The sequence below is a fragment of the Psammomys obesus genome, unplaced genomic scaffold (assembly GCF_907164565.1).
Source record: "Psammomys obesus unplaced genomic scaffold, mPsaObe1.curated_primary_1811, whole genome shotgun sequence".
NCBI classification, from domain to species: domain Eukaryota; kingdom Metazoa; phylum Chordata; class Mammalia; order Rodentia; family Muridae; genus Psammomys; species Psammomys obesus.
In genome coordinates this window covers 25,287,927-25,358,639 of record NW_026592890.1, presented here as the reverse complement: position 1 = coordinate 25,358,639, position 70,713 = coordinate 25,287,927, and the positions used below count along the sequence as shown (strand labels likewise).

The 70,713-nt window shown below is 44.5% G+C and overlaps 2 protein-coding genes, 1 non-coding gene and 1 pseudogene across 9 annotated transcripts; 2 read left to right on the top strand and 2 right to left on the bottom strand.

Annotated features, from left to right (window-relative positions):
- The first annotated feature begins 3,892 nt into the window (after positions 1 to 3,892).
- Positions 3,893 to 4,372, top strand: LOC129683282 (ubiquitin-60S ribosomal protein L40-like; annotated as a pseudogene).
- Positions 4,373 to 10,071: 5,699 nt separating this feature from the next.
- Rpf2 (ribosome production factor 2 homolog) lies at positions 10,072 to 38,681 on the bottom strand. 4 transcript variants are annotated; one of them, XM_055615909.1, is made up of 10 exons: positions 38,586 to 38,681; positions 37,304 to 37,436; positions 34,261 to 34,298; positions 30,456 to 30,495; positions 26,360 to 26,441; positions 25,204 to 25,280; positions 23,479 to 23,578; positions 16,070 to 16,172; positions 11,891 to 12,035; positions 10,072 to 10,631 (listed from the first exon to the last, which is right to left on the bottom strand). In XM_055615909.1, exons 1-10 carry the CDS (start codon positions 38,606 to 38,608, stop codon positions 10,452 to 10,454), a joined length of 921 nt encoding a protein of 306 aa, XP_055471884.1. In that variant the 5' UTR covers positions 38,609 to 38,681; the 3' UTR covers positions 10,072 to 10,451. The 4 variants fall into 4 exon arrangements, with proteins under 4 accessions (XP_055471884.1, XP_055471886.1, XP_055471885.1 ...); XM_055615911.1 differs by having other exon boundaries at positions 38,591 to 38,610; XM_055615910.1 differs by lacking the exon at positions 38,586 to 38,681 and adding an exon at positions 38,161 to 38,555.
- A 3,685-nt stretch (positions 38,682 to 42,366) lies between these two features.
- On the bottom strand, positions 42,367 to 52,247 carry Gtf3c6 (general transcription factor IIIC subunit 6). 4 transcript variants are annotated; one of them, XM_055615913.1, is made up of 7 exons: positions 51,865 to 52,247; positions 51,461 to 51,541; positions 49,445 to 49,508; positions 49,306 to 49,350; positions 46,618 to 46,707; positions 45,117 to 45,230; positions 42,367 to 43,789 (listed from the first exon to the last, which is right to left on the bottom strand). In XM_055615913.1, the coding sequence occupies exons 1-7, from the start codon at positions 52,030 to 52,032 to the stop codon at positions 43,491 to 43,493; spliced, it is 861 nt and encodes a 286-aa protein (XP_055471888.1). In that variant the 5' UTR covers positions 52,033 to 52,247; the 3' UTR covers positions 42,367 to 43,490. The 4 variants fall into 4 exon arrangements, with proteins under 4 accessions (XP_055471888.1, XP_055471889.1, XP_055471890.1 ...); XM_055615914.1 differs by having other exon boundaries at positions 51,868 to 52,245; XM_055615915.1 differs by lacking the exon at positions 46,618 to 46,707 and having other exon boundaries at positions 51,865 to 52,138.
- Positions 52,248 to 52,603: 356 nt separating this feature from the next.
- On the top strand, positions 52,604 to 52,818 carry LOC129683497 (small nucleolar RNA U3). The gene has a single exon (XR_008721170.1). It is a non-coding gene; the product is annotated as a small nucleolar RNA U3 (small nucleolar RNA).
- The last annotated feature ends 17,895 nt before the right edge of the window (positions 52,819 to 70,713 follow it).

Genomic DNA, 70,713 nt, shown 5'->3' with positions numbered 1-70,713 from the left:
AGCAGGAGACCGGCGCCACCTTGTAGTGGCGGGAGCGGCTCCCGACACCAGAGCTCAGTAAGAACAAGAAAGGGTGAGCTTATTAAGCATTAAGCCTCAGAGGCTGAAAACATTCTCGGCCTAGGTTAGACTGTAGGGAGGCTAGAAGCTTCCAGGACTAGGCCTAGGTTATCAGGAGGAAGTAAGCCTCCAAGAAGACAATTGAGCCACGTGAAAAAAAGTTGATTTTATAGTTCATGGTCCTGGAAGGGACTCCGCACAGGACCAAAGGAGAAAGGTAAACATCAACCGGGCTACACACCCTTAGATCTACCATGGTGACCTGCGTGCCATACGCACTGGTGCTGTGGTAGCACAAAGTTCTTGGGAGTCACCACTCACCATCTGATTAGATTTAACCTCGCTCCAGGAGATGGAACCCATGCTTGGATGGCCAAGAACCTAAACTAGATAGGCCAGAAACCTAGGGGAAAACCAAATACTACTGTTCTGCTAAAGGAATGTAGCAACAAAATGACTCCTAATGACATTCTGCTGTACCCATTGGTCAGTGTCTTGCTCTTCCATCACCAGAGAAGCTTCCTCCTGGCATGGATGGGAATAAACACAGAAACCCACAATAAACAGAGAATGACAGACCTCCTTGGAACACTTGGCCCTAAGTAGGATGACTCCATCAAATCCCTCCCCATACCCTGTGCAAGAGGAAGCAGAAAGACCGTAAGAGCCAGAGGGGACGGAGGACACCAAGGAAACACCGCCTTCTAAACACAGAATGACTGAAGTATGTATGAACTCACAGAGACTGTGGCAGCGTGCTCAGGGCCTGCATAGGTCCAAGCCATTGAGAGCAGAAGTGAACACAAGCCCAATCTTCAATCCAGAAGCTATCTCTGATCGATACCCACTCACAAATGAACGGGTAGTTTTCTCCAACAGTCTCACTGGGTATACAAACTGCTCTTAAGGGCAGGTCCCATGACCAGCAGTAGCTGAGCAACACAAAATGAACTCAATGGCATTTTCTGAAGGTACTTTGTCTCAAACAGTTTTGGCTTTTCTTTCTCTCTCTCTCTCTCTCTTTTTTTTTTTTTTTTTTTTTTTGCTTTTTGAGACAGGGTTTCTCTGTGTAGCCCTGGTTGCCCTGGAACACACTTTGTAGACTAGGCTGGCTTGGAACTCAAGAGATCTGCCCGCCTCTGCCTCCTCGGTGCTAGGATTGAAAGCATTCATAATCACACACAGCTAAGCTGGAGGCTTTTTTCATCTTACATGTCTTTTGTATATGTATATTACAGTTTCCAGTTTTGTGTTTTCATTGAATTTGTATGTGCAAAAATGTGTCTCTGCATCTATGTTTTTCTTGTGATTTTTTTTCCTTTGGCTCTTTTTCTTCTGTTTGTATTGCCTTATTCTGACTTATTTTTATTTTCTTTTTATTATTATTAGATATCTGTTTGTATTCTAATGAGATAAGGAGAGAGGAAGAAAGGTATGTATTTGAGTGGGAGGGGAAACAGGAAGGATCCAGGAGGAGCTGGAGGAAGAGCAAACTATAATCGGATTATATTATGTGAAAAAATTCATTTCCAGTTTTAAAGAATTCATTTCCTTGTTGAAACTTTCTTCCATATTAATCACATTTTTACACATCTCACTGAGTTTTCTCATCCGTTTTACTGACTTTCCTTTGTGTTCTGTCTTTCCTCTCCAGGTTCTTGCTTGTATTCATTTGCTTATTTGAATCTTCTCTGAAGCCACTGGTCATTACCCCTAATGAACGTTTGGGATCTTCATCCATCACTTTACCTTGGAGTCGAGCAATTGGGATGTTAATCTTTCAGGATCACATCTTGCTTCTTCATATTCCTCGTGCTTCTGTGACGCAATCTATATATCTGTTAGTTTGGAAATCCCTTCTGCCTTATTTTGGAATCTTCCTCTTGAGCAACCTCTGCTCTTGAGGACATAATCCCCAGTGCCACACAGTGAGGAAACAACTGTTCTACCAGCAACGCCGAGAAACCACTGATGATGCAGAAACACCACTAAATTAGACCAAACTCTTTATACCAGCTACTCTTCGATTGCTGTGATAAAACACCATAACCAAAGAAACTCATGAAAGGTCATGCCTCCTAGCTGTTCCACCGACTCTGCACCAACGTTTGAGCATATGAGTCTATGTGGACCATTCTCATTTAAACTACCACACTCCCATTTACTCGCCGCCAAGGTCATGAGGTAGAAAATGAGAGAGCGAATGTAGAATGCACTATGAAGCTAAAATTAGTTAGGGTAAATGTGGAAATGAATGAATGAGTCGGGGGAAAGGGAAAACAGAGAAAAATAAAGCTTACAAAAGAGCGGGGGCTGGAAAAATGGCTCAGTGACCAAGGGCACGGAGCTCACGAAGAACCTGAGTTCAGTTCCCACTACCCAGAGTGGTCTACAGGCATTTGAAACTCCAGTCCCAGAAGTCTGACACCCTCTTAAACTCCCTGGGCATCAGGTATTCGTGTCATGCACATACGTACATACAGGCAAATCGCTCACACATATAATAAATACACCTGGTTTTTAAAGAGTGGAAGGAATGTTATGGAGGAAAAATAGTAGAACTTCAGGACCTTTTTTTATTTTAGAGCAACTCCTTTTTATTTATTTTTGTTTTATGTGTATGGGTGCTTTGCCTGCTTGTATGTCTGCGTACCCTATGCGTGTAGGACCCAAAGGTGCCAGAACAAGGCATTGGATCTTCAAGGCGTTGGGGTTACAGATGATTGTGAGTCCCCAGGATGAGGGTACTGGGAATTGAATCCACGTCTTCCAAAAGAGCAAAAAATTTTCTCAACCACTGAAAATTTTCATTTTCTTCAGCCCCAAGAAAATATTTTTTTAAAAAGCAAAACTATTTCCCAATAATACAAAAGCTTAAAAACAAAATTAAATAAATGTAAGAAGGAAAATGAAACATAAACACATGCACACACAAAGAAACAAACGTTGGTCCAGCAGGTGAGAGTACGTGCTGCTTCTTTAGAGTTCGGTTCCCAACAGCCACATCTTCTGACCTTTTTAAGCACCATGTGCACATTCGGTGCCCAAACATACTTGCAGGCCAAATGTTGACACACCGAATAAAATGAACAAACCTAATAGTAACAAACAAACAAACAAAAAAACCCAACCAGATAAAATAGAAGACATAGCAGAGAGACAGGAAGAGGATGGTTAAAATAGGGACAAAAAAGGGGAAAATCTTTAAAATGTTGTCCAATAAAGTAGATGAATGGAGGGCCTGAAGAGATGCCTCAGCAGTTAAGAGCACTGGCTGCTCTTCCAGAGGTCAAACACTCAAGTGACAATACATGCTGGAGAGGATTTGGAGAAAGGGGAACCCTCCTCCACTACTGGTGGGAATGTAAACTTGTACAACCACTTTGGAAGTCAATCTGGCACTTTCTTAGACAACTAGGAATAGCGCTTCCTCAAGATCTCGCTATACCACTCCTAGGCATATACCCAAAATTTGCTCAAGTACACAACAAGGACATTTGCTCAACCATGTTTGTAGCGGTTTTATTTGTAATAGCCAGAACCTGGAAACAACCCAGATGTCCCTCAACTGAAGAATGGATACAGAAATTGTGGCACATCTACACAATGGAATATTACTCAGCAATCAAAAACGAGAAAATCATGAAATTTGCAGGCAAATGGTGGGATCTAGAAAAGATCATTCTGAGTGAGGTATCCCAGAAAGAGAAAGACAAACACAGTATATACTCACTCATAGAGTCCTATAAGATATGTTAAACATTATGAAATCTATACACATAAAGAAGATAAACAAGGGTGCTCTAAGAGGAGACTCGGGGGTCTTCGGTTCCGCTGTCCCCTTTCTCTTCAATGAGGCGGCCGAGCGGACCCCAACATGCAGATCTTCGTGAAGACCCTGACGGGCAAGACCATCACTCTTGAGGTTGAGCCCAGTGACACCATCGAGAATGTCAAGGCCAAGATCCAAGACGAGGAAGGCATCCCACCTGACCAGCAGAGGCTGATATTCGCTGGCAAGCAGCTGGAGGATGGCCGGACCCTGTCTGACTAGGGTCCACCCTGCACCTGGTGCTGCGCCTGCACGGCGGCATCATCGAGCCATCGCTCCGTCAGCTCGCCCAGAAGTACAACTGTGAGAAGATGATCTGCCCCAAGTGCGACGCACGCCTGCACCCCCTGTGCCGTCAACTGCCGCAAGAAGAAGTGCGGCCACACCAACAACCTGCGCCCCAAGAAGAAGGTCAAATAAGGCTGGGCCACATGTGCCCATGACCCCGGGGCCAAATAAAGTCCCCTTCCATCGACTGGAGCAGTAAAAAAAAAAAAAAAAAAAAAAAAAAAAAAAAAAAAAAAAAAAAAAAACAAAAAAAAAAAAAAAAAAAAAAAAAAAAAAAAAAAAAAAAAAAAAAAAGATAAGAGGACACGGGGTAAGATGATCAATCCTCACTTAGAAAGACAAATGGGATGGACATTGGACATAGGAGAAAACAAGTAACAGGACTGAAAGACTCTACCTAGCAGTGTATCAAAGCAGATACTAAGACTCATAACCAAACCTGCGGCAGAGTGCAGGGAATCATATGAAAGAAGGGGAGTTAGTATGACGTGGAAAGGATAGGAGCTCCACAAGGACCAAATATATCTGGGCACAGGGTCTTTTCTGAGACTGACATTCAACCAAGGACCATGTATGGATATAACCTAGAACCTCTGCTCGGATGTAGCCCATGGTAGCTCAGTAACCAATTGGTTTCCCATAGTGAGGGGAACAAGGACTATTTCTGACAGTAACTCAAGGGCAGGCTCTTTGACCTCCCCATCCCCCAAGGGAGGAGCAGTCCTGTTAGGCCACAGAAGAGGACTTTGCAGCCAGTCCTGAAGATACCTGATAAAACAGGGTCAGGTGAAAGGAGAGGAGGTCCTCCCCTATCAGTGGACTTGGAAAGGGGCAGGGTGGAGATGAGGAAGGGAGGGATGGCGGGAGGAAGGGCTTGGGAGGGAATGAGGGAATGGGATACAGCTGGGATACAGAGTTAATAAAATGTAACTAACAATAAATAAAATAAAATAATAAAAAGAAGTAGCGTTGTTTTGTTTTTTTTTTTTCCTCCTGAGATCTCAAAACTTAGAGTCTACTATTATACGCTCGAGTGGGGAGGTCAGCTGGACTTAGGCGGTCTTGCCGGTCCTGTGACCTGTCACTTCTTGGGTACAGGGGGCCTCTGCTGGCCGCACTTAGCTTTGCAGCCTGCGGGCTGGGCCGGCTCTTCTCACCCTATTGAAATCCTCCAGCCCACACCGCCCAGGTGGCTACTGCCGTAGCTGGAGGTGTCCTGAGCTCTGCACAGGCGGAGGACCTGGCTTCCTTCTTTCAAACCTCCTGTGTATCCACCACCCTGCGGGCGGGGTGCGGCTGGGGAGCCGGGCAGACCTCCGGGGCCTTCAGTTTGCAGGCTCCCTCACCTTTCCCCGGGGCTCCCCGGCGCGAGAGCAGCCTCCCTCCACGCCCACTCATCCGCGGGTCTTTATAACTGCCCCTCCTGCTCTCGACGCTGCTCCCCGGTTCCTAGTCCTGTTGCTATGGCCGAATGAAGTCAGTCTCTGGCTTTACTTGTTTCTTGTTCTCAAGCCCACAAGGTGGCTCGCTTTCAAACAGCGGTTCTCTCTCGGGACCGCACATTTACCAAGCCATACAGAGCGAGTCACTGTTTAGCAAAATCTACAGCTGGATTTGGGACTCGTGAGGGCGGTGCACCGCTAGTTTCTTTTGACCGGTCACCTGCCTTACATTTCGGAATATCTTCTACCCCCGCCCACTTCGCACTGCAGGACTTGAGCAAGACCTTCTCCGTACAGCACCTGTCCTTTTTTTTTTTTTTTTTTTTTTTTTTCCCCTCAATTCTTCCAGATATCTATCAATACCCTCGTGGATTTCTGAAGCCTGCCCTTCCTTTGTTTTAGAATTATTTATTTTTACTTTGAGTGTTTTCCTGAACGTATACATGTGAGTGTTGCTAGAACCCGTTTCCTGTAGAGGACAGGAGGGTGAGTGTCAGATCCTGAACTGGAGTTAAAGAGCCTTCATGTGGATGCTGCAACCAAACCAAAGTCCTCTGCGGGGACAGGTCACCTTAGCCCCTCAGCACCTTTCAGCTCCCTTTCTTTTAATTTTCATTTCGTTTGATTTTATGTGTATGGGCGTTTTGCCTGCATGTATGGCTGTGTGCCACATGTGACCAGTGCCCTTGGAATCCAGAGGAGGGCATTTGATCTCCTGGGACTGAAGTTACAGTTGTAGGCTGGAAATTGAACCCCAGGTCCTCTGTACAAGCAGCCAGTGATCTTAACAGCTGAGCCATCTCTCCACCCCACCCCCCTCAGTTTTGTTCGGTTTTGCTTTTTATTTTGTGATTTCGTTTTTCCAGACAGTTTCTGTGTAGCCCTGTCCTGTCTTGTCCTGGAAATAGCTCTGTAGACCAGGCTGGCTTTGAACTAACTCACAGAGATCCACCTGCCTCTGCCTCCCAATGGCTGTAATTAAAGCCATGAGCTGCCATCACCCGGCTCATTTTTGCTTATGGTGCTCATCTTCAGTGGTTCAGGTGGAGACAGCTTCGTCTGCCCGTCTATCTGGAACTGTCTGTAAAGTCAAAACTTCCCTGTGGTTTTAGCCTCTAGATGGGACAATAAAATCAGTGTTAACTTCACTGCATTGGCTAGGCACCATGGACCCTGGCTATAAGCACATTTAAGAAAATGTATTTGTGGAACTATCTATAGCTTCACGGCAGCTTGGAAAAGATGGAATTAGCAACGGTGATTATGTTACCCAGACCTGGTAGGGAGGTCTCATTTCCAGATCCGATCAGACTACTTGAAGGAACTAAGGACTGACTTTATGAAGATAAAAATAACCCTTAGAGAGGATCAGGCATTAAAGTGGTATTGAGTTATGCAGAGCCAAAACCTGAGCAGCCAAATCCAGAAAACAGCTCAGAACTCCATGTACCTGGAGGCCAAAGGCCTTGTTGGAAACTCTTGGAAGGCAGTCACCGCGGAGACAAAGGAGGCCATAACATTATGTAAGGACTGCCCAGTTGGGCTCTTCTCTCAGTTGCTGACTCTGCCCTTCTCTGGTTGAGCACACAGTAGAACCGTCTCTAACAGGTGACACACATCTACCCAGGGCAAGAGAAAACAAGCCCAGAGCAGGGACAGGCACCGTCCTCTCTCATTTTTTGGAAAGGGTATCAGCTTGGTTAACAAAATTAACACCTGCCAGTTTGAGCTGCCCTTTGATCCTAGCACCTGGGAGGCAGAGGCAGGTGGATCTCCATGGGTTTGAGGCCAGCCTGGTCTACAGAGTGAGTTTCAGGACAGCCAGGGCTACACAGCGAGACCTGTAATAGAAGAATCTGTATGAAAATATCAGCTAGCAGTTGGAATTTTTAAATAACTTATCATTTTATGAGCATTGGTGTTTTTTCCTGCATGTCTTTGTGAGGCTCTGGAACTGGAGTCACAGACAGTTGTGAGCTATGGGTGCTGAGAAGTGAAGCTGGGTCCTCTGGAAGAACAGCCAGTGCTCTTAACCACTGAGCCATTTCTCCAGCCCAATATTTTTTTAATCTAAAGAAAAACTAGGTAGCACTAGTAGAAGACTCTACTCTTACTTTCCAACCATGCCCACTTCTTAATATTTCAAAGCTTCTTCTTCGACCTAAGGCTAACCACTCACCATCTCATTCTTGCACTGAAACCTTAGAGAAACTATTGCTCCACCCCTCACACATAGGGCACATAGCCTCAGGCCATCTATAATGGTATACAGATGGCAGCTCCCTTGTATATGAGGGAGCACGAAAAGCACATTATGCCATAGTGTCGGATACTGAGGTGGCTGAGGCACGAGCCCTCTCTGCCTACATCACTAAAACACAGGCCAAACTAATAGCTCTTTACCACACCTTCCAATTGCCACAGGAACAATCCCTAAACATCTACACATGTATCTTTCATATTCTTCTCTCCCATGCTGCTATCTGGAGAGAGCACAGGTTACTGACAAGAAAGGATCAATATCTGACGCAGACCCAATTATAGCCATGCTAACAGCCTCCCACTTCCCCCCAGCTATCAGAATAGTCAACTGAGGTCCCATCAGAAGAAAAATTCCGTCATCTCCAAGGGAGATAACTAGCTGTCGAGTCCACTCAATCTACGGCCCTCGGAGGCCTAGACTCGTCTCACCTACCAAAGAACATCCTTACACCAGAACCCACATATCCCCTGTCACCTCCTGACACTCATCACATTCTGTCCTACCTGCACCATCTCTTCCACCCTGACAGCCAAGCCTTATCTAACCTGGAACCCACCCCTGAGGACTTACATTTCTTAAAGACTATCACTGCCTCCTGTAAAACCTGTCAGATGTCAGAGCCCAACTCCAGGTATTGTTGCAGGTGGCTAAGACAACACTAACTCCTCAGGGGCAGATTCACTCAGCTGTAGTGGTGTCTTCTGATGGCTGAAAAAGGGGGCCTTTGCCTCTTCCTTCAAGAGGAAGGCTGCTTTTATGTTAATCAGTCGGGCAGAGTTAAAACACACACACACACACACAAAAAAAAAAAAAAAAACAAACAAACAAACAAAAAAAACCCCAGCAGACTGACCTCCAAAAATGAAAAAACAACTTGAGGCCCCCAACTCTTGGGCATTTGAAAACCCCATATGGAAGTGGTCTCTGCCCTTCCTCACCCCTCTCTTTCTCATCTTTTTGCTCTTACTATCTGCACTCTGCTTTATCAACTTCTCTACATTCCTCCAATAACAAATCAAAAATATCTCTAACCAAACCACAATCAGTTATTCTCACAGGATTATCAACCTCTGCCCAAAGAATCGGACCCTGATGGTAAGGACCAGCTCTACCCCAAGAATGACAATGTCCCTAGTCAGTAGGAAGCAGCCTAAAGAGCACAAATTGCCCCTATTCCTTTCTCGCCATCACTCCTCTTCCTACTTTTTGTTTTAATAAAAACCAAATATTAGGAGTCAGGCAACTTCACAGCCAGCCCCAGAAACCCAGCAACAGCAAGACAGGTCACTACCAGCTGCCAAGAATGACACTCCTGTGCCCATCCGAGCATGCACCGGCCACCTTACCCAGAGGCAGTCTCTGTCTAATAAACTTCCCACACGGGACTTGCTGCGTGTTTTGTGCTGTGATTTACAACCCATCCCATGGCTCCCCAATCTCAACACACCCCAGCTTCCTTCTTTGTACAAGGGCAGCCTGATCACTTATCACTATGGTAAGCCCTCAGGAAAAGCCCCTCCCCCACTAATGCTCTGCCCATGTGTTCACACTCCAACTCCATATCACTTCTTTTATCACCCAAGTTACCATGTCCAGCACCACCTGATCCACTGGCGTGATGGACCCTCATTCTCACACGGTTAAGAGAAGAGAATACGGGAAGAGGGCTAGCAAACCAGCATAAAACAGTACATTGGCACCCAATGGCAAAGGTAAAAAAGCCTGTTTTAAGCTTATAGCACGTTATTGTTCATAAAGAGAGTAATAAACAGGGCCAGCAAGATGGTTCAGTGGATAAGACGCTTACCTGTGGTATGAGTCTGACAAACTGAGATAGAGTTCAATCCCCACAGGATAAAACCACAGCTGTATTCTGACCACACCACACTATGAATCACACACACACACACACACACACACACACACACACACACGCTTGAGAATATATCTTGTTTATTGTATGGATGCAACACCTGTCGATAATCTGATGGTCTACAGCTTAGGCAGAAAATAGGAGGAGGGACATCCAGCAGGCAGGAAGGATTCTGGGATAGAAATCTGGCTGGCAAAATGTGAGGACAGACACATGGTACCTGAGCAGAGATAACGAGCCACTTGGCTAAATGGAGATTAGAAAAAGTTGTGGTTTTTTAAAGTTATGAGCTAGTCAGAGAAGAGCCGAGGTATTTGTAAATATATGTATTTTGAGTATTCTGGGAGCTTGGGCCTGGAGGGAAAACCACCCACAACACACATTAATTTAAAAAAATGTAAAAACAGGAAGAGTGGGGTAAATATGATCCAAACACAAACTTCAATTTTTAAAGAAAATTTAAGTAATAAATTATGTTACAGAAATATACAATTATGCTGGGTTTGTTGGCACTTGCCTGTAATTGCAGCACTTGGGAGGCTGAGGCCAGCCTGGGCTACTTGTGAAATCTTGCCCCCTCCCACCTCCAAAAACCTCCAAAAATAGAAATTCCTATGAGAAAACGGAACAGACTCCAGTAGAAAATTCTCTTTAGTAAACAACCACAAGAAAGCGCTCGTCAGTTAGGTTCCACTAATTTTTCTTCATTCTCTTTGATTTTTTCCCCTGGCCTTCTGTTCCATTCTCTGCAGGTCTTTTCTTCAATCCCTTCATTTTCCTGGTTTGTAGTTTGCTTAGGTCTTGCTTCTGCATATGAATCCTTCCAAAAGTTGTACCGAAAGTATCCTGGGAAATGTTCTTTCTCTTCTTTGGCTGTAAAAAAAAAAGAAAAAAATAAAGTGTGTATGTAATTTTTAAAATAGCCTTATAATATATAAACTGGCAAAACTCTAGCATGTAACTATCTTAGTACTAATTCTCATTGTGAAACTCTCTCTCTCTCTCTCTCACACACACACACACACACACACACAAAAAAAAAAACACAACACAGCTTTACACACCTTTCTTCTCTAAGGATCTCACTCAGAGCTAGCTACTAGCCTCTCCTCCATGCCCAAGAATGCTGCCATCTGGGTGAAAGGTCAGGTCATCTGGCAAGAATCACGACCCTGACCACTGCAGTGCATCGTGATAGTTTGCTGTGCTTCCATCAGAAGTGTAGGTGTTAGTTCAATCTGTTATTACTCCAGAGTTAAGATTTCTACTTATTGCTTTAAAAGAAATTTTATTGCTATTCATGTGCATGTGTGGATGCAGGGGCCACAGAGGCCACCAGAGAGGTTACAGGGGTTCTAAGCTCAAACTCTGGTTCTCTGCAATAGTACCAAGTGCCCTTAACCACTGAGCCATCTCTTTAGTCCTTTTATTTGCTTTTGAAATAATTTAAAAGTCAAAATAAGGGCTAGAGAGATGGCTCAGAGGTTAAGAGCACTCGCTGCTCTTCCAGAGGTCCGTAGTTCAATTCCCAGCAACCACACGGTGGTTCACAACCATCTATAGTGAGGTCTTGTGACCTCTCCTGGCATACATGCAAACAGAATGTTGTACAGACAATAAATGAATCTTTAAAAAAAAAAAAAAAAAGTCAAAATAAGCTGGGCAATGGTGGTACTATCTTTAATCCCAGCACTAGGGAGTCAGAGGCAGGCGATCTCTGTGAGTTTGAGGCCAGCCTGGTCTACAGAGTAAGTTCCAGGACAGCCAAGGCTACACGGAGAAACCTAGTCTCAAAAAAGTCAAAACAAAACAAAAAAGCCAAAACAAAGCTGGGCCTGGTACTGAATGCCTATAATCCAGCACTTGAGGATCTGAGACAGAAGTTTAAGGCCAGCCTAGGTTACAACTCAATAAACATTTAATGCCTATATCATTCTAAAAAAGCCCTTCACCCAGCTCATGATGCCCAAACTGTTCTGGTTTGGCTCAAAATGGCAGTCTTGGCTACAAAAGAACTGACAGCCAAACTAGAGTCCTGGCTTTTGCATCCTCTGTTACCTTTATCTGGATAGGTTCTTTCTCCTTTTTCTGAATATAGAAATAAACACAGTACCACATCACAGATAATGTACCTTGAGAGCTTTGGGCATTTTCATGGACAATTTGTAAAGGTCATCTGATGCTAAGTGTGTCCTCCTCATGACCAGGTCCAATGATGGGCCCATCTCTTCCAGTTCGATCCGTGGAGTTCTGCACCCAGATTTCTTCAACAGCAGCCTTTATAAATAGGAGGAAAATACTGTTTTGATTTTTTTTTAAGTCTCCTCTGAAATCTTTGTTGAGAGGGTTTTATAGCTTCAAATGGTAAGCTACAAAGGTCAAACCTCTTAAACATTTGGCTAGCAGAAATGAAATCATGTAATATTGCTGAGAAACAAGTATACAAATAATTCAGTGGTAGAGAGCTCATGAATGTTTGCACAAATTTGATACCTAGTATCAAAATAATAACTATAACTGGACTTCTGGAACAGTATGTTTAAAAAGATTAACAAGTTCCCATTTCCAACATTGTACGAGTTAAGTAAACCCATTCAAACTCAACTTTTCCCTACAACACATTAATGACCTCAGTAGATTGAGGTAAACCTAAAAAGAAAATCACAACTTCTTCAAAACACTATGTCCAAATAACTCCAAATCTAAAATATCTGAGGGAGCAGGAGAAAGGCAGAGTGAGGAGCTGTACAGACAAGAGGGAAGTCTTAGCATTTTCTCTGTATTAACATAGTAACAGCACACTCATGGAATGACTATGACGCTTTTTACATATGGACACACCTTGTGTATTCATGATGCTCACCCGCTTTTCTTCTGCACCCCACTTCCCAGTCACTAACACTCTTTTCCTCTCAGGTCCACATCTCCCCCCAATTGTTTTGTGAGTGGTAGCCTAAGAAAAGCTGAAAGACCTGCAGATTAGCCAGATGTGGTAACCCCAGCACTTGGAAAATGGAGGCCTGAGAACTAGCTAAAGGTCATTCTCTGCTAAACAGTGACTTCAAGGACAGTTTGGGCTATGTGAAACACTGTCTCAATATAATAAAAAAAAAAAACAACCAGCCCCAAATCTGAACATTATATTCAACAACCATATTTGATAGAGCAGCTAAGCCCCCACAGGTAAAAAGGTATCGGGTGGGGATTGGTGGGGAGATATTAACTGATAGAATAACAATGTTCATGAAAGATTAGCGTTGCACAAAAAGCCGGCACAGAGGCAAGAGACTGGGTGAAAAAAGAACAGAACAATTAAGGAAGGCTCAAAAGAGCAAACAGCAGGAATCTGGGTGTGTGAGTGTCTGTGTAGTGAGAATTCTAGAATTTTGGTGTCTTTAAGCAGAAGTATGGTTTTGCCAGCTGCAGATAGATTCTGCAAATTTTTTTGGAATTCTGGGAACTCTTCCAAGGGTATATAAATGCTAGGGCCCCGAGAGGTTAATTGGTGGTGGTTGCTGGTTGGTTGCTGTTGGTTATGGTTTGTTAAATAATCATGCTTAAAGAAGAAATAAGAAAAAAGAAATCAGATTTAGGGATCCCTATCTCTCTCCCCTCTATCTTTTCTTTCCTATCTAGTGACAGGGGGTAAAAGGGGGGGGGGGTGTAAAGGGTGGGATAAAGAAGAACCCCAAAATAGCAAAGACCAGCTACATGTGTGGGCCAGTGCCTACTAGCAGAAATTCAAGGCCCTAAGTGCACTCCCAGATAGCCAACCAAGACAGTGTACTCCTGGGAGGCACAATTGCTAGTTACAGCAAAATCACAACACCAGACATGCATCAAGCCATCACCACTCGATTAAACAAGGTTAGACAGCCTGTGATACACTAAAGCAGAAGGGTCCAATAACAAAGAGCTACAGTAACACACAAAATAAAATAAAAAGAACCGGACATGGTGGCACACGCCTTTAATCCTAGCACTCAAAAAACACAGGCTGGCAGATCTCTGAGTTCAAGGACAGCCTGGTCTACAGACTTCCAAAACAGCCAGGGCTACACAGAGAAACCCTGCTTTACCCCATGTCTCCAAAGAAAGATAAAATGAAAGCCAGGCATACTGACATGTGTCTGTCAACCCAGCCCTAAGAAGGTAAAATAAGGCTTAAGGTTGAGGCCAGCCTGAGCTACAAAGCAAAGATGTCTCAAAATTAAGTTACAGTGCCAACCCATGCTCTCTCCCTTATACCTCTCCTCAGCTGACACTGTGCTGCTGCCATTACATAATCGATCATACTGGAAGTTTGCTTTTTAAGGTAAACTGAACATTTCCTGATTGGCATATTTCTCTGCATACAACCTAACCAATACCCTAGCACAGCTGTATGTGGCACTGAGACTCTTTATCAGGCTGGTCGTGAGAACCCATGTCTATGATTCTAGTACTTGGAAAACCAAAGCAGGAGGGTCACTATAAGGTCAAGTACAGCATAGTCAGAGGGGCACTATATCTTAAACAAACAAACAAGCCAGCACTCAGGAGGCAGAAGCAGGTGGATCTCTGTGAGTTTGAGGACAGCCTGGTGTACAAATTGAGTCCAGGACAACCAGGGCTACTTGTCCCAAAAAAACAAAAACAAAAAAGAACTCAGTAATGTTACCTAAACATGCTTTTGTCTTAATTCCAGACGTGTGTGGCTGCTTTAGTTTGTCCACAGCTGTTAGCTATGATTGTCTCGTGCTCTGGCAGGAGCATGATCTTTGCCAGCTGCAGGTGGTTTAATTCTGAGGACTTTGAGTCGATATAACACCAGAGCTGGCAGACAGCCGGGAGCTCCCCTCTGCTGTTCCTGGCTGCTTTTGATGCAGTTTGATGAGAAGTAGCAAAGAGAACACACTCTGCCTCTTTCCCTTCTAACCTTCTTTCTCTATCTAGTGTTGGGGAGTTGGAGGTTATTAGGATGGAGAAGAGTTGGAAGGGAGGTAGAGGCATAAGGAACTAAAATAAAATAGACTAAAAAGTATGCCTACACTAGAGTGTGTCAAAAAGAACCAAACAAACCAATTCACGTGCAGAGTGGCCTTCACTCAGAAAGCAAACTCACTGAACACGTGAGTGCGAGCACTGACGTTGGCTACAGCAGTTTGCATTGAGAAAGCCAAGTACACAGCAGCATAGCCACAAGAAACCCCAAGACCGCAGCACTTGAGATGGAAGCAAGAGGTCAAAAGTTTAAGGCCAGCCTGGGCTACATGAAACCTTGTCCCCAAAATGAAAACCAAAGTTTATACTAAGGGTTCTGATTTTAAAATTCAAACACTGTACTATGAATGGCTGCCAGGGTAACGCTAAAAGTGACTTCAGCAATCCTACTCTATGGCAGATCTACTCACATCTGCCTTCCAAGTGCTGGGCTAAAGGTGTGCTACAATGATGTACACCTCACCCTTGCTCTTAAATCTGACTTGGAGAAGGCCAGACGTCAACCCAACCTTCCTCTGTCATCCACAGTGGAAGTGGGAAGAGCTGAGTGACTGAAGACACAGGAAAAGAAGGTGCTCAGGAGGACTGCGCCCACCTGGCTTGTCCCTCAATAAACCTTTACACTGCTGGGCACAAAACAACAGATTGACAAAAGAGGCAAAAACTTAGTTTCATCTGGACATTTGATTTTTTACAGGGGTAAGAGGGATGCTAACTTAAAAAGTGTAATTTTAGCACATCAGTATGTCACCGATCAACAGAACCTGGCTGAAGCAGCGGCTTAAGCCTACAATCCCAGCACTTAAAATGCTGGGGCCGGAGGACTGAAGTCTGGGGCCTACCTGGGTTACGAGTTCAAGGCCAGCTTAAAGCTACACAAAGAAATATTGTTTCAGAAACTCAGACTGAACAATCAATCTGCTTGTCAGGACTTACACTCATATTAACATTGTGCTGGGTTATGGTAGAAACCTACGCTGCAGGAGAAATTAATGCAGGCAGCCACTGGTCCTTTCTATTTGATTTGGGTTGTAGCTTTCAAATCTAGAATTCTGAAAATTGCTTTGGCTGGCTTGACTGTGGCTTGATGCTCTAAATCAAGAGCAATAATGAGATGGCACAGAAATCTAGGGAGCGAGACCACTAAACACACCAGACTCACCATAGATGATCAGAGACTCGGGAAAAGTGAGTTCCCCAGTCCAAAGCTAACAGGGAGGACAGATAGGGGGTCGGGGCACAGCTCCTGGTCCCAGCAAGAACCAGCTTTGAATTAGAATAAAATGTGGACCCTGAGGACTTTGAAAAACACCTGGGGATACACTTACTTATAGCTCCGAAAGTAAACCTTCCCACTCAGTGCAGTGAAGTGCAGAACATACTCTAATCCAGCCAGCCGGACATTTGGTACTGTGGGACCTCTGAAGAAATCTGAAAGACATAGTCAGTGTTAAAGAAAACTAGTTCAAAATCCAGCTACAAAGTGCTATCTTTTTAAACAATTGTGTGTGTGAGGACGGGAGAGGAGAGAGAGAGTGAGCACAGGCACATCTACACAGGGGTGCCTGGGGACAGTGTAAATGCTCACTGAGGCCAGAGAGGAAGAACAGCAATCTCCAATGGTGTTCCTCAGGAGCAGGGTTTCCCTGCAGTAGACCTTGGCACCCAGGCTAGGCTGGCCAGCCAGCAGGGCCCAGAGTGTCTCTATCTCCCCAGCACTGGGACTATAACCAAGCAGAAGCATGTAACCGGCCCTTGCACTATTTCCCCAGCCCTGCTTTAGTTTGCTTTGAGATGTGTTAACAACTGGTAATGTCAGCCTGGCCTCCAACTCCTCACCATGAGGAAGACTCTGAAGTCTCTCAACTCCTGACTCTACCTCCCAAGCCCTGGGATTAAATGCCTGCACCAACATAAACCTACTCTTTGTTTACTATCACCTATACAAAGAACAGTAACATAAAAAACCGCCATAACAATCTGAACATTGCTATTGTGTTCTGGGTTTCCCCAAAAGAAAGGCAGTATCTATCAGGTAGGTTAGACGGCTCAGTGAGCAGACAGCCTGTCATGCAAACCTGGAGACCCACATGAACATGGAAGGAGAGTCAACTCCACAAAGCTGTCCTTAGACTGCCACATGCAGATGTGCATGCACATCACACAAACAATAATACACTTTGCTTTTCAAGAAGAGCAACTGTATAGATTGGGATACAATCCGACGGCAGAAGGCTTGTATTCACCCCCGGAACCGCAGTGAGAAGAGCAAACAAGTATTTCCCAGTACATTCACTGTGCTACGCCTACGAGACCGGAAAAGGACTCTGCAGGAGGAGGCAGTTCTCTGGCAATCTTCTCCCTGCTGACTCACCTTCCTGTCACACACTGCACAAGCACACACTTAGGGCCACACCACCTAGTGACGTCATAGCCATTTTGCTGGGTAAACATGGTGTTCAAACCTTGAGGGAATTGTAATGACACTATCCAAAGTATAGGGCTGCTGTTACTGTAGTTCATTTGAAAAAAAAAAAAAAAAAAAAAAAAAAAGAAAGAAAGAAAACATAAACTAACCAGTGGCCTCACTTATTACTTCCCCTGATGACCAACAACATTCTCACTGCATTCCTCTTTCACCCTTCTGCTTCTGGCCCAAAATTTCTTTTCATGTTTCACTTCCTTCCCTTGGTTACGCCTTCTAGTGGGAATACAAAATAATGGGAAATTAAATTTATAAATCTACTTAATCCTAGTGTGGTAGTACTTATTTATAATTCTGTGCAATCCCAGCACTTAGGAGGCAGAGGTAAGAGGACTGTTGCACACCGGTACCAGGCTGGGCTACAAAGCTCATTTCAAAACACACACACACACACACAAACATACATGATCACACCCATACAAAGAAAAAAAGAGCCAGGTGGTGGTGCATGCCTTTAATCCCATCACTTAGCAGGCAGAGGCAGAGTTCCAGGTCAGCCAGGATTAACTACACAGAAAAACCCTGTCTATAAAACTAAAACCCAAGAAAGAAAAGAAAAGAAAAAGGAAACAGAAAGGAAGGCGACACAAAGCCATGAATGACAGAACAAGGCTATACCCCTCAAACTCAAGACTGGGAAGAAGATGGCACTGCCAGTTTGAAGCCAGCCCGAGATACACTGCAAGACCCTCCTCAAAATACTCTTCAGCTGGGTATGGTGCCTCTGCCTATAATCCCAGCACTTAGAAAGCTGAGACAGAAGTACTGCTACAAGTTCAAGGCCCGCATGGGTTTTGTATTGAGTTTTAGGCTACTTTGAGGTACAGAGTGAGATCACGTCTCAAATAACCAAAAAGGGCAGGTGAGATGGCTCAGTGGGTAAAGGTGCTGGCTTCGGAAGCCTGAGGAAGTGACTTCTGTTTCTAGAACCTATGTAAGAATGCAAGGAGAGAACCAACTCCACAAAGTTGTCTTCTGACCTTCTGATATGTGCTGTGGTGTACACACAGACACAGACATACAAAGAAACATAAGGTCTGAGGATAGTGCGGGGTGGAGCATTTGCCTAGCTGGCATCAGGCTCTGGGGTTCAATTCTCAGCCCAACAAAAATAATAAAAAGTCACTATTAAGACTGAGATGCTCTGAAAGTTATAATCCCAGTAATAAGAGTAAAATAATCACAAAGAAATCTGAAAGGCGCAACATGTCTATCTCAAATATCCTTTGATGACCTCAGATTTTTAAAGTCAAGTAAGTACACGATTTATATGCCACCAACTTTTCAAATATGCCTAGGGTAAAGAACACAGAGTTAAAAATATTTCCTCACCCCAGGTAATACAGGCTACTGCCACTGCTATTAGCTGCCCACCAGAGCTACATAAAGCCTCACTGCTGAAGACACAAGCTTTAGTTGCAGGACATCGAGAAATCAAGGTGAAAATTTGTTCCCTGCTGGCTAGCTATACTGGCAGCTGGGGAACACTGACATCAAGAGTTTTAACTCAGGGCTGGAGAGATGGCTCAGGGGTTAAGAGCACTGTCTGCTCTTCCAGACATCAAGAGTTTTAACTCAGGGCTGGAGAGATGGCTCAGGGGTTAAGAGCACTGTCTGCTCTTCCAGAGGTCCTGAGTTCAATTCCTGGCAACAACATGGTGGCTCACAACCATCTATACTGGGATCTGATGCCCTCCTCTTCTGGCTTGCGGGTGTACATGCAGACAGAGCACTCATACGTAAAATAAGTAACTAAGTTTTACCTCACTGGTGGTACCTCGTACCTTAAATCCCAGCACTTGGGGAGGCAGAGGCAGACAGATCTCTGTGAGTTTGGGGCTAGCCTGGTCTACAAAGCAGGTCCAGGACAGCCAAGGCTACAAAGAGAAACTCTGTCTTAAAAAATCAAAACCAATACCAAACCAAACTAAACCTCAGCTACAGTCATGCTATACACTACTGACCGGCAGAGCAAGATGTACTTGCTGGTGCAACTGTGGCATGACTGCTGAGTGCAACCAACTTGTTTTCTGTCCGATTTGAGGCCCCTCTGCAGGAAAAAATTCACACCTCAAACTATGAATCTTGTCAAAAGCCTATGGCTGGGGAGGTCATATGCCCTGGAGAGAGTGCAACTGCTGATGTTTAGCTAACTGGACATGCTATTCCTGTCCAACTGCCTTTTAAGGATTTATATTTATACCCACAAATTAGTGGTGCTGTCAGTTTGTTTGCACTGGGCAGTTCTGCAGACTCATAACTGGTCCAAGCAATGAAACCAATTGTTGAATGCTCGGCTTTAAATGGGCCGTCCAAGGGAAGTAAAGAGGTGGCAGAAAGACTGAAAGAGCAGGAAGGAGAGGAATGTTCTGTAACTCTGCCTTCTAGGCAGGACGTGGCTGCTGCACATTCGAGCTGAACCTGCACCTGATTCCTGCACCAGGTGCCACACCAGGGCAGGTAGTCCTGGGTTGTGTATCAAAGCAGGCTGAGCGAGCAGTGAGGAGCAAGCCAGCAAGAGGCATTCCTCCATGGATGTTTCTATTTCCGTTCCTGCCTATCTTCACTCCAAGGACTGAGACCAGGGTATGTAAGCCAAATGAACCCTTTCCTTCCCAAGCTGCTGTGGGTTGGTGTTTTATCCCAGCAACAGCAATGAAACTAAGACACGGGGGCAGCTAATGAGGTCACAAACCACCAGGAGTTATTTTCGTCAATGGTGTAGCTGTCGCCACTGGTAACCTGCCTCCCACCACCACTACCTATGCTTATGAATGCAACCGTTATCAAGCTAAGTGAGACACACAGGCACACACACACTTACAGGTAGTTTAACCTTGAATGAAACACAGTATTAAAATTTAAGAAAGTGCTGAGCACCAGAAATAGATCACAAGACTATCTATCAAAAGGGAAGTGAAGTGCTATGCCGTGAATGAAAGCACCAGAGTGATCATCTTAACAAGGAAGGAAAAAGAAACACCATTTTCTTCTCTTTGAAAACTTTGTGGTATGGCATTGAACCCAAGGCCTTGTGAATGCATGGCAGACACCAACAGCTGTGTTTGTTTATTTGAGAGATAAGGTGTCTGTCTGTTTGTAGCCTTGGCTACATGTATCGATGAGGCTGGTCTAAAACCTAGATCACCTGCCTCTGCTTCCCAAGTGCCAGGATTAAAGGCACATCATCATACCTTTACTTTCTATGCATGAGTGTTTGCCTACATATATTTTTGTGTTCCGCAAGCATATGGAGGCCAGAGAGAGTATGAGATCCCCTGGAACAGGTTACAGGTGGTTCTGAGTCACCATGTGGGGTACTGAGAAACCACCTGTACTGAGAAACCTTGGTCTTCTACAAAAGCAGACAGTGGTCCAAACCACAGAGCCATCTCTCCAGCCCATTTTGTTCTGTTTTGTTTTTGAGACAGTTTCATGTAGACCAGCCTAACTCCAACTCAGTATATACTTAAGAATGGCCCTCAGCTGATCCTCCTGCAGACCTGAGTTAGTTCAAACCACTTGAACAACTTAAATTGTTTCTAGTCACAAATCAAACAACAATACTAAGATTTGTATAACCTTTTGACAGAATAATACTGGCAGCTTTTCAAAAAGAAGAATTAATGAAGTCAGTAACTATTTCAAATTTAAAAGGTGACTTATAGTCAGGCATGGTAGCATATACCTTTACTCCCTGCACTCAGGAGGCAGAGGCAAAAAGAGCTCTGTGAGTTCAAGGCCAGACTGGTCTACAAAGCAAGTTCCAGGCCAGCCAGGGCTACACAGAGAGACCAATTTAACAAAACCAACCAAAAACAAAAGAACTAGCATTGCTCACTAAGAGTAAAGTCCTCTATAAGGAATGTAGTACAGAGGCAGAGCACAAGGACCTGAGCCCCCAAAAGGGGGTAAAAAAACCAGCCTTGGATGACCTTAGGGCTGCTGTGGCCAAAGTCCCCAATATAAAGTGACAGTAAATACTTAGCACCTAACAATATGAAGGAGCTGGGAAGAATTCACAAAGGGTTTCCTAGAAAAGAACTTTGCAAGAGTGGTAGAAACTGCGTAGTAAGAATGAAGCTGGTGGGCTGGAGAGGTGGCTCAGGGGTTAATGAGAACTGGCTGTTCTTCCAAAGGTCCTAAGTTCAATTCCCGGCAATCACATGGTGGCTCATAACCACCTATAGTGAGATCTGGTGCCCTTTTCTGGACTGCTGGCTCACAAGCAGGTAGAATATTGTACAAATAATAAATAAATCTTAAAAAAAAAAAAAAAAATGAAGCTGGCTGGGGTCGACAGCCTTCCTCGGGGAGCTCTAAAGCACAAGCAGGGAGCGCAAGGCCAGCTTGAGCTATACAAGAGGCTGCCCAAACCAACAGACCAACCAACACACACAGAATGGCTCTAAGAAAACACAAGAGGAATGTTTGTAACTAACTTTCTTTCCTATCTGTCTTGCTTGCTTTTTTCTTTTTTTATAAAGATTTATTTATTATGTATACAGTGTTCTGCCTGTAGGCCAGAAAAGGGCACCAGATCTCATTATAGATGGCTGTGAGCCACCCTGTGGTTCCTAGGAATTAAACTTAGGACCTCTGCTCTTAACTTCTGAGCCATCTCTCCAGCTCCTACTTTTTGTTTTTCAAGACAGGGTTTCTGTGTAACCTTGGCTGTCCTGGAACTCACTCTGTAGACCAGACTGGCCTCAAACTCAGATCCAACTGCCTCTGCCTCCTAAGACAAGTGGCACCACCAGGCTGCAACATATTTTCAAAAAATTAACTCTCTTTAAAGAAGAAATTGAGGGCGTGGAGAAATGGCCCTATAGTAAGACCATTAACTCTTCCAGAGGATCTGGGTTTGATGCCCACCACCTGCATGGTGGCTCAGATCTTCCTGTAATTCCAGTCCTAAGGGATCTGATGCCCTCTCTGGCCTCCACCAGCACGAGACATGGTAATAATGCACAGACATACAGGCAGACAAAATACCCAAATTATATAAAATAATAATTTCTAAAATGATACTAAATATTATAAAAATGTCATGAAGAGCTAACTCACTACCCACTGTGCTAATGAGGTAAAAATTTTAAAGCATGTTATATAGTACTTATATTATGAAGGGCCTTATGTACAAAAACTTTGGGGTTTCAGAGTTAATGACAGTTTGCAATCTTAAATTTTAACTGACCACAGATTTCTAAATTTACTCTAACCATGCTAGTAATGGCATCAGAGGAGCTGCTGAACACTACATGAAGACTACTATAGCACCAAAAACTCACCAGGGCTGTCAACACGGCTCAGCAATTAGAGTGCTTGCGACCAAGCCAGACAGCCTGAGTTCAATTCTTGGGACCCATATAGTGGACAGAAACAACTTAGGCATTAGAATGCCCCAGGCCTCACACACAAATAAATAAGAATGTAATAATTTTTTTTTTTTTTTTTAAAAACGCACCTACAAAGTCTGGCAATCCCATTAACTCGGAGATAACGAGTTATTCCTGCTAGGAAAATCACAGACGGGGCTGGGCATAGTGGTGCAAGCTTGAAATCCCAGCACTCAGAAGACAGAGAAAATCATCCTGACCAGAGATGGAGCTGCAGGAGGAAATGTGGAAGAGGGCGGGCCTGGCTACAAGAGCCCTACAGCACTGTACACAGGGCTTACTGGGCCATTCTAGAACGAGTTTAGAAGACCAAAGCACCAAGAGAAAAAGCCAAGGGAGTCAGGTTCAGGAGCTGTCAGCAGGAGCATTGGCTGTTCCGGGAGCTGGAGGGCACTGCTGTGGTAACCTGGCAAGTCGTCTCGCTGTTCTCTGCCTGTCCCGAGACCCAAGTAGGGCTGAGGATGGCAGAGGACTAATTTGCTTGGTGGAAGAAGTTTTAAGACAAGAGAACTCTAGGGGTAGTGGAACACCCTTTTAATCCCTGTACTCAAGAGGCACAGGAAGTTAGTTCTCTGAGTTCAAGGCCAGCATGGTCTACAAAGCAGACTTCCAGGACAGCCACGACTACACAAAGAAACCATGCTTCAAAAAACCAAACCAAACAAAACAAAAAATGAAAAACAGAAACCCCATTACTCATGCATCTTTCCAGAGGAGCAGAAACACAGAGTGGAGCATAAAGATGTGAGAACTGTACAGTTTGGTGAGGGAAAGAATGTGCACTGTTTAATCTTACAGAAAAAGCAGTCTCAAAGCAGCTGAAAAACTGCTAATGAGTTCCAGTCGCACTTACCAATAAGAAGATTTTTTAATCTTCTATAGTCTTCTGTCATATCAAAATCATCACCAGCAAATATCAACATGGGTTTTGTTCCCTCAGGGCACTTACTAGTCTATGAGATTAAAAACAGAACAAAACAAAAAAAACTGTGATTACATAATTTTTAAAAAATCTAAAGAATTTATGACTTTTAAAGATAACCACGATGTGTTAAAATAACCTCAACATTTTCACACATACTATCTCATTAATTGTTGCTACATCCACAATTGAGAATCAAGAAAATCACTGATTTGATAAATCACAGTGTCACTGAAATGGCAAGACATGCCTTGAACCCACAGGTCTAATGTGAGGCCACTGTTTCCCCTGAACCTAAGGGAGCTGGGCTTACAGAGGGAGCTGGTAAAAACCTTTTTCAACCTACAGGATAAAAATATCTAGTCATTTTACTAAGCCATCAAGATCTGGCCCTTTTTAGAGGACAGCTGAAGAAATGAGCAGTACACAGTTACTATAAATTCACCATCCATGGGCCTCAGTCGCCCACTGGGCACAGCTGGGCGCAGTGGGACATGCCTGTGATCCCAGCATGTTGGGGAAGCAGAAACAGGAAAAACCAAAGTTCAAACTCAGTCTTGGTTACACACCAAGTCTGAGGAGCCTGGGTTATTTAAAACCCTACATCAAACAAAACAACCCACAAAACCGCCACTAAGTTAAATATCTTTCTATTACACATAACAATATTAGTCTCTCTTAATTCTAATCTTAAACTCTTAAACTCTAATCTTGAGTTTTATCTACCATATGTATGACTCTAAGGTGAAACAATGGAAATGGAAAACTGTGCCTGTTGTGATGGTGAATGCCTTTGATCCCAATTTGGATGGCAGAAGAAAGCCAGTTTCTGAGTTCAAGACCAACCTGGTCTACAAAGGAAGTTCCAGGACAGCCAAAACTTAGAGTAAGCCCTGTCTCAAAAACCAACAAACAAAAACCCCACCAGCCAGGAAAAACTACCATGTTCTCACACCTGTAAGATGTAAATGAAATCATGTATTTGATGGAACAATCTAAAGCAAGATACTCTTCTTGACTTTCTAAGGCTATTTGCCATACTTTGCTACTTCCTATTTCATAATCCCATTCAAAGTCTGTACATTGCATGTTCCCATACTGGGCTTATGCTAGTTACTTGATAGCTAACAGACAAAATAATACAGGGGAAGCCAGAGGTCACCTAAACAGTGCTCAGCTAGAAAACTTTGAATTGTCTATAAATGCTGTTATCACTTAGGAAAGAGACAGCATTTAAACCATAAGCCCAACCAAGAACTGGTCAGTACACTCTCAAGCTTAACCTTATGAGAGCCACAAGTACTGTAAGTTATAAATACATTCCTCTTCTGTTTTGGTTTTTGCTATTTGTTTTTGAGTTGTTATTTGTTTGAGGCAGGGTTTCTCTGTGTAGCCCTGGCTATCCTGTAACTTGTTCTGTAGACCAGGCTGGCCTCAAACTCTGAGATCCACCTGCCTCTGCCTCCTGAGTGCTATGATTAAAGGTGTGCACCACCCCTGCCCAGCTTAGATTTCTCTTTAGAAATAGAAGTCGAATTGTATTTCTGCATGGGGTTCTTTTTCTTAAAATTCTGTCAGTACTTCTTTATCACAAGATGCCAATATTAGTCAAAAACATTATTAAAATGCTATTTAATTTTATGATCAGTTTCTTACCTTAATATCTTTTAAAGACACAAATTTCTCAATACCTAGTTCAATCATATCCAGCACATGGTAGTCATACATACGACCTAAAAGGAAATACATTTTTAAGCACAGATTTTCATCACCTATATGACCTATAGCCCCAAATTACCTGTGTCTTCTCTAACTCTCCAAACTCACCCACTCCCTTCTGAAACTCTGACATCTACTTAGTGGTGTTGTTAGGGTATCAGTCACGGTAAAGATCTTCGCTCTCACAGTGGGCCTAATCCCTTTATTTAACAGAAGTGGGGAGCTGAGTATGGCAGAGAGCTCCTACAATCCCAGCACTAGGGAGGCAGAAGGATGGACCAGCCTGGGCTATGGCAAGTCGCAGACCTGGGGGGTAGACAGATAGATTCTACTCAAAAATAATTAAATAAAATAAAAAGAAGTGTAGTTCAGCGATACCAGGAGTGTCCAACATGCACTGGACTTGGGATGAAACCTTAACAAAAACATCCACCCTCAAGACCACAGTGGGTAAAGGGGTTGCCTAGGACTGAGCATGTTAAACAGAAACTCTCTATCAGGCTGGAAAGATGGCCTAGTGGGTAATCATACTTCCTGCTCCTCCAGAAGACCTGAGTTTGGTTCCCAGCACCCATGTCATGACTGCCTGTTATTTGATGTGGTTTACACATACATTAACACACACATACAACAGATAAATAAATGAACCCACACTTCCTGTTTAAAAGCCAGAACTGCTCTCCAAAGATGTTAGCAATGGTGTTTTGAGGTGACTAACCTAGCATTCTTTCTGATGTCCCTGGGCTGTCAGGGTCATACTGATGTCACTAGTGGGTAGAAAGTTGCTGTGATGAGGCTGGGATTTCAAACCTAGCTTTCATACCCAGTCCAAAGAAATTTACCCACTGTAGCAAGGCTACAGCAGCAACAGAAATTACTTTGAGGTTTATTAGTTGCTTGTAAATCCTGAAAATATCAGTAAATGTGAGTCACAAAGCTGACTCTATAAATAAAAACATTAAAGAGTGGTGGCACATGCCATTAATTCCAGCACTCAGAGGCAGGAGGATCCCCCTGAGTTTAGTAAGCCTGTCAGAGCTACATAGTAAGACCTTGTCTCAAACAAACAAACAAACAAACAAACGATACTCACCTATTACTAGATTATTTGGCCTCTTCTTATTATGGGAGCCAAACATGAATAACGAACAGTCTGACTTCTTTGAAAAGAACTCCTATTAAAAAGAAGAAGACCTCTTAATCTTAGCCAGGCCTGCTCTGGGGATTCATGCACCTGGAAGGCTGAGGCAGAAGCACTGCTGTAAAGAGGCCAGCCAAGACTACAGAGTAAGAGCCCGTCTCCACACAATTGGCCTCCAAACAAAGGAAGCCAATCCTTCCTTTAGGCTTATGAAGGATATCAGGGGTCTCCCTTGCCCTCTCCCAACAGAAGCTGATGAAGGTGTAATGAGCCAAATTAAGAATACACAGAAGAGAGGCTGGAGGGATGGCTTAGCGGTTAAGGGCGCTTGTTGCTCGTGTGGAGGACCAGGTTCAGTTCCCAGCACCCACATGGTGGTTCACAATCACCCTTCACTCTTCTGACCTCTAAGACACTAGACACGTGTGCTGCAAACACATGCAGACGGGCAAAACACTCACACACAAAAATGTTCTTAATATTATTTTAGCTTTTAAATTCAATTTTCTAATTTGAGTGACTTAGTTAAAAGATCCACATTTCAAGATGATACACACATGACAGCCACTAAGCTAGCATATGAAAGACCACTCACTTCAGTCATGCAGTCATCTGAGTAGCACACCAGGTGCTTCATTTACTGACGTCATCACCATCATCAGCACACACCTCAGCATGCACAGATGAGTCACAGGAATCTATCAACATGCTGGCTTCCCGTATTTGTAACTGGGCTCACAAGTTTTTAATGCACGTTGCTACTTTTCACAGCAAACTGCAACCAAACAAGGAAGTGGCTCTAGGCTCTCAGAGCAACGCTGAATTAGTTCCATGTCATGTGTCTGGCTGGGACTGCCTGACAGAGCTGTGATTTTCCAGTATAAGCAGCATGTAGTGGCTTTCATTACAGATTTGCAATGAACAGAAATGTGAAGTTTTAATCCTAGACAGCCCCATGCCTCTATTCTACATTCCACACAGTTGGCTCAACTTTCCGAAGTCAGTATTACTAACTTTAAAATTAGACTCAAAAGCCAAGTATGGCAGCACAGATCTGGAAACCCAGCACCAGGACAGTAGAGACATGCAATCCTGGGGTCCACTAACTAGCCACTCTAGGCCAAAATTAAGCCTCAGGTTCAGTGAAAGACCTGTCTAAAAAGGTGGAAGGTGAAAGACTCCTGATCAACCTCTGGTGTACCTGCACAAACATCACCTGCACAGCACAAACATCACCTGCACAGCACACACACACACACACAACTTAGAGTCAATGTGTTCTAGTCCAAAATCAGCTAGAAAAATCTTCAAAATTAATGAAAAAGATCAACAAAGAACAGGTAAGACAGAGACACTCCATAAGCTCTCATGTCAGCCCCCTACACCCACCCCAGGCCACACACACTGGTTACTACTCTGAGGGGTGAGCCTGATCTGATGATCATTCGCTAAGTTTCCATGCAGAAGCAATCAAGGCAAAGAGCCACACCTGCCCACACCTGAAGAAAGGAGTTGGAAAAGTCAAGAATTCAGGCTGGACAGGCTATGGTGGTGCAGACCTTTAATCCCGGCACTCCTAACCTTAACCCTAACCCCGAGAGGCAGAGGCAGGCAGAACTCTGTGAGTTCGAGACCAGCCTAGTCTACAGAGTGAGTTCCAGGTCAGCCAGAGGCTACACAGAGACTCTAATCAAAAAAAAAAAAAAAAAAGAAAAAGAAAAGGAAACCACTAAGCTAATATGCCATCACTCAGGGAGGCAGAGGCAGGCGGATCACTGTGAGTTTGAGGCCAGCCTGGTCTACAAAGAGTCCAGGACAGCCAAAGCTACACAGAGAAACCCTGTCTTAAAAAACAAACAAACAAACAAACAAACAAACAAAGAAAAAGAGAGGGGGGCTGGAGAGATGGCTCAGTGGTTAAGGTCACTGACTGCTTTTCCAGGGGACCCAGGTTCAAATCCCAGCATCCACACAGCAGCTTAACTGTTAACTGTCTGTAACTTCAAGATCTGACACTCTCACATAGACATACATGCAGGGAAAGCACCAATGCGCACGAAATAAAAGTAAATAAATGTAAAAAAAAAGAAAAGATCTTTTTAAGAGAAGGAAGGAAGGAAGGAAGGAAGGAAGGAAGGAAGGAAGGAAGGAAGGAAGGAAGGAAGGAAGGAAGGAAAAGATAAAGAGAGAGAGAGAGAGAGAGAAAGAAAGAAAGAAAGAAAGAAAGAAAGAAAGAAAGAAAGAAAGAAAGAAAGAAAGAATGAATTCAGGCTGTGAACCTTACTATGTCCTAGACAAATTAACTTTTCTAAGACTTAATTTATCAGATATGAGATGTCATGTGATGGCACTCTATACAGAAATACTCAAAGATATTTATGGCTCATCAGTCCTGCTTTTCGGAAGGACTTGAATTCAATTCATGGCACTCTCACTGGTAGTTTATAACTACCTGTGACTGCATCTCCAGAGGACCCAACACTTCCAGGCTCTGCATACATGGGCACTCATGGGCACAGACTCACACACACATACACATGTAATTAAAAGTAATAACTCTTTAAAAATATACTGTGAGCTAACTCAGTGAGAACTGAGTCTTAAAATGTGCTCTGTACCACACTGTCATGTGTGCAGTGGCTTCCCTTTAATGCCACTACTTGCAAAGTAGAGGAAGAAGGACCACAGATTCAAGGTCATCCTCTAGAGACCAAGTCTGAGGACACCTGGGTTTCATGAAACCCCCTCCTCAAGAGATGAGCACATATTAGGTATTCAGACATCCGGTGTTTAATAAAAGTTTGAAGTTTAGTAAACCTTAAAAATGTAATCAAGGGAGGGGAGGAGGAAGGGCTTATGGGGGGATACAAAGTGAATAAAGTGTAATTAATAAAAAGAAAAAGAAAAAAGAAAAAAATGTAATCAAACTAAGCATAGTGGCACACACCTGTCATTCCAGCACTTAGAGGCCAGGAGACAGGACTTCAAGGCCAGCCTTTGCTATACCAGTTAAGGTACATGAGACACTGTTTCAAAAAACAAACAAAACAAAAAAGAAAAAAAGTATGTTTTCAGAGACCAACATCATTGTCATCTTCATCCATTTTATACAGAAAGCCCTTCATCCTCATCTTCCTGATTTTTTTAATTCCCTCAATATAGAAGAAAGCCCAATTGCCTTTCCTCTCATTTTTTCTTCATACCCAATGTCATCATAGTTTCCATCAGACTCTTCTTCATAAAAATGACCCGGAGGGCTCAGTTAGGACAGTCCTTGCCAGGTATGTACAAAGCCCTTGGTTCTATCCCAGCATTGCATAAACAGTGATGGTGGTCATGCCTGTAAGCCCAGCTCTGAAGGTGGAGGCGGAAGGATCAGAAGTTCAAACTCTGTATGTAGTCCTTAGAGATTTCAAACTACCGTGGAATACATGTGTCCCTTTCTCAGAAACCAAAGACCAGGCCAGGTGTGGTAGGGCAATGCCACCCAGCAGAGGCAGGTGGAATTTAAGTCCAGCTTGGCCTACATAGCTTCAGGACAGCCTGGTAACCTGAGTTTACTCCAAACCCACAGAATAGAAGGCTAGAATACACACTCATGAACAAACACATGCACCCACACACATACATATGTGTGTGTATGTGTATATATGTGTGTGTGTGTGTGTGTGTGTATATACATATATACATACACGCACAATTAAAATGTTTGTAAAAAGTATTTCTCAGTCTGAATATCAAAACTCTCATATATAAGATTTCTAATTTATAAAGAAAAGATAAAAAATTAGGAGTTGAGCATGAGTTAGTCTGGAGTCATTTTTACACAGTTTTGAGTGGTGGTATAAAACCCAGGTCCTTGGGCATGGTAGGCAAGCATGCCCAGTACTGCTACCACTCACCACAGTACCAGCCACACACCAGCCCTGCCCATATGTGCTCCCTTATACTTTTGGTTGTGAGCCTAGCCTGTAACGGCTGAGATGGCTGAGCCACCTCTCCAGACCCCATCTGTGCTCTCTTAAAGAGGAGAGATTCCTGTACTTACCAGTGATGTCTGATCCTCAAATGGTCTTGTAATGTTTTTCCTAAGATTAAAAAAGAGTGACTAGTTTTAATTTAGTAAGTACATTCAGTTAAATGATATGCTGAATAAAAGTTAAGTTTATATTCAAATGATTAAAACAGTAGGACACAGTGGTACACACCATTAATCCCCCATTTGGGAAGTAGAGGTAGGTAGCTACTTATGAGCTCCAGACAAGCCAGGGCTGTAGAACAAGACCCTTTCCCGATATACAATACCCAGGAGGAGGAGGGGGTACGGGAGAGATGGTTCAGTGGTTCAGACCACTGGCTCTGGCTGCCAGAGCGGGCAGGAGCTCTACAAGGAGACCAACAGAGCCAACAAATCTGGGCCCAGGGGGCCTGTAGAGACTGATGCACCAACCAAGGACCATGCCTGAAGAGGTTCTAGACCTCTTGCTCAGATGTACAGCCAATAGGCAGCTCAGTCTCCACATGGGTTCCCTAGTAAGGGGAGCAGGGGCTGTCTCTGACATGAACTCTGTTGCCCGTTCTTTGATCACTTCCCTCTGGTGGGGAGGCCTTGTCAGGCCACAGAGGAAGAGGATGCAGGAAGTCCTAATGAGAATTGACAGGCTGGGGTCAGATGGGAGGGGAGGAGGGCTCCTCCTTTCTGAGAAATAGGGGAGGAGAATGGGGGGAAGAAGGAAGAAGAGTGGGGCCGGGAAGAGATGATGGAGGGAGCTACAATCAGGTTATAGTGAATAAATTATAAAAAATAAAGTTAAGTTGTTGAAAAAAAAAATAAAAAAAGAGCACTGGCTGCTCTTTCAGAGAAACTGGGTTCAACTCTCAGCACACACCTGGCAGCTCACAAGCATCTATAACTCCAATCCCAGGACAACACCCAAAAACATAAAATTAAAACAACTATCATCTTTAATCACAGCACTCAAGAAGCAGAGGCAGGTAAATCTGAGTTTGAGGCCAGCCTGTTCTACAGAGCAAGTTCCAGAACAGCCAGGGCTACATAGAGAAACGCTATCTGAAACACACAAGCAGCAACAAACAAACAAACAAACAAAAAGCAGTGACTATTGTGCTAAAAAATAAAATATGATAAACTGAGCATGTTGGCGCATGCCTTTAATCCCAGCAGAGTAATGGGGATTACTGTGAGTTCCAGGCCAGACTAGTCTACAAAGGGAGTCCAGGGCAGCCACGGCTATACAGAGAAACCCTGACTCAAAAAACAAAAAAAACATTAGCATAAAGAATATAAGAATTGTTTAGGCTGAGACCTGAAGACCTGATTAAAGAACTTGCCATAGAAAAGGGTCTGAGATTAAGATTATTCTTATCAAGCAGTGGTGGCACATGCTTTAATCCCAGTACTCAGAGGTGGAGGCAGAGGCAGGTGGATCTCCGAGTTTGAGGCCAGCTTAGACTACAGAGCAAATTCTAGGACAGCCAGGGCTACACAGAGAAACCCTGACTCAAAAAACAAAAAGATTATTCTAAGTGTTGAGCTGGGACAATGGGTTTAGGGTGCTTGTTGTTCTTACAGAAGATCTGAGTTCAGGCAGCTCACCTCAGCTGTATGGGATCTAATGGGTTCCCCTGGCCTAGGTAGGCCTTCATAGGCACATGAGCAAACACACTTGCAGACACATAACACACAAACAAAATAAAATAAAAGTTTAGGAAAGATCATCCTAATTGGGAGCAGAACATGCAAAGGAATTACTAGCTCAGCAGTAGATGGCCTGACTAGCATGTGCTGGGCCTTGGAGCTCATCTCTAGTACTCCCTGAGAAAAGGGCAAAGATACTGAGACAGAGAAGTTTAGATTATTTAAAAAAAAAAAAAAAAAAAAAGCAGGCAAGTGCTGCTGGAACTGAGTGAGCAAAGTCGACAGCGGTGTGAAGACTAAGGCTGGGCAAGCCTTAATACCTGGGAGTAAAGCAAAAGATCAGGAGTTAAAAGGCCAGCCTGGACTATATGAAACCTTGTCTCAAAAAACAAAACAAAACAACCCTAAAAACCAAGACTAAACAAACAACTTTATCAGTAATAGGATGCAGACTATATACAGAAAGAATACTGAAAAAGTGTGATGTGTTAAGACTTCATTTGTTTTAGGCATTATTTATGTTGTTTCTGTAGTGTATTTATATGTAAGGGCAGATGCTTGTGATGGCTGGAGTTACAGGCAGATGTAAGCTGCCTGACATGGGGGCTAAGACTCAAACTCAGGCCCCCATAAGAGCAGTGTGCGTTCTTAACTGCTGAGCCACCTCTCCCGTGCCTTACCTTTTCTTTTTAATAGTATTAAAAGCTCATTGTGTGCTGTGGTCAAATAACAGCACTGTATTAGAACCCTCAAGAGTATGCTGACCCCACACTGACTTAAGTAACTATTGAAAAACAGAGGGAGAGACAACTTTTCTCTACAGAATTCCAAGCAGAAAGAGACCAGCACAATGACCCTGACTCCACACACAGATCACATGGAGACAGTAACAGCTGAGTTTCTAGAAAGAAAGGAGACACAGCCCTCAGAACTTGTGAGTTTAGTATCCACAGATTCACGCCAATTGTTCATAAAAAATACTGGGGTGGGAAGGAACCAGGATGGCGACAAGTGCATCTGGACACTGGAACATTTTGGTTTCTTCTTATTCCATAAACAATACAGCACAACTGTGTACCCAGAATTTACACCAAGACAACTGAAGGTGTGCAGAAAGCTGTGCAGAGGTTATCAGACTACTTTACACTCTCAGGACTGGAGCAGCAACAGACTTGTACATTCCAGGGAAGTCCTAGATCTGCTTCCCAAGAAACAATGAGGGATGATGGTATTTCCATAGTCTCAAAGTATCTTTATGGAAAAACCAGAGACAAAGCCACCAAAGACTTTCACAAATTTAAGAAGACAAAGGGTGGGGCCAGCAAGATAGCTCAACAGGTAAGCACTTGCCTCGAACACCTAACAGCCTGACTTCAAGCTCTAGAACCCACCTAAAGGTAGAAGGGAAACTGACCCCTAGGAGTTGACCTCTGACCTACTGCACCATAGGACATGAGCTACCACACATGCACGTCACACACACACCAACAATGGAAGGTGGTGACTGGGGTCTAAGTAGCAGAGCACTTGGCCAGCATGGACAAGGCCATGGGTCTAATCCCCAATACTGCCAAGAAGTAAAAAAATCAGCACTAGGGAAACACAACTAAAAAGGCAACATGGAAACTAGAAAGAGAAAAGAGCCAACATAAATCAATAATTTATTTCAATTCCCAAGCAATGCAATTGCCTAGTTAGAACAGCTGCACTATGATAGATGCAAGCCGCAACCGTGGGAGAGCTCCGTGAAGGACGTACAAGAACTCCAACCATTCTTACAATCTTCCCCTGCATATGTTAATTATTTCAGAATAAGGTATGTGCATATTACAGTTCTGCAAATACTCTGAGCCAGACACGGCGTCACATGCCTTTATTCCCAGCATCAGGAGACAGATGCAGGTGATCTCTGAGTTCAAGGTCAGGAAGGGCTACGCTGAGAAACCCTGCCTCAATAAATAAATAGATAGATAGATAGGTAGATAGATAGATAGATAGATAGATAGATAGATAGATAGATAGATAGATAAGTAAATAAATAGGTAGATAAATGAATAGGTAAATAAATAAATAAAATAAGAAGAATACTCATTCATTCAGGGCAAATACCTACACCTTTTTCTTCCAAACCTTCTATAAAACAATCGTTACTTTTACAACAAAGCAAATAAGTAATAATTACTTAAAAACTTACTTTTTATATAGAACTCCATATGGTTTCTTCAGTGCATACTGTAAAACATAATTTTAAACTTTCTCAAGTGAACATTCAAAAAGCAAAGGCAAGGCAATCTTCCTGAAGATTCCTGTCACTCAAGCCCTGGAGTCACAGGTACGGGCCATCTGTTGTTTAAATTCAGGCGTGGGGCAGGATCTCACTATGTAGCCTGGGCTGCCTGACTGTCAATCCTCCTGCCTCTGCCTCCACCTCTGGGGTTACGAGCACGTGCCACAATGTTTAATAAACACCCAGCCAGGAGTTTCCCTGTCTCGGTGTAACAAACACTGTCACCAACCAAGAACCTGAAACCAAGAATGGCCATCGTGAATGCTGTTAAAAATATTCTGTAATACTGTACTGCTCTTAGAACTAACTTACTTAAATGTGCAGAAGAGAGGCTGAAGAGAGGAAAAAGAGAGGCTGTTTCCTCTCAATATGACATTTCAGACAAACATTTCGGAAACAGATGAGCAATCCAGAACAGACATGGCAGCTCCCAACTGTTACCCCAGGGCTCGGGAGGTGGAGACAAAAGCAAGTGATGCGGCTCAGTGGGGATGCTGCCTGCCAGCGAGCTCAATGACCAGAGGTCACCTCCTGTAGCTGGCATGTTTAAAGGAAAGAAAAAATAAGTCAAAGGTCCCCATATATTCAAGCTGGGCATGGTGGCACATGTTTGCAAGTCCAGCACAGGGAACGCTGAAGTAGAGAGATGGCTAGCTGGAGGCCAATCTGGGCTACACAGGAGACACTGTCTCAAAGGGGGGATTAAGTTATTTAGCTGACTTAATTCCAAGACTTCATCAGCAACACACAGGACAATACCCATGTCCTCGTCAGACATCACCACATGTAGTGGCTGTCCTTCATCAATTTCTTGAGTACTCGCCAGGTCCAGACACTGTCAGGCTTGACAGCAAGCATCTTTACCTGAGGAGCCATCTTGCCAGCCCAACAAGCAATTTTTATCGTACCTACTTAAATTAGAACATTATCATCTTTCCTTCCAAACCTGCCCTATCAGATACATTTTCTAAATACATGATTTCTAGATTATTGTATACAAATGAGTATTTTTGTCTACATATGTGTACCTCATGCTTACCTGGTGCCCACTGAGACAAGACGTTGGATCCCCTGGAAATGGGAGTTACAGGTGGTTGTGAGCTGCCTTGTGGGTGCCAGGACTTGAAACTGTGGCCTCTGGAAGAGCAGCCAATGCTCTCAACTGCTCGGCCATTTTTCTAGCCCTCTAAATTGGTATTACTGCTCGTGGGGCAAGGAAGCCAGAAACCTGAGAAACACAGTTCTCACTGATGCCAACACCTGTGCCCTCTGTTTCAATTCCCTCAGACTAGCTCTCAATTTCATTCCTTATTTACTTGTTTGTTTCCCTGGCTGTCCTGAAACGTGTTTTAGAGACCAGGCGGCCCTTAAACTCAACGAGATTGACCTGCCTATATCTCCAGAGTGCTGGAATTATAGGCTTGCGCTGTCATGCCTGGCTGTCAATTTCATTCTTACCACCAGACTCCAGACACTCTTCTCTAGGCTGACAGCATTTGCCCTCAACCCTCTTTTATAAAACCAATAAGCTATAGATAGGCATAACTCAGTGGCAGCACGCCTAGCCTACACAAAGCCCTGGATTCCATTTCTAGCACCACACACACCTCAAAAGACTGATCAGACCTCTCACTCTGAAAAAATAAATAAAAAACAAAAAATATTTTTAGGAAGACTTCAGTGACTCGACAGGCTTCAGAATAAACTCCAAATCACATTATTGCACAACTCCTGTCTCCTCTTCTAGCCTCATGTCCACTTTCCTTTGGCCATCCCAGGGATTTGAGGTTCATCAAGTTGGTCGTTTCTTCTCCTCAGTCTTGGAAACCCCAAGCTCCTCTTATTTCAACTCCTCCTTTAAAATGAAGGCTACAAATTATTTCTAGGAAGCCCATCTATGTTTAGGTCCCTCCTGTGTGATTTGTTTTGTTTTGTTTATTAGCCCACACTGGTCCCAGCAATGTATAGATTGAATTTCTGATCCTCTACTTCCCCTACATGTGACTTTTAATTATTTCCCATTCTACCCTGGGCACACCTCCAAAACAGCGCTTAAAGCACAAAACCTAACAATGTGTGTCTTCTCTGCTCTCGTTGAAGAATAATAAGACTACTGTACTAATTCTCAGAAACTAGAATGAGATTTCCTCAGAGAACTTACAGTGATAAACAGTTATTTCAGCTTCCAAATTAGTTAGCCAAATGTGTATAACCAAGGGGTGGGTGAGATGGTTCACTGATTAAGAACACTGGCTGCTCTCTACAGGACCCAGGTTCAAGTCCTAACACATGGTAACTCACAACAGTCTGTAATTCCAGTTCCAGGAGCCATAAAGCCATCTTCACGACTCTTAAAGAGTACCAGGCACATTGATGGTATACAGACATACACAATTAAAAACAAATGCCTATAAACCAAACTTTAAACAGTTATTAAAGGGTAAAGCATAGCAGCACATGCTTGGACTCCTAGCTCCCAGCAGGCAGAAGTCAGCCCAGTCTACAACAGCAAGTTCCAGCCATGGCCACATGGTGAGACCCTGTTCAAGGGGGCGGGGGTATCCAAACAAATGAAAATTCACTCAGAACTACTAAAGTTCATGTGCCCTTACAAACACCCTTAAAAGATCAAGAACTTCCCATTTCCCATTTACCTATTTACCTCCAACTTCAGATCTTCTTTAAGGCTAGATCTCAGGACACAGCCGTCCTATCACACCTGGCCGGACTCAGCACACCCAAAGTTCCTAAATATGTCAATCTTACTTTACAAGAATATTCAAAGCCAGGCTGGGCTACATAGTGAGATGCAAGTTAGTGGGGCTAGAAAGATGGCTAGGCAGAGGAGTCAAGTCCAGTTGCTTCAGCTGCAGCCGATCCCTCCATTATCATCCACACACACACACTTACTTCAAATACACAGAACTGAAAATTGGAAGTAGATACCTACCACATCCTTGAGCACCTGTGTCACGGTCGAATTTGCATTTCCACCTTTAATCAGCATGGCATTCTTAATGTTTTCATTGAGTTTTGGTTCTCTCTTCTCAAGGAATCTCTTAGCCCTTTTTGTTTTAGGCTTTCTGTTCAAAGAAAAAACACAATTCATAACAATTCACACATTTTCCTCGTGCGACACAAATACAACCTGACTGATAACCTAGAAATCCAACAGATATTATACTCACACTTACCAAGTAGGATTCCATCATTAAACAACATTTAAAAAAAAAAAAACCTCACTTAGCTAGGTGGTGGTAGCACACACCTTTAATCCCAGCACTCGGGAGGGAGGCAGAGCCAGGCAGATTTTTGTGAGTTTGAGCCCTGGTTGGTCCACAGAGCCAGCCCAGAAGAGCCAGGGCAACATAGAGAAACCCTTGTTTCAAAAACCAAGATAAAATAAAATAAAAAAATTCTCCAAAGAAATGTCATGTATAAAACCACGAAGTCAGTTAATCATTTACGGGTCGGTAAAGATGCACATTTTTTTTAATTGAATCAAGGCGTACACTGTTTATACAGCGCTAACCGATACACATTCTATAGTCCACGTCTTTCTGCAATCTCATAACCAGTAAACAATTACTTGTTAGGGAAGCATAAGAGGTACACAAAATCTATTAATGACTAAAAAGAAATTAATGTAAAAGTCGTTTACATTACACTTTTACTTAAACAGCAGAAAACCGTAAGAAACAAAGCAGTAATATTTGGGAACTCAGTATTTTTGAACAAAAGTAACCATCACTCAGCGATTACCAGAAATGTACAAAGTTGGAAGGAAAAGGAACGAACATTTTGTACCTTGTGGCAATCACCGCTCTCCACAGTTCTAAGACACACGACTATTACGATAGGTATTTTACAGGGTAAACTGACTTAGGGCGGCTTAAAGGCTCACAACGCTTTGGGCCCAGCTTGTCGCCTGGTGGTTCATTGTCAGATTCCGCGGCCTGACCTGTTAACCTGGTCCACGCCATTCTCACACCTCAGAGTCCACCGGTGGCGAGGTCAGAAGCCGATCCCGGCTCTGGCCCTCGCTCCACCCCACAGCTCGACGTCAGCCTGTAAGGCTGCCCCAGCAGAGACTCGGGCCGGAGACCCGGCCGAGCAGGCTCCTTCCCCGAAACGACTAGCAAAGCGCGTCAGGAAAGAGACCCGGGCAGAGGAAAGAAACATCCCAGTCCCGGAGACTCCCTCCCATGTTATCGCATCCCACACACACTTACAAGACCTTATCCAAAGGATCCATCGCTACCAAAACCCCTAGAATGCACGTGTGCCGCTCACTTCCGCGAAGCCGCCGCTGGCGCCGGAAAAGGCGGTACCGGAAATGCGAAATAAGACTTCCTTAGACAGCCTCGCCCTCCGCGCGGGCGGCCATTTTGGAAGTGCCTAGCGTTCTGTTCCCTTGGTTACGGGAAGTTACTTCGTTTGTTTTCTGGAAAGTAAACACTTTAGGTGACCTAAGGTGAAATCGAGGATTTGGAAAACAAGTGTTCCTCTTCAGGGAAATAACCAGACTTCTAGGAAGGCTGGAGGCACGGTACTCAGATAGTTACAAAAAAATACTGAAATGATAAAGGACATTAATTTAACTGCTAGATCAGCTGACGCACAGTTGCCTTCTACGTAAGAGATACGCGAAGAGTACTGCTGTGATTTCCCCTCAAATTTTAGTCATAATTTGCAGATAGGTATATAATATACTCCTTGGATTGTATACAGTTCAGTGCTTATGGGTACGTTCACACAGCCAGTGAACCCAGAACAAGCCTTGTAAGCCGGTAAGGCCAGCATTGGGGGAAGAGATGGACAGGAGGATTCAAAGTCCAGCCTTGGCTCCACAATGAGGTTCTCGTTCTCTCTCTCTCTCTCTCTCTCTCTCTCTCTCTCTCTCTCTCTCTCTCACACACCAAAGAAGTCAGCATTGGAGTGCAATGCCAGGAGGATCAGGCCATGCAGGGATTTAGATGCCAGCCTGGGCTACAGAAGACCTGTTTCAATCTGACAATGAACCACCAGGCGACAAGCTGGGCCCAAAGAAAAGAAAGAAAAAGTGAAACCATAGCCATTTTCTAATTATAACATACTTTTATCACTTCAAAGAGCTTATCTATCCACCCACCAGTGGGCGCTGTCAACCTTTTAAACCACTGTTTCTTTGACTTGCCTAGTCTGAATGTACATAGTATAAACTGAGTCACAAGGTGTGCACACTTGTGTCTGATTTTAAGTTACTAGTTTTTTTGGGGGGGTTTTGTTTTGAGATAGGGTTTCCCTAGATCGCTTTATCTAGTCTCTAACTTGCTACGTAGACCACCAGGATTTTGACTTCAGCATTCTTCCTGCTTCTGCCTTTTGTGTGATAAAATTATAGGTATTGGGTTATAGGCAGCCTGCCTTAGGTTGCCTGGCAACCTCTGATGTCACCCATCTGCAACCACCATGGAGATGTGGGTGCTCAGATAAAAGCAGCCTGCCTTCACTGCCACACACTCTTCCTCAGTTTCTCTACCCTTCCTTGTGCCCGAGGCCAACCTCCTCTCCCCTCTCTCCTTCTCTCCTTCTTGTCTCTCTGCCTGTCCCTCTGATTCTCTGTCTCCCTCCCCACTCTGTATTCTCTCTCTTCTAAACTCTCCCTCTGTCTCTGTCTCGCCTTTCCCATAATAAACATCCCTGTGCCATAACCTGTTGTGCAGCGTGTAATTTATGTCATAACACTAGGTGTTTCCCACCACCCCTGGCCTAATTTACTGTTTTAAGAAGGTTTGTGCGTTTTTGGGTTGGTTTTGGGGGGAGGATCTTGAAATGCAGTCTAAGCTGGCATAGAGCTGTTGCCGGTGATGGTGTGGAGCTGGTGGTGCTGCCTTTCCCAGTGGGCTGTTGGGATTAAATGCATAACCTGCCAAGATTAAAGGCATGTGCTGCCACTCCAGGAAATACATCTTTTTGTATACTGTCATAAATGATGAGCGGTGGGAGGGTGGCTTCTAAATAGCTTCGGGTTAAGGCCTGGCTAGAGCTCTCTGGGCTATCTTGAGGGCATAGCACTTATTATATACAAGGTCCTAGGACAAACTCCTGCCCTGAATTAAATAATAACATTGGACCTTTCAACCTCACTTTGATTTACCACCATCAGGAATGGTAACAGGACTGGAGTTTGACTTATTTTTGTCTTTGTTTTGTATTTTAAGACAGGGTCTTTCTGTGTAGCTCTGGCCATCCTGGAACTTGAGCTGTAGACCAGGCTAGCCTTGAACTCAGATTAGCCTGCCTCTGCTTCCTGAGTGCTGGGATTAAGTGTGTACACCACCACAGCCTGGCTTGGAGTTTGACTTATAATGTGGCCAGTGACTTAAGTAACCATGCTTAACAATGGCGCCTCCATAAAAGGTCAGGAGGACTGGACTTGGTGAGTTTCTATGTCTTGGTTATGTGGAAGCTCTGGGAGGGTGGCTTGGAAAGGAGATGGAATACCCACTTGGCTGTATGCAGTCCTTCCATCTGGCTGTTTCCAAAGAGAATTAGCTAGAGGCCATTCTTAGCTACACAAGTTCAAAGTCAGACTGGACAATATAAGACACTATCACAAAATAAATAAGCAACAAATAAACCTAATAAACTTTCCCAGGTCCTTTTCCTGAATTCTATGAGCTGTTTTAGCAAGTTATTGAAAGTGAGAAAAGGATTGTGGGAACATTCAATTGTAGCCAAGTCAGAGGTTGTGGGTAACTTGGGGAACTTCTTGACAGTAGCATGTAAAGAAGACATGGGGCAGTGGTATGGGACTGAGCCTTTAACTTGGGAGATCTGACAGTAAGGCCAGTTCACTAAGAATCATAACGTCAGAACTGGATTAAAGCCAGGCCTGCTGGTGAATGCCTGTAATCCCAGCACTCAGGGAGGCAGAGGCAGGCAGATCTCTGAGTTCAAAGACAGCCTGGTCTACAAAGCAAGTTCAGGACAGCCAAGGCTACACAGAGAAACCCTGTCTCGGAAAAAGAAAGGAAGAGAGAGAGAGAGAGAGAGAGAGAGAGAGAGAGGGAGGGAGGGAGGGAGGAAGGAAGGAAGAAAGGAAGGAGAACTGGACTAAGTTGGAGGACATTCACTAAGTGTCCTCCAGGGAACTGACCTGTGATTTAAAAACAAAAACAAACCACCTTCTATATATGAGATGTAAAAAATGAAGTGGTGAAATAGTAACACTGGGTTTTGGTGGGTTGATTCGGGCCTCTCTCTCTTTAGGGGACAGGATTTCACACTGTAATCCAGCTGTCCTCAAACTCCCAGCAATCCTCCTGAGTGCCGGAATGACAGGCAGGAGGCACCCAGCAGGGTTTTTGGTTTGTTTTGCTACCTCTGGACCTGCTTTATCTGTGTCTGTATTACTCCTATACTAATTAACAATTAACTATCAGAGGACTACTTTTTCTCTCTCTCTTCAGTCTAAACTGATTTTCAGCCCTCAGTTTTCTTTTAATCTCTTCATATTATTTATTGGTTCCTTTAACATATAAAGGCCATCATAATTTTGCACAAAAAAATGACAGTGTAATATGAAATTTAAGAATAACCACAGTTGGGCTGGGGAGATGGCTCGGTGCTCCTTGCCAGGCCTCACAATCTGAGGTCAGCAATTGCTTGCTGCTCTCCCAGAGAGCTAGAGTTAGAACCGGAGTTAACTTCCCAGCACTGATATCAGGTGACACACAACTGATACATACACACACACACACAGGATGCCCATAGTGCTGCTCCTGCTTTTCTTCTTCAGTTTCTCTGTGTAACCTTGGTTATCCTGGGCTTACTTTTGTTTTCTGTGTAGCCTTGGCTGTCCTGGACTTGCTTTGTACAGCAGGCTGGCCTAGAACTCACTGAGCGCTGGGATCAAAGATGTGTGCCACCACGCCTAAGGACTAATTAAAAAAAAATCATAATAATGCTATTATTACACTTGATGTTCTATTTTTATCTCAAAATACTGAAATGAAAAGTCAAGATCAGTTATGCAGGCTGGTTCATCTTTAATCCTAGCACTAGGGAGACAGAAGCAGAAAGTTTGGTACCTGCCTGGTTTACACAAGTGCCAGGCCAGCCAGGATGACATGAGCTCCAATCTCAAACCAAAAACTCCAAACCACCTTTTTTCCAAAGAAGTTTCTAACTTGTAGTAGTGCAGGGCAGCATTTTCAGAATCCAATCATCTGACTTGTTTCTGCCCCTCATAGCTCCCTTGTAGAAGAGGACTTTAAAATACAAAAACACTTGCTACTATCAGAAGGCTGGAGAATTCAAGGCTAGTCTGGGTTACACAGCAAAACTATGTCTCAGGAAAAAGGAGGGTGGGGGAGGATGACAAGAGTGATGGTTCAGCAATTAGAGGACTTACTGTTCTTGGAGAGGACTGGACTTCAATTCCCAGCATCCAAATGGCTCACGACCCTCTCTAACTCCAGTTCTAAGAGACCCAAAGTGCTCTTCTGGCCTCCTCCAGCACCAGGTCAGTTCGTGGTGAGCACACATATACACTCACACATATACATAAATGTTTTGGTTTCTTGTTTTTGTTTTCTTCTTGACAGGGTTCTCTGTGTAGAGCTGGCTGTCCTAGAATTTACTCTATAGACCAGGCTGGCCTTGAACTCAATAGATCCACCTGCCTCTCTAGGATCAAAGGCATGCTCCACCATGGCCTGGTATAAAGAATTTCTATAGGGGATTTTTATGTGGAGAGAGGGCTGTGAGATGGGGCAGCTGGTAAAGCTTTTGCTGTGTAAGCTTCATGACCCGACTGTGATTCCCAGAACCCACAGAAAGGTAGACAGAGAGAACCTGGAGCCTAAGAGGCGGGAAGCAGGCATCAGATCTGGGAACTGAAGCCACAGACAGTTCTGAACTGCTGTGAATGCACTGGGAGTCAAACCCTGGTCCTCGGGAAGAGCAGCCAGTGTTCTTAACTATGGTGCTAGCTCTCATTGTATTTTTAAAGACGGAACTCCTATCTTGTCCTGCACGATTTGAGCACACTACATTGCGTAGTAACTGGAAATACGTGTACTGTCAACAAGAACAACACAATGGTGAACCGACTGTGAGCCAATTTCATATATGACTTCTTTTCCAAAAGTTCATGGCTGGTTCTTCTGAGAAACATTTCCACCCTGAGTTCCCATGAAAACAGAACTTTGCATTGTAGAAGGGGTATCCCCAGGAAGACCAGGGTCCCCTGCTTCCAAGTGCTGTGCTTTCTCCTGCTCGGGTGTCTGCTCCGCACTGCCTTTCACTGCCATCTCTTGGTCCTCCAACTCCACAGGTTTATCAGAGGCTGACACTCCAGCTTCATCTTCATTTTCCTGTAGAAAGCTGCAAATCATGTTGGGTCTATAGGAGAAATCATTATCCTTCATCTGCAGCCATTCTACACCATCTAATTGGGCGGGAGATAAGCAGGACCAACAAGAAAGAAACAGAAAGAGAAATTTCAGTTAAGTGTATATTTATTTCTTAACCGACATCACTCATGGCACTTGTACATCTATGTTCACAATAGCCAGGGTATAGAACCATCATAAAGGTCCGCCGTTAGAGGGATAAACAAACGTAGGAGGAATATAGCTTTGTGTGCCTCAGGTTTGTTCCAATGTATCTTCACCAGACCAAGCACCTTGTAAATTTTTCCTTTTGGGGGGGGCAAAACAGGGTTTTTGCCTTGGCTGTCTTAGAACTTGCTCTGGAAACCAGGCTGACTTCAAATGAACAGAGATCTGCCTGCCTCTGCCTGCCAAGCCTTGGGATTAAAGGCATACCCACCATGCATGCCCAGCTAAAATTTTATTTTGTATTATGTTATCTTTATTTTTGAGACAGGGTCTCAATAAGTACATCAGACTGGCCTCAAACTCACACAGATCTGTCTGCTTCTGTCTCCCAAGTGCTAGGATTAAAGGCAAGAGCCACTATGCCTGGCTTTTTTTTTTTTTTTTTTTTTGTGGGGCTTTTAAGACAGCTCAGTGTGTAAAAGCACTTGCCCTTAACCTTGACATGAATTTGATCCCCAGATTCTACAGAGTCTGGGATGACAGAACTGACTCCGATTTCCACATTTGCACAATATCCTGCTGCCAATAATAATTTAAAGGCCAAAAGTAGACACAAGACATCTTCCTTAACCACACTGTATCTTGTTCTTTGAGGCAAGGTCTCACTGAACCCGGAGCTCACTGATTTGGCTAGACTGACTGACCAGAGAGCCCATCCTCCTGTCTCCATCTCCCTGCTGCTGAGATATAGCCCCAGACCACTGCAAGGGTGTTAAGGATGGACCTGTACTCCTGAGCCACTACTCCAGCACCTAGAAAGGTATCTCTCTCTGTCTGTTTTTGTTTTTCAGACAGGGTTTCTTTATGTAGCCCTACCTGTCCTGGATTCACTCTGCAGACCAGGCTGTCCTCGAACTCACAGAGATCTGCCTGCTTTTGCCTCCCCAAGAGCTGGGAATACAGTCATGGCGTGCTTCACCATAGCGCCTAGCTATGTTTTTGGGCTCATATCTTCCTTCCACTGACAAGTAGCTGGACCTGGCCTTGAACTCCTGATCTTCAGCTGCTTTTTCCCACCCCCAGGCCTCTGCTACCACATCCCCACTAGAACTAGGCATTGACCCTAGGTCCTCACATGTGCAGGAAGTGCTCTCAACCACTTGGCTTTACTCCCAGCCCAAGAGCACCCATCTTCAAGGTATAGAGGGAACGAACCTATGTTTTCTTCTCCTTCCTTCTTTTCTGTCAGAAGAGTCCTGGTCATGCTGAGCTTCTTCATTGTGTGGCACTTGTATTTCAGCACAGTCTTATCAGTCCCTTCCGGATCCACTAGGACATAAAGTGATCTTATTACACTGCTCCATGCCATCAAATCAATTACTGCTGTTAAGGGAGTTAGTCTCAACTACTTCCTATGGAAACAGCACAGGAAGTTCACATCATGACTCGTTCCTGTCCCCCCATGTAAAGAAATGACAGATAACACTGCCAGTGAAAGGCACAACAGGACTCAGACACAAACAACTGTAAGGACAGAAACATGAACACAAAGAGATTAAACAACGAGCTTTATAATCAAGCCCTACATGGGACACAGGGGTCAGGAGCTGGCCTTCAGGGCAGTGTGCCTACAATTTCATCACATAAACAAAGGACAGGAATCAAATGTTCTACCTGAAGTTCAGGCTTGAGTGGGGATATTCCCAATTAGAGAAGCCTGAGGGAAAAAATCTCCTGTGATATTCAAGTCTAGAACTAAAAGTTTTTTTCCCCCTTCCTTTACTGTTTTGTTTGCTGCACTGAACTAAAACTTGCAAAAGACTAGGCCCACAGGTAAGAGAATAAGACTCCAGGCCAAAGACAGGAAACACCGGCAACTTCCACAAGCTGCTCTGCCAGGTGCAAGCACCTCCTACATGCCAGGAGAGACATGAAGACATCTATCCATCTGAACCATCTGAAGTCCAGCTATTAATATTCAAACTGGCAACTTCCTCTGCTTCAAGCTGCTCACTTAGTTGAAGATAAACAACGCTCCATTTTTCTTCTCCCCCACCTCTCTTTTAACGTGTGCTTTTTTGAGCTAGACAGTTGTGGCTCGGGCCTCACACATGCTAAGCAAATGTTCCAGAGGAGAGCTACAGCCCCAGTCTCTAAATCTATTTCTTTCCCCAGCTCATCAACCAGTTCTAGATATCTAAAGTTTGCAGACGTCTTTACCTATACACACAAAGACATACATAAAGAACATACGGTGGCATTTCCATAGTGGGGTATTCAGCACAGTTAAGAACAGTTAAGACTTGGGAACTAGAGACATAACTCAGAGGTTAAGTGCACTGGCTGCTCTTCCAGAGGTCTCAAGCCCAATTTCCAGCAACCACATGGTGGCTCATAACCATCTATAGAGAGATCTGGTGCCCTCTTCTGGCAGTATAGTGTTAATAATAAATCTTGGGGCTGGAGAGATGGCTCAGTGGTTAAGAGCACTGTCTGCCCTTCCAAAGGTCCTGAGTTCAATTCCTAGCAACCACATGGTGGCTCACAACCATCTGTAGTAGAATCTGATGCCCTCTGCTGTCCTGAGACACACATGCAGGCAGAACACTGAATAAATAATAAATAAATCTTAAAAAAAAAAAAATGGAAAAAAATAAAAAAAATAAATCTTGAACATTTAAAACATGCATGATTAGCTGGGCATGGTGGTACACACCTGTAATCCCAGCACTCTGGGAGGCAGAAGCAGGTGGTCTCTGAGTTTGAGGCCAGCCTGGTCTACAGAGCAAGTCCAGGATAGGCAGGGCTGTTATACAGAGAAACCGTGTTTCAAAAAACAAAACAAAGCAGGCATGGTTGTACAGTGAAGCACTCACAAGGCTGGGACAGGAGGGCCACAAGTCTGAAGTCAGCTAGGGAGAGAATATGCGTATCTCCTCAGCATAAGCAAAGCTGTAGTTCAATCACCACCATCACCAAGAGAAAAGAGAAAGTGAATGGGAGCCCTGAAGCCAGGATGAATTCAAACCCTGAACCTGACACTTACTCCCATGTGAATCCGAGTGCTGTTGACCCCTTGCTTTAGTTTCTCCAACTACGAAGGAATATGAAATGATACCTATCCTGACACTTGGGAGGCTAACACAGCAGTAAAACTGCAAAGTCCAGCCTGGAGTACCCGGGCCACCCTGTGCTGAGGCTGCCTCCAAATGAACAAAAAGTTATCTTGCTCACTGAACTGTGATGAAGATTAAATGAATAGATATGTGAGCGACTATAGATACACGTGTGTGTGTGTGTGTGTGTGTGTGTGTGTGTGTGTGTGTGTAGGATATATATAAAGAATAGATAGACATAGGGTATCTAGATAGATAGATAGATAGATAGATAGATAGATATCCTTTAGAACAGTATCTGGCATGTGGAAGGTAACAAATAGTAGCTATTAGTTATATGTCGTAGTGCACACCTTTAATCCCAGCCCTTGGGAGACAGAAATAAGCACATCTCTCAGTTTGAAGCCAGCTTGGTCTACAGAGTGAGTTACAAGACAGCTATACAGAGAAACCCCTGTCTTGAAATATCAAATTAAAAAGAAAGAAATAGGACTGAAGAGATGACTCAGAGGTTAAGAGCGCTGGCTGCTCCTTAGTTCAATTCGCAGCAACCACATGGTGACTCACAACCATCTACAATGAGATCTGGTGCCCTCCTCTACCACATGGTGGTCTGCAAGTGTATATGAGGAAGGAAGGAGAAGGAAGGAAGGAAGGAAGGAAGGAAGGAAGGAAGGAAGGAAGGAAGGAAGGAAGGAAGGAAGGAGGAGGAGGGAGGGAGGGAGAAAGAAAGAAAGAAAGAGAGAGAGAGAGAGTAGTAAGTATTGGTGAATTTTTTTTTCTCTGTGTAGCCCTGGGTGTCCTGGAACTCTACCATGTAGACCAGGCTGGCCTCTGCTTCCCTGAGTGCTGGAATTAAAGGCAAACACCACCATTGCTCGGCAACATTGGTGAATTTTATACAACTGAACTCAGTATCTCCAAAGTACAGTATCAGCTTGCACTCACAGAAGGAATGGACTACAGAATAAACTATACTGTAGCCCCAAAATGGAATACTACACAAGAAGAAAATAAACTCACACTATATATCATCATGTATAAACCTCCAAATGTAACTAAAAAACCCAGAATACCTTGTATGGTATGTTACACTTTATATAACTTTTTTGGTTCCTGTTTTGTTTTGCAGTGTTAGGGACTGAATTCATGCTGCTGGGCGAGAATCTGCCACAAAGCTAAACCCTCAAGTCTGAAAATACATAAATATGTAATATAAAATTGGGTATAGGAGAAACACCAAATTCAAAACAGTGATTACGCCTGAAGACAGAGGAAAGTGCACGAGCTTGGACCTGCACATAGGGCCTCATATGCCAGGGATTTTTGACGTACTGGGGACGAACACGGATTTCCCATATGCTGCACAGGCACTCTGCCATCAGACTGTGACTTTGTGGTTTTGAGGCAGAATCTCACTGTGAAGCTTAGTCAGGCCTTGAACTCACAATCCTCCCCAAACTGCTGGGACCATCAGCCTGTGCCAGCCAGTTTCTGTAGCACTTATCCCAGGTCAACAGACAAGAAGGGAGGATTGGCTACAATTAGACGGTGGGTACATGTGTGTCATGATACCACACGATATGCATGTGGCGGTCAGAGGTCTTAAATTTGCAAAAACTCAGTATTCTCCTTCCACCACGTGGGCCCCAGGGACTGGACTCATGTTGTCTGGCTTGGCAACAGCGCCTTTACCCACTGAGCCATCTCACCAGCCTGAGGTGTTTTTTTTTTTTTTATTATTATTATTAGTTTTTTGAGACAGGGTCGGTCTCACCATAATGCTGGCTAGCCTCAAATTCAGAGATCCACCAGCCTCTGCCTTTCATTTGCTGGGATTAAACATACACACCACCATGCCCAGTCTGATATTTTAACTGTAAAATTTATCACACGTATTTTTTTAAGAATTTTTTTATGTGTATGTGTGCCTGTCTGTATGTGGGTATGTGCCCTTTGAGGCCAGATCCCCTGGAGTTATAAGCACTTGTGAGTCACCCAACATGGGTGCAGGGAACTGAACTTGGGTTCCCTGAAAGAATAAACCAGGTTCTTAACTTCTGAGCCATCTTTTCAGCCCCCAATATTTACTATATATTGTATATCTGAAGCTAGCCATAGTCATGTATGGCTATAATCCCAACACTAAAGAAGGCATGAGGATTATGAGTTCAAAGCCAGCCTGAGCTACAGCTGACCTGCTATTAAGCAACAAGAAAACAAAATAAAAAACAAAAAGCAAAACACACCATGTACTTGAAATAATCTGTAGAAAAAGCTAGCCTTACCACGTTCAATACCTTCTTCGAATATAACACAGGTCCCAAGAGTATCTGCAGGAAAATGCGAAGGTGAATTAGAACAGAGGGCAGAGGCATGACTCTGAAAGCCGTAGGAAAGATGAGTTCGTGTGCCTGGTTGTCCTACCTTCATATTCCCCAGCAAACACATAGCTATCCACCTGCAGGATGGGCCTCTCGGTGTCAATTCCCTGTAACAGATTAAAGGACAAAGAAATACCATCGTTTAAAAATGGCCTTGGAACTGGGCAGTAGTGGGACATGCTTTTAAGCCCAGCCTCTGGGGAGGCAGAGGCAGGCGGATCTCTGAGCTGGAACTCAGACTTGGTCTACAAAGCGAGTCCAGGACAACCAAGGCTATACAGAGAAACCCTGTCTCAAAAAGAAAAGGGGGGAGGGGCGCTGGCTGGAGAGATGGCTCAGAGGTTAAGAGCACTGGCTACTTTTCCAAAGGTCCTCAGTTGAATTCCCAGCAACCACATGGTGGCTCACAACCACCTATAATGAGATCTGGTACCCTCTTCTGGCATGCAGGTATACATGCAGGAAGAACACTATACATAATAAATAAATAAATCTTAAAAAAACAAAAACCAACCAAAAAAAAAACAAAAAAACAAAAAAACAAAACAGTAATATCATAGCAACTATACTGCCCCTCCACCTTGGGTGATGGTGATAAAAATTTTTTAGAATTCCTTATAGAACCAGAACCATTTCCCATTTCTATATAATGTCAAAGTTCTTTCCAACATGGCCACATTGGTTAAATTTCTCTGAGCCACCCTCATCTCTTGGTTTTTGTTTTACTGGGTTTCTTTTCTTTTTCTTTGGATTTTGAGACAACGTTTCTATTTTTCCTGGAACTCACTATGTAGACCAGGCTAGCCTCAAACTCAGGGAGCTCCTCCTGTTTCTGCCTCCTGTGTGTTGGTGCCACCATGCCTGAGTGGGCTTTTTGCTGTCATTTTGAGACACGGTCTCTCTCTGTGTGTATGTCTGTCCAGGAACTTGCTATGCAGACCACAGTACTCATCTCTGATTGGCATGCTGGGGTGAGCAGCACAAAGTAGCTTGCTGAAACATTTGGAGGCAGGGATTTTGTCCAAAAACTTTAATAATAATCTCTCTCCCCTCCCCTCTTGTTTTTGTTTTTGGTGGCTTTGTTTGTTTGTTTTGTTTTTTGAGACAGGATTTCTCTGTAATAACCCTGTGTCCTGGAACTCACTCGGTAGACCCAGCAGGTCTTGAACTTAGAGATCTGCCTCCTATGTGCTGGAATTAAAGGCGTGTGCCTCTACCACCACTACCAGGAAATAACTCTATCTATATACTTTATCTATTTATTTATTTAGTATACAATGTTCTGTCTGCATGTACACCTGCAGGCCAGAAGAAGGCACCAGGTCTTATTATAGATGGTTGTGAGCCACCATGTGGTTGCTGGGAATTGAACTCAGGACCGCTGGAAGAGCAGCCAGTGCTCTTAAGCTCTGAGCCATCTCTCCAGGCCCTATAACTTCATCTCTTTAATTTTTGTCTTCTTTAGGTTTTTTGGAGACAGGGCTTTCTGTAGCTCAAACTGGCCTAGAATTTATTATGTCATTAAGGATCCACCTGCCTTAGGCTCTCCAGAGCTGGCATTACAGGTACACCCCAGGACAGCCTGCTCTGATGCTGTGTCTTGTGAGTGCTATGTGATGAGTGGGGCATGGGTTCGAGAAACAGAGACAGACCAAAGGCACCATGAAGCTGGTAATGTGGACAACTGGCCTGGCAACACCGCACACATGTCCACACTCAAACTCCTGACTGCGTTTCTACTGGAGGATGGAACTAGAAAGAAGACAGGCTCTGCTTAGGTACAGCAAATACTGGGTGAGGCTTCTGTCCTAAAGCTCCCCCAAAAGTTTGATACAAAGTTATCTTTTGCTCTCTCTCCGCAGCCACACATTCAGGTGGTGAAGCAGTTAGGCTTTTTCTCTACTCCATAGAACCCCCTGGTACCTGTTCTTCCGGAATGGCTCTTGAGGGTTCACTGCTTTGTAAAGTAGAACGCACCTTCTATCTTTGTGGACAAGCGTCTCATGTTTCATTCTTATTTTAAGAAAATCTACAACATTCCCCGAATTCCAAGACTCACCAAAATCTTGCATTTATTTTCACACTTGGAGAGAAAGTCTGAATCAATTATGCCTGACAGTTCTACCAGAACAAACTGCTCCTGGTGAAAGAAAGAAAAGTTAATAAGGTACACGGTGAGCAAGAAGCAGTAAACAAGAAAAGCTTCACATCCCGATTCAACGATGCCACCTTCGTGAAAACTGTATCTAGATTCTGGAGGAAGCAGATTACCTGCAGAACCGCCCAGACCATCTCTGTTCTCTCTAGGACGGGTAAACTAGAACTGGAGTTAGACCTGCCCGGCTTCTCGAGTGAGCTGTCTCCGGGACCCCCTCCCGCCGTCCGCATCTCACTCTCCCTTTCCCACCCGGGGGCTGCCACAGCCATGACCGCCGATGCCGCGGGCCTCCGACCCGCGCTTACAACCTCCTCCGTCTCCTCTTCGTCCTCCTCCTCTTCATCCTCCCAGCTGGGATCCATTGCCGCCTCCACGGCCCGCACACCCGGAGACTCCATCACTGGCCACGCCCACCCGCGGCCGCCATCTTGGTTACGGGCGGCGGCGTCCCGCATCCGGGCCTGGCGGCGCATGACGCACACACGCCTCGCCAGCAAGGAAGATGGCGGCAGCGGGTTCCCGCACGGGTCCCACGTGGAGCGTCTTTACGCTCGGAACTTCGAGGACTCAGAATTTTTAGTTCCGCCCCCCCCGCCCCGCCCCGTTTCGGAGAACGTGGCTCCTCGAGCTCAGGCTACCCTGAACTCAGTAGGCAGCTGAGGATGAACGTAACCCGCCGCCTCCACCTCCCGTCCCGGCAGGCTGAAACTCCGAATAGTAAAGCCAAAGCCTCGCAGAGGCGCACACACCTTCCTCTTTAAACTGGTCCGGAAGTGGTTTCGTTCCGGAACCTGCAGACGCTGGCGTCGGATTGGCTGTCACCTGTTCTATGTTAATCAGGAGCGTAAGCCCCCGCGTCCCTTTACAATGCATTTTAAGTATTCAGAATGATCTTATTTTCCCCAAGTGACACCCTAGCAGCGCGTTCATGGGCACGCGCGTGCGGTGTCTCTGAGGAGAGGCTGCTGCGGCGGGGCGGGGCGTCACCACAAGCTGGAGAGGGGCGGCCCGGCGTGACTCCGCGGCGGCGGCGGGAGCAGGGCCAAGACTATACTTTCAGGGATCATTTCTATAGTTCGCTACTAGAGAAGTTTCTCTGATCGTGTAGAGCACCCGAGACCACGAGGACGAGACGCAGCACTCCCTCCTGAGCGTGAAGCCGGCCTTCGGCGTTGCTTTCCCGCAACCGCTGACCGCTATTGATGATCGTTCTTCTCTCCCCCGGGAGAGCTAGAGGGAGGGAGTGCAGTCTGAGTGGTCCTCGTTTACAACTGGTCCTAATGGCAGCCGATGGGTCGGGAGAATTTCCAATGTCTGAGCTGTTTGGAAATTCACAGCCGGAATTTCCAGTATCTGAGCTGTTTGGCTCTTCTGCACTCGCTTTGGTCAGGCTGCCCTCGAACTCACAGCCTAGCTCACCTAGAAGAGGGTTCATGTTGTTCACATGTCCACTGGCTGAAAGAGGAATTCTTAAAGCGGTTTTGAGCAAAACTGGAAGGAACTTTGTCCTGTTAAATAAGCAGTTACGGGGTTTTCTGCAAGCCTAGTTGAGGCTACTTGAGGGGGGAGCTATAGACCTGGGTTGGTAAACGAAAGCATCAGGAAAGGGATACAGAAACAAGATTGATGTGGGTTTAAGTGTGATGTTGGTCGCGATACCAAAACCTAGCCACTAGGAGGCGGCAAGTGGTTTAACAATCTGCTTCTGGCTCTTCTAGGAAAAAGTCCATATGAAAAAAAAAAAAATGGTTTGGTTTGGCTTGATGAACACAGGTTTTCTCTGTGTTAACAGTCCTGGCTGTCCTGAAACTTACTTTGTAGCCCAGGCTTGCCTCAAACTTGCCTATGGTGGCCTTAAAGAAGTATACCACCAGGCCAGGCTGAAAATTATGTTTCACAGCAGAATTCTAGTAAAAGAGCTTTTAGAGCTAACATCTTGTTTCAGAAATGAATAATTTTGCGCCTACATAAGAGTTTAGATTCAGGGACAGTAAGTTTTTGTTATTCTGTTCTAAACTTGTACCTTGCTTGGGTGAGAAAATGGAGCGCAAGCCTGGGAATGTATCTCAGGGGTAGAGCACTTGCCTGGAACCTTCAAAACCCTCCATTCTTGTCTGGTGGTGTGGTAGCACAGGCCTTTAATCCCAGCCCTGGGGCGCGTTTGAGAAAGGAGGGAGAAAAGGGAAGAAGGAAGGGAGAGGGGGAGGGGAGAGGGGATGTAAAAAACTAAGTGCTGGATAAATAAAACTTCAAATTCAGCTGCATCACAATGAGCTGGAAGGCTACTCCAGCGCAGGGATCTAATTCTGGAAAGTCCAGTATAGGACAGATAGCGGGCGAGCATTTCTACCAAGTTCCCACTCTGATGCTCTAAGGAACCCAGCTGAAAAAAACTCTACCAGATCATCGTAATAGCAAAGAGCCATTTGCCAGCAACCGTGCATAACTAAATACTGAGCGCATACAAGTATTCCAGCTTGCTAGAGAGTAATAATTGTTGTGAAAATAAAACTTAATTCTTTATTTTTATTTTTTTAATGTGCATAGGAGTTTTGCCTGCATTACAGTCTGTGCACCACACATTAAAACAAAAATAGCAGGGTGTGGTGGCACAAGCCTTTAATCCCAGCATTTGGGACACAGGAGCTGGAGGATGGATGGATGGATCACTGAGTGTCTGAGGCCAGACTGGTTTACATAGCGAATTCCAGACCAGACCAAGCTTCAAGTGAGACACTGTTAAAAAGGTGGAGGAGATCATAAAATTTACACAACCCTTTACGATGCCAGAGTGTATCTTGAAATTTCTCTCACTCCAGGAAAGGGATGTGGCTCAGTTAGCACAGTGCTTGCCTAACACTCAGGAGGCCCCGGGCTCATCCCTAGCAATACGTAAACAGGGTGTGGTGGTACAAGCCTATAATCTCAGAACTCCTTAGGAGGCGGGAAGACCAGATGTTCAAGGCTACATGAACCTGTGTCCTTGAGGTGAGGGGCTACAGGGAATGGGCTACATTAGACCCTCTGTTAGGAAAATATATTCTCAGATAGTAAAGACATAGACTTCGGACTGCTACAGGGGCTGGGCAGGAACTCCATTTGGTAGAGTGCCCGGCATGCACAAAACCCTGAGGTCGATCTGCAGCACATCATAAACTGGCCTCTGTGGCACAGGCCAGTGGTCCTAGCACACAGAAAGGAGGTGGCGGCAAGACAGAAGTTTAAAGCTATTCAACTACACAGAGCGTTGGGGGCCAACCTGGATGTCTGAGACACTGATTTCAGTCACATGTTTATCTGATACACAGACGTACATGTAAGCAAAACATCCTACATAGAAAAAACAGCAACAGGGCCAGAGAGATGGCTCAGCAGTTAAGAGCACTGGCTGCTCTTCCAGAGGACCCAGGTTCAATTCCCAGCATCCACATGGCAGCTCACAACTCTCCGTAACTCCAAGATCTGACACCTTCACACAGACATACATGCAGGCAACACACCAATGCACATAAAATCAAAATAAATAAATAAATAAACAGGATTGACAAAAACAGTGCCTACAGCTTGTCCTAATTTTATTTCTGTTGCTGTGATAAAAATAATAAACAATGGGGAGAAAGGGCTCATTTTTAGCTCACAATTTCAGGTTCCAGTCCATCACAGAAGAGAAGTCAAGGCAGAAGCCTGAAGCAGCTTCTTAAAACTCTTAAGAACCTTAAGACCCTCTTCCCAGGTGAGTCAAGATTCTGTCAAACAGACCATTGAAACTGACCATCACAGAGCTGTATATTCTCCTGCCCACCTTTTAAACTTTTTCTTTTACATAGAAAAGTTTGAGAAATCCTGAAATACTGGGAAAAAAGAAAAAAAAAAAGATGCTTGGTAACTGGGCCAGGAGATGAAGGGAAGGACTGTCATCTCAAGTATGCAAGAGACTGAGGCAGGACCCAAAGTTCAAGGTCAGACAGGTGACTCAGTTAGACCCTGTCTCAAAATAAAAGTAAAATGAGATATAACCGGGAGGAGGAGGATGCCTACATGTGTGGAGACCCAGGCTCAATCCCCAGCACCAAAAAATAAGCAAGGAAAACGAAGAAACTTAGACTACCATGATGACACTTGTAGCAGAAGCACAGCACGTGTCGGCAGCCCTCTGACATGTGGTAGAGTCTGTGGGACCTGACTCCTAATTGGATGAAAAGGAAATGAGAAAAAAAAAATGCAGATTATTAGCTGGGTGTGGCATTGTATCCCCTAATCCCAGACTCAGGACACTGGGGTAGAAGGCCAAAAGGCCAGCCTGGGAAACGTATCCAGAGCCTGCCTTTAAACTAAAATACACACTTACAATCTTTAATTAATTAATTTAACTGGTAATCTTCATGTACTACCAGTGTGTGGGTACACATGCGTTTGGGTATCAACCTGGAACAGTTCAAATGTGGATGTCAGAAGACAACTCTGGAAGTTTCTCTCTAACCTCTACATAAATTCCAGGAATAGACCTCAGGTCATCTATATTCACAAGTGTGTTTACTTTCTAAGTCTAAGCATCTCATGTTTCAAATTTTTAAAAACTTTAAAGAGTTAAAAAGATCTGGGCCAGGGCGGTTGAAGATGTGAGTCGGTTGGTAGAGTCCATTCTTAGAATGCAAGAAGCCAGAGGTCTGATCCTCAGCACCATATAAGAGCAGGAATGATAGTAAGAAGATCAGAAGTTCAAGGTCAGCTGAGCATGAGGGAGGCAGAAGCCGGTGGATCTCTGAGTTTGAGACCAGCCTGGTCTACAAATCGAATTTCAGGACAGCTAGGGCTTCACAGAGAAACCCTGTCTATAAAGGAAGAAAGGAAGGGAGGGAAGGAGGGAAGATGGAAGGAAGGAAGGAAGGAAGGAAGGAAGGAAGGAAGGAAGGAAGGAAGGAAGGAAGGGCAGGCACAAAGGTAAACTAAGGGACATGGCTCAGTGGGTGAAGGCATGTACAAGCCTATGGAACTGAGTTCAGTCCTGGAATGAAATGGAAGAACTGACTCCACAAAATTGCCACTGTCTTCTCTGGGTGTGCTGAGGTGTCTGTGCCCCGCGCACACACAGCACACACACACAACTGTTGCAGAGACCTAAGATTCAGCTCAGCAGTTAAAAGCACCAAGTTAGATTCCCAAAGCTCCTGTCAGGCGGCTCACAACCACCAGCAGCCCTGCTGCAGTGGCTATGACACCACACCTTCTGGCCTCCGAGGACATTTGTACCAATGAGGCACACAGAAACTCACTCAGGAACACACAACACACAGAAATAGAAATCAAAAGTGAACATTTTTTAAAGAAAGAAATAAAATAATGGAAGCAAAATGTGTAGAAAGGCCCCAAAAGTTTGTTTTTTTAAAAAATAATTTATTTAATTTTTATTTTATGTGCATTAGTGTGAAGGTGTCAGATCCCTTGGAATTGATATTACAGACAGTTGTGAGCTGCTATGTGGGTTCTTTGGAAGAACAGACAGTGTTCTTAATCACTGAGCCATCTCTCCAGCCCCCAAAAGTTTGTTTTTATTTGATAAACGTGAAGCATGAGGGCTACCAGTGGAAGGGACACTTTGGCAATGGTGTTATGGAGTGACTCAGAACAGGCAGCCGTTCTAAGGATAGTCAGGTATAAGGAGGTCCAGGGGACCATGGGTAAAGCAATGGCCGAGGAACAGAAAAGATGTGTCCGAGACATGCCTGCTCAAAGGGTAAGGCTTGGATGATGGCCAAGATGAGGAGGCCCATAAAAGAAGGAATGACTCATTTAGCCTCTGCGAGTAGGAGTTTGGATTTTGGTTTTTCCCAGGGACTAAGTAATTTTGTTTAGAGCTAGCTTTTGAGGCTTCTGCCCATTGCCATGGAGCCATCAGAGATGTGTGACCGAAGTGTGAACCGGGAATCCCCTCAGAGGAACCACGAACAAGAGTTCTCAGACGATTCAGAAGCCAGAAATGTTAGCAAAGGGGAAAGCTGACCCTGAAGCCTGATATCAAGATGCCTCCTTCCACCCCGCTGGAACATCGCTGCTGGGGAGAGAGCAGACTGGTGAGAACAAAAGTGAAAAAATGTTGGGGGGTGCTCAAAGTGTTTTTCCAAAGCAAGGGTCCAGACATTAGCGTCAGTGCAGAATTATCCTACAGCAAAGATGAAAAGACTTGTGCAGACTAAAGAAAAACTAAGAGGTCTTCATGGAAATGAGTGCAAGGAGAAGAGTCGGCCATTCACCTGCTTCCGCGCTTTCTGCCCGCGTCGTGGGCGGCATCCTGAGAATCTAGAGAAGGAAAAAAAGAGTACAGTCAATTTAGAGAGACCTAAACTATACGTCGTCCCTACTGTTGATAATGCCGAGCAGCAAATAGGAAAGCTGTTCTTGGGATTAAAGTGTCCAGCAGTCATCTTGAATAATCTGTGTGCGAGCTGTGATCCTACAATTTTTTCATTTTTCTGATGAAGGGGGATCTCTTGAAAACTCGCTGGCATAGACTGCGTGAAGTCTGGATGCATTGCATGACTTCATTATGTCATTGTGTAATTTGACCCGAAGAAGCAAGTGTGAGTCTCAAGAATTCCGTGAGCCTTAGAAGCATCAAGTCTGATATTAAATGCAGTAATTCCATTAGAATGTAAACAGAATCTGGAGTAGTTTGGTTAGAAGGCCATAATTGGAGTAGATCTTTAGATTCTCTAGTTTGCAAGACATTGGTAATAAAGGCAATCTTGTTGTCTCAATTTTTTTTAAAAGTAAATATTCACTCTTGGTTTGTTTGAGACAGGGTTTCTCTGTGTAGCCTTCACTGCCTGGACAAGCTTTGTAGACCAGGCTGGCCTTGAACTCACAGAGATCCACCTGCCTCTGCCTCCCTGAGTGCTGGGATTATAAGTGTGCACCACTGTGCCTGGCTCTCGTTTTTGTTTTTTATTTTTATTTATTTATTTTTATGAGCATTGGTGTTTTGCCTGCATGTATGTCTGTGTGAAGATGTCAGATCTTGAAGTTACAGACAGTTGTGAGCTGCCATGTGGGTCCTGGAATTGAACCCAGGTCTTCTAGAAGAGCAGTCAGTGCTCTTAACCACAGAGCCATCTCTATAGCCCTTGCTGTCTTAATTTTTTAGTAGTAAATATACAGAATAGACTAAAGGGTGTGTGGGGAGCGGGGAGAAGGAAGTTGAAAGTCTCCAGTTATGAGCCTGAGAATCAGCTCAGGTGCATGGCAGTGGTAACATGAGGTTGCTTGCCCTAGTTGTTTGTCCAAACAGATAAAAGGATGATTAATCAGGCCAGTGGTTTTCAAGGGTGGTTCCCAGGGCATTGTATTCAACATTAGCTGGGATTATGTCAAAAATGCAAATTCTCAGGACCTGCCCAAGAATACTAAATAAATTTTTTTTTTTCCCAAAGGTCCAAATTGGTGGCTTAAATTCTCCAGGACGTTTTGATGCTCGGTTAAGTCAGATTCACTTGTTCCTCTGACAAGAACTGGGGCATATGAGAACCAGTCTGCTGGCTGGGGGGGAAGAGAGGTTGAACACTGGCTACAGAGAGGCTATGAGTAAGCAGACACTATGAGTAAGCCGAAGCTATGACTAAATGAGGTGGTTGGCTCATAGTCACTGAGACAGAGAGGGATGGTGGCACACGCCCTCCTGGAGAGAACTGCATGCCTGTGGCGGGCAAGAGAAACACAGAAACTCGGTTTGTAGGTGTGCAAGGAACCTGCCCATTTCCATTCATTCCAGCCACACTGTTGCTCTGACAACCTTAGCTCATGCACAGCCATAAAGACACTTTCCATTCTTGGAGGTAGCCTAAGCGAATCTATGTTCTTAGTTTTTTTTTGTTTTTGTTGTTTTTTATTATGCGTGTATGTGTCGTGGTGGGGTGTGTGCTTATGAGTGCAGGTGCCTGAGAATGCCAGAAGAGGGCGTCAGATTTCCTGGAGCTGGAGTTAGAGATGCAGTGAGGGGCCTAACATGGACGCTGGGAACTGAATTTGGGTCCTCTGCAAGGACACACACTCTTAACCACTGCCCCCTCTCTCCAGCCCCTGATTCTATGCTGTTTTTTAAGATTTGCATATGTGCTTTATTTTCATGTGTGCCTGCATGACAGAAGAGGGCATCAGCTCTCATCATAGATGGTTGTGAGCCACCGTGTGGTTGCTGAGAATTGAACTCAGGACCTCCGGAAGAGCAGGCACTGATCTTAACCTCTGAGCCATCTCTCCGGCCCTGAATCTATGTTGTTCTTTTTTTTTTTAATCTATGTTCTTAAAACACAAATAGATGATATGGCTCCAAAGCAGGCTGAGCAGAAGTATAAGTTAATGAACAGAATAACTAATTCTTTAGGTATATATTTTATTTATTTATTATTCTGAAACAGGGTCTCAGCAGCTATGTGGTTGAGGTTGGCCTTGAACCTCTTATGATCCTCCCGCTTCCAGGTGTTCTGGGATTGTCAGTGTGTGCCAGCATTTCAGGTTGATACAGTGCTGGGGATTGAACCCAGGGCTTCACACCTATGAGGCATGCAAGCGTTCTACCCACTGAGCCACATCCCGAGCACTGTGTACGTGCTTGCGTCTATAGCACACTCAAAGGCCAGAGGTCAACCTTACCTGGTTTTTTCTCAGGAAGCCTGTCCACCTTAATTGTTCTTATTTTTCATTCCACTTTAGTATTTGTGTGGGCCGGGGCCACATACCACATGGGTGTGGAGGTCAGAGGTCAGCTTGCCAGAGGCAGTGCACTATTTGCAGGACATGCATCCCAGAAATCAGGGTTGGCAGCAGGTGCCTTTCCCCGCCAGGTCAGCTTGCAGGCTTCGTCCAGTTTGTCTTTTCAAGATAGAATCTCCCATTAGGATCAGGGGGGCTAATCAATGACAGTAGGCTGGCTTGCCAGTGAGCCCCAGAAACCCTGAATATGCCTCTCCAGGATTGAGATTACAAGAACACACCACTATGCCCAGCTTTTTGTTTGTTTGTTTTTATCTTTGAAACAGGGTGTCTCTGTGTAGTCCTGGCTGTCCTGGAACTTTCTATGTAGACTTGGCTGGGCTTGAACTCACAGAAATACAACTCCCTCTGCCTTCAGAGTGCTGGGACTAAAGGCTTGTACTACCTTTATGGCTCAAGATTAACTTTTATTTGTTGGTTCCTTTTTTCTTCTTCTTCGTGTGTGTGTGTGTGTGTGTGTGTGTGCGCCTAGCTTTTGAATGGATGATAGAGATTCTCTTGTTTTTTTGTTTGCTTGGTTTTTTTGGTTTTTGAGGCAGGCAAGGTATCATATACCCCTCGGCTGGACTGAAGCTCACTATGTTGATGAGGATGGCCTTGAACTCTTAGAGACCTTCTTGCCTTTGCTTCCTGAGTGCGGATATTAAAGGCATGCAACACTAGCTGGTTGCAGTGGTACACGCCTGTGGTCCCAGCCCTCAGGGAGGCAGGCAGATGGCTGTGAGTTTGAGGCCAGGCTGGTCTACACAGAACGCCCGGGATACACAGAGAAACCTTGCCTCAAAAATTAAAAAAAAAAAAAAAAAAGTGAACCATGATGCTCAGAAATATTGCCTCTTTGTTTATTTAGTTATGCATGTATTTGTCATTTTTTTGTTATGATTGACACAGGGTTTCTCTATAGCCCAGGCTAGCCTAGAACTTACTATGTAACCCAAGCAGACTTGGAGCTATCAGCCACTCTCCTGTCTCAGTTTCTCTAGTACTGATATTACGTGTGTTATTTCTTATGCCCGGCCCATCTTATCAGTAGTTTGGCCTGGGCCTGGTGTGGTGGTAAGCACCTTTCAGTCCCAGCACTCAGGAGGCAGAGGCAGGTGGATCTCTGTGAGTTCAAGGCCAGCCTGGTCTACAAGGCAAGTCCAGGACAGCCAGGGCTCTGTTGCACAGAGTACACAGAGAAAACCAATAAACAAACAAACAGACAAATGATAACAAATAAAATAATATAGAACAAGTAAAGGAGGACGAGGACGAGGAAGAAGACAACTGTTGTACTGAGAAGTTTTAAGTGCTGATGACAAGTTGACTGTCTCAGAGCCTTTCAAACACCTTATCAGCGTTCACACCCTTCCTTCTCACCCAACTGTCACTAAACCACCAAGCTGCTCAGAACCCCGCTTTGCTCTCTTACTGCTGCCGCCTTGTGCTCCTTTCCTCAGAGCCCATCACTGCTCTTGCTCCAGGAGACTTGTCCTGCCAGCAGACTCCAGTCTAGCCCTCCTTTCCTGGGCCGCAACTTTAAGCCCCATGGCTCACATTCTGTTTTCTATTTCTTAGTTCGGGTGTGTGTTTGTGTGTGTGTGTGTGTGTGTGTGTGTGTGTAATTCCTTGACCTCATTTTAAATGCCCTGAGTAGTCAGTTTTCTATCTTCTTTGTACCGTGCTGTGTTTCCTGTATGCAACTGAGTCGATGGATGGTTGTCTTGATGATAGGGAGTGTGTGGAATCGCATAACTCAGAGGAATATTTTTGTATTTATTGTGTTTACGTGTGCATTTTGCTCATGTGTGTGCCTATGGATCGTGTGCCTCCGGGAACTGAAGTCATGGATGGCTGTGGACTGCCTCGTGGTTGCTGGGAATTAAACTCAGGTCCTCTGCAAGAGCAACATATGCCCTTAACCAATGAATCATCTCTTTAGCCCTTAGAATCTTTTTAAGGTTCATTTACTTACTTGTTGAGGGTGACATTGTAGAGGGTTCAGCTGAGTCAGAGTATCTGTTTTATCACCATTGATGGTTCCGGTGACTCTGTGACTCACTCTTGGCCCTTGTTCAAGTTTATCTTATTTCTTCCCTAGAGAAGTAAGCTGACCCTGACTGGACCGTATTAATAAGTGCTTTGAATTATTAAAGTAAATCATGTATATTGTGTTTATACTCTACACTAAGAGCAGAAATTCTTCAGACCAGGGAAGTGTGTGTTGTGTGTGTGTGTTGCTGAGAAGTGAACACAGATACTGCTGTATCTCTTTGCTTTTGCCAAGTTTTTAGCTTTTCACTTTCCCACAGAACAGAACATTCCTCCGCAAAGCCTGACTTACTGAAGAAAACCCAATCTGTAGTCTCTGCTTCCCTCTCGATTCAGATTCAGAGCAGCAGACACCACAGCTGAGCCCAGCTGAGCCCAGCCCAGCCCAGCTCAGCTCAGCTCAGCCTTACAAAGAGAACTATGTAAATCTAGAACATCATCCCCTGCTGAGGCAGAGGATCCTTGCTCCCACTCAGCCCTTCCTACAGTCCCTCCCTGCAATTAAAACTCATATAAAAAGGGCAGGGATTCAAATGAGTCTGACGCCTTTCTCACTTCCCAGACAGTGTTTGGATAACTAAAAGGATAAGAAAACACAAAGTCCAATGTGGTGATGACCCTTGGGCTAAGCCAATGTCTCCTGTCCCAGGTCTCTGTGGAGCTAGTATCAGCACCCAGGCATTTTCTTCCTTCCTACTCCCAGTTCCAGGAGCTTTACTGCTCTCGTAGATGAAAAACGTGCCAAGAGCAAGCCAGAGAGCTAGAACTCCCTGCCCCCATCCTTGACAGCGGAGTGAACCTTCTGCAGCTGACCACCTGAAACCACCTCGGGCTTGAAGCAGGTGCACCTGGACAATTCAGGGTGGTGTATGGTCTCAGCCTGGATTGGATAGGCTTTTTTGTTTCTTTGTTTGCTTTGTTTTTTGGTGTCCTGGACTAACTTTGTAGATCAGGCTGGCCTGGAACTCATAGAGATCCACCTGCCTCTGCCTCCAGAGCGCTGGGATTACAGGTGTGCACCACGGTGCCTGCAATGATAACTGTTTATTATAACTCTTAAGATTAGACTTTATTCTCATCATGTGTCTCCTGACAGTTACCTATGATGAGAACTTCTATTTTCACATTTGTAAAAGGGAACCTCTGCAGATTAGCCTAGATGACTCATGTTAGGGGTGGTGATTGGAGGGTTAAGGCAGGGTGTCCTGCACCCCAGGCCATCCTTAAACTAGCCATGTATCTAGGACAAACTTTGACTTTTGGGTCATCCTGCCAACACCTTTGACCTTTTCATCTTTCTGTGTAGAGGAATTTTAATTCAGAACATGGCTGTTCTGGCAAGAGATCACAGTCAAAGACCTTCTAGGTCTGTGTGATCCGGCTGGAATACAAACATGCCTTCAATCCAGGGGACAGAGGCAAGCCTATCTGAGTTCAAGGCCAGCCTGGTATAGAGCAAGTTTCAGGTAAAGAAAAGCTTAGGTCTAGGTTTGATGGTATACGCCTTTAATCCCAAACAATGAGCTAAAGTTAGTTTGTAGAAAAAAAGCACCCATGTTTGAAAGTGGTTTAACTGAGAGGCAGAAAAAGTGACATATCAGAGAAAGACTTGACAGAATAGGATAGGACCAACTCTCCTGAGAAGAGAGAGGAAAGGGAAGCTGCTTAAAAGGCAAAGGAAGAAAAAGGAGGAGGAAGAGAAGGAGGAGGAAGAAAAGGAGGAGGAGGCAGTAGTTTTACCAGGACAGATATACAGAGACAGGTTGAAGACAAAATGAGCCAGAGAATGAGAAGGATTCACGAGATTAGAACAGATTGCTGGAGCTGGCTGGGAGAGGAGTTTGAGCCAGAATAGCTGAGATGAACCAGCCAGCTATGAGCTCAGAAAGAACAAGGAAGGGTGAGCTTATTAAGCAGTAAGTCTCAGAGGCTGCAGACATTCTCAGCCTAGGTTAGATGGTACAAAGGTTAAAAACTTCCAGGACTAGGCCTAGATTAGCAGACAGAGGCAATAAACATCTGAGACAACAATTGAAAGAGGCTAATAAAGGTTCCTTTTACATTTCTGCCTCTACCTAAATGCTGGATTACAAGTGTAAATCCCCACAGCCAGCCAGCCAGCCCTAACTCTTAACTGGAAAACACATCCTGTCCTGGGTAAATGTAATCTAGCATTGGTCTTTTCAGCAGCACTCACTCAGATAATAAACACTGTCAATAGCATCGTGTTCAAATGATAGTTGCTGCTGACTTGAACAATGGTAGATAAAAATCTAGCTGCAAGAACAACTAATAGTCAATAGAACTTACCAAGGAGTACAGTGATGTTCTAATGAACGGAGAAGGAAAACACAACCACACTTGGCTCATTTTGGAGTCACTGGGCTCAACAAAGATGTACTTCCTTCCTAAGCCCCATATGGAAGAATTAAACTACAGTTGCTTTGCTTATAGGTGAAGGATGGAAGGACCAGTTCAGAGTTCTAAAATGACTTCTGGGATCAGAGAGAAGGCTCAGCAGGTGAAGGCATTTGCTGGCAAGCCTGATGACCTGAGTTTGTTTCCTGGGACCCACAATGTAGAATTAGGGAGTTTACAAAGTTATCCTCTGATCTACACATATAATTTAAAAAAAAAAATTCTAAATAAAATTACAACCTTTGAACACCTAAGGATTCATTTTCATCATCTACACTTGCAATCACCATGTAGTTTCCCATTTTGCTGAAGCTGTAATAGAATTGGAGTGTTGTCAGATTGGAGTGTGTTTCAGATATGTATGTAATGAATTTCTCTCTTACAATAATTCTTTGGTGTCTGTCTCCCAACAATGTTCACACCCACTAGCTGCCACTACTTGCTTGGCAACTGGGGCAACAGGGAATGAAGGAAGGACAGATACACATACAGAAAAGCTGTGATCAGGTGAGCTGTATGTTCTGATGGAGGCAAAGCAGCAGCAGCAGCAGCAGCAGCAGCAGCAGCAGCAGCCAAAAACCTCAGAGTGTTTCTACATCTGAACCAAGGAGCTGGGTTTATTGTATGCAGCTGGAAAAGGAGAATAGCTAAACTCCGCAGAAAGTCTCCATGAGAAGAGGTTCAGGAGCTAAACATCCGGGAAGAGGAAGCTGTGCTTCATAGTTTCTCTGGTCAGTCTACATAGTGAGTTCCAGGAAAGCCAAGGCTACATAGTGAGAACTGTCTCAGAAAGAGGAGGAAGAGGACAAAGATGAGGAGGAGGAGAAGAAAGGCAGAAGAAAAGGAAGAAAAGAAGGAAAGAAAGAAGAAGAAGAAGAGGAGGAGAAGGAAGGGGAGGAAGTGGAAGAGAGAAGGAGAAGGAAGAAGAGGAGGAGGAGGAACTGATGTTGTTTAAGGACCATCAAAATATCTCCGTAGAGATGCCTAAATTCAGTCCCCAACTCATTCAAGGTAGAAGCTGACCTCTGACAGCTGTCTTCTGACCACCACATGAACTCCATGGTGCATAACCAACACACTTACACACAATACACATACAATACACACTGACACACAACATACAACACACACAGACAATGAATTTTTAACTGATATATTACATACCTGTAACTTCTATAAGGCTGAAGCAGGAGGATCACAAAGAATTCTAAACCAGCTTAAGCTACATAGTTTCAGGCCAGCCAGAGGAAGAGTGAGACCTTGTCTCAATGTGTGTGGGTGAAAGTCCGGAGGAAAGAGTAAAATACACTAAGAAAAGGTAATTTAAATTTTCTTGTGATCCTGTCTGATTGTGTTTACTGTCTCCTGGAGAAATGAAAATGCTTATTTTTAAGTGTCACAGAAAGCATAGGCCTGCAGTGCTGGGACAGGCAGAGTCCACGGGATGGGACTGACATTAGGTGGCCTTCTGCTCCAGGTGTCACGTTCTGGTTGTGAAGAACGCTAGAGGCTTGTCTGTGCACATGAAGCAGAATATAAAACGTAGTCTCAGGATCTCAATAAAGAAGCAAAAGGGGAGGGGAAAACCCTCAGGACTTTTTTCCACCCAACACGTGCTATATCAGTGTCTCACCACTGAGCCACACTCCCACACCATAAACCAGCTCTTCAGCTGCTTCATAAAAACAAAAACAAAAACTGGACAGAGTAACACTGAGGTCCCTTCCAGCAACCTCATTCCTTTTCAGGACAAACGGATCTTGTGGTTGAGACAGAACTGACAACTCAGGATGAAGATAGAGACTAAATTACAGCGTCATTCACTCAGTAATGAAATGTCAAGCACCTGTTACCCTCTATGGCACTCACAACAGTCCACAAGCACTTGCTGTGAAAGGAGCTCGCGTGCTGTGCTCTGGAGATGGCTTCCTGTGGTGGTCAGGAAGTCCTGGTTCCTGTCTGGCTCTCAGCTTTCTGAGCTTTGCCCCTTCCTTGGGCAGGTGTCCACATGTGGCCAGTCTCCACTATGCTGTGCTCTTGGAGGGACAGAGCCTTACTTGTCTGTCCCATCTCACGGTGGAAGATGTCTTGCAGGTAGATAACTACAATCACCAAGTACTATAAAGTAGTTGTAAAACTGTTTTATTATTTTTAAGATTTATTTATTTATTGTATGTATATGAACATATAGTTTGTTTTCATGAATACCAGAAGAGGGAATCAGATTCCATTAGAGATGGTTGTGAGCCACCATGTGGTTGCTGCGAATTGGACTCAGGACCTCTGGAACAGCACTCAGTGCTCTTAGCCGCTGAGCCATCTCTCCATCCCGTGAAACTGGGTTTTAAACGCCATTTCACACAAATATGTTGCCTCTGTGCTCACTAAACAGGTGACCCATTCTTCAAGGGTCCTATCAGGTTCCTGCCCCTCTAGGAAGCACTAATGGGCTGTTGACAGACTTCAGTGACTTGGCTAACTGTTAATTGTAGCACCCTGGTGGCTCAGCACAGTGAAGAGGCTCTAAATTGCTGTGCTGACCTTTGGATGCAGCCCATGGGGGAAGCACTCACTGTGTGAGAGTGTGTGTGTGCTGGGGGCGCAGCACCTTCTACTTGAGGATGGTCACGATCAACAGCAAAGGCACACGGCTTGTAAAGGCAGTGCTTTGGGGTTAACAGGCTCTGGCCTTGCTAGGAGAGCCTGCCCCGCCTCTCAGCTTATTCCAGGACTGTCTTCTTGGCAGAGTACTTTTATAATTTTATTTCTTGAAAGCCAGGGAATTTGGAAGAGGATAAAATGTAAGAAATGGGGAGGGAGGAAGCACTGAAGGGAAGAAAGCAAGAGAGAGAGAGAAACAATTTGTTGTTTGTCCTTTCATTTCCTTTTGTTTTGTTTTAGTTTTTGATTTTCTGGTGTTTGTTTTTCAAGACAGGGTTTCTCTGTGTAGTCCTTGCTGTCCTAGAGCTCATAGAGATCCACCTGCCTCTGTTTTATATATATATATATATATATATATATATATATATAATTATTAATTAATAATATATTATTAATTACAGTTTATTCACTTTGTTTGTATCCCAGCTGTAGCCCCCTCTCTTGTCCCATCCCAATTCCCACCCTCCCTCCCTCATATCCTCCCATACCCCTTCCCCAAGTCCACTGATAGTGGAGGTCCTCCTTCTCTTCCCTCTGACCCTAGCCTATCAGGTCTCATCAGGACTGGCTGCATTGTCTTTCTCTGTGGCCTGGTAAGGCTGCTCCCCTATTAGGGAATGGTGATCAAAGAGCCAGCCCCTGAGTTCGTGTCCCTGTTCCCATTACCGGTTCTAATCTTAATTACTAATAGTAACTTTCAAATCACACATGACACAGCACACAGTAACTGTAGCTATATATCTCTATGCACACAAGAAGGCTGCAGTATTTTTCAGAGGTTTCAAAATTGGGCTGAGATATTGCTGAGAAAGGGCTGCAGTTGGGGTCAGCGTTTGAGTGAGTCAGCTGTGAAATGAAAGGGCAAATTCGGGTGCAGAGCAGGAAACAGGAAGAATACAGGGTGGGTTGTGTCCAAGTCCAGACAGGTGAACTAGTGGATGGGTAAGCCCTCACTTAGCCTGTATTAACTATAGGGGTCTATATTGGTCACTGTGCTATTGCTGTGAATAAACACCATGATAAAGCAATTCTTTTATGTTTTGTTTCTGTTTTTTAAGACAGGGTTTCTCTGTATAGGCTTGGTTGTCCTGGAACTCACCCTATAGACCAGGCTGGCCTTGAACTCACAGAGATCCACCTGCCTCTACCTCCCAGAGTGCTGGGATCATAGATGTGTGCCACCATGCCCGGCTGACAAAGCAATTCTTTTATAAGAAAAGATTTAACTGGGGGCTTGTAAGCAAGTTTCAGAGGTTTAGTCTGTTACCATCATGGAGGCACACAGGCAGACATGGTGCTGGAGCAGTGGCTGAGAGCTCCACATCCTGACCTGCAGGCATCAGGGGGAGAAAGAGAACTTTCGAAATCTCGAAGCCCAGCCCCAGGTGACACACTTCCTCCACCAGGCAACGCCTACTCCAACAAAGCCACACCTCCTAATCCTTCTCAAGTAGTACCACTCCCTGATGACCAAGCAGTCAAATATATGAATCTATGGGACCATTCCTATTCAAACCACCACAGCATGCAGTCTTTCTGAGGTGAAGTCTAGGAGAAGGAAGTTATGTTTTTGGGGGAGGGGTGTGCTCTCAAAGGGGTATGACCCCAAGCCCTTCCTCTTGCTCATCTTTGCTTGGAAGCATGCAGTTTTCTCTTTCAGTCAAGGCCTTGGCATGGGTCAGGTGACCATGGACTGAAACTTCTGACACCATAAGCCTAAAGAAACTATATACTCCGTCCACGTTATTTATTTAAGACATTTCATCACAGCGACTGAAAGGTGACTAATAGGCCTGGTGTAGTGGAGAGCTCCTTTTAATCTCAGCACTTGGGAGGCAGGAGTCAGCGTGGTCTATGCAGAGAGTTACAGGGCAGGGAGGGCTACACAGTGAGACCTTCTGAATGAGAAGACAACAGCACATGATTTTTTCTTTATATTACATGCATGATTAATTATAGAAAAAATATTTAGGCGCAGTGATGGTGGTGATGATGCAAACCTTTAATTCTGCACTTGGGAGAAGAGGCAGGCGGATCTCTGTGAGTTTGAAGCCGGCCTGGCCTACAGAGTGAGTTCAAGGACAGCCAGGGCTACACAGAGAAGCCCTGTCTTGAAAAACAAAACAATACAAAACAAACAAAAAGATTGTAATAAAAGGACTGGATCAATGGCTTGGCAGTTAAAGTGTGTATGGCTCTTCCAGGGAACCTGAGTTCAGTTCTCAGCACTCACACTGGGCATCTGGAAGCTCGCAACAGCTTGTAACTCCAGCTGGCCTCCAAACTCACCCCTACACATGTGTGCTTACACAGACACATACACATGAATACAAATAAAATAAACTTTAAAAAACATCAGTGGCCTGGAGAGTTCACTTGGTGGTTAAGAGCACTTGTTGCTCCTGTGGAGGATGGAGGTTCAATTCCCAGCACCTAGATGGCAGCTTATGACCTCTGAGGACACCAGGCACACACATGGTACACAGACATATATGCAGGAAAATTACCTATACACACAAAATTTCACTGCTCACAACAGACACTGTTGAAACAGGTTCACTGGTGGCCAACCTCCACCCGTAGGCTTCGAGGCTTTTGTGCTCTCTTATACAACTAAACAACCCTGACAGGGCAGCTTGTACCACATTTTAAATCTGAATTGCTCCACTAGACCCCAAACAAAATTTGAATGGTGAAATTCATTTCATGAAAATGAGAAGGGTCAACTTATTCAAGGACCTTAACAGGTATGGTACTGCACGCTTGTAATCTCAGGACTGGGGAGGCAAAGGCAAGAGAATCCTGGGTTCAAGGCCATCTTTGGATATTTAGCCAGTTCAAGGTCACCCTAGGCTATCTCAAACCCTTCACCCAAAAAATATGAGGGAGAGAGGGGAGAGGGAAGGGGAGGAGGCAGGCAGATCTCTGTGAGTCTGAGGCCAGCCTTGTCAACAAAGTGAGTCCAGGACAGCCAGTGCTACACAGAGAAACCCTGTTTTGAAAAAAACAGAAGGGGTTAGGGATTTAGCTAGCTCTGTGGTAGAGCGGTTGCCTAGCAAGCACAAGGCCCTGAGCTCTAAAAAAAATTTTTTCTAAATATATATTTTGAAAAAAAAAAAGTGACCTTTCTTATCTTTCTTCTTTGAGACAACGTCTCACTGTAGAGTTCTGGATTGCCTAAAACTCACTATATAGGCCAGGCTGAGCTTGAACTCATACAGATCCACCCACCTGGCTTTGCCTCCTGAGGGTGCTGGGATTGAAGGAGTACACCG

Coding starts and splice junctions, on each gene's coding strand:
- Rpf2 (XM_055615909.1), bottom strand. CDS start 38,608: ATGGATCCTTTGGATAAGGTCTT. Junction 34,299..37,303: donor CACAGGTGCTCAAGGATGTG/GTAGGTATCTAC, acceptor TATGTTTTACAG/TATGCACTGAAGAAACCATA. Junction 26,442..30,455: donor TTGAGGATCAGACATCACTG/GTAAGTACAGGA, acceptor TCTTTTTAATAG/GAGTTCTTTTCAAAGAAGTC.
- Gtf3c6 (XM_055615913.1), bottom strand. CDS start 52,032: ATGCGCCGCCAGGCCCGGATGCGGGACGCCGCCGCCCGTAACCAAGAT. Junction 49,351..49,444: donor GTTTGCTGGGGAATATGAAG/GTAGGACAACCA, acceptor ATTTTCCTGCAG/ATACTCTTGGGACCTGTGTT. Junction 43,790..45,116: donor GGAAGGAGAAGAAAACATAG/GTTCGTTCCCTC, acceptor CCGCCCAATTAG/ATGGTGTAGAATGGCTGCAG.